At 39.4% G+C, this 72,089-nt stretch overlaps 1 non-coding gene across 1 annotated transcript; it reads right to left on the bottom strand.

The window, feature by feature from the left end:
- Positions 1-37,347: 37,347 nt before the first annotated feature.
- On the bottom strand, positions 37,348-37,455 carry LOC112724355 (small nucleolar RNA R71). Its single transcript, XR_003163521.1, has one exon. It is a non-coding gene; the product is annotated as a small nucleolar RNA R71 (small nucleolar RNA).
- Positions 37,456-72,089: the final 34,634 nt, after the last annotated feature.

Raw genomic sequence — 72,089 nt, 5'->3', positions numbered from 1 at the left:
GAACATAAGGCCTACTGGGCAACCAGATTCCTAAACTTTGATGCCAAATTAGCAGGAGAAAAACGATTGCTCCAGCTAAATGAGCTAGAGGAATTCAGATTCACAGCTTTCGAAAATGCCAAGCTTTATAAAGAAAAATAAAAAAAATGGCATGACAGAAAGCTGTCATCTAGAATCTTTGAACCAGGACAGAAGGTCCTGTTGTTTAACTCTAGACTCAGGCTATTCCCCGGGAAACTGAAATCCCGGTGGAGGGGACCATACGTGATTACAAGTGTGTCACCATATGGTTATGTGGAGCTTCGAGATATTGATTCTGATAAGAAGTTCATTGTCAATGGACAGAGAATCAAGCATTATCTTGAAGGCAACATCGAGCAAGAATGCTCAAGGCTGAAGCTAGATTAAAAGCTCAGCAAGGTCCAGCTAAAGACAATAAAGAAGCGCTTGCTGGGAGGCAACCCAGCCATGGGGCAACAATCCTCTAAGCATTTTGCCCTATTTCTATTTTTATTTTTATTTGTTTATATAAAGTTCATTGATAATAAGGTAAATAATCATTTACAGAAGACCTCGGCACACAAAACAGAGAAAAAGATCTCACTGGCAAGAAAACGCCAATAAAAGAGCATTTTGGGCGTTCAACGCCCAAAATGGGCATCCACTGGGCGTTGAACGCCAGTGATGGTAGCAGCTGGGCGTTCAACGCCAGAAAGGGGCACCCACTGGGCGTTGAACGCCAGTAATGGCAGCAGCTGGGCGTTGAACGCCCAGGAGAGCAGCAATTGGGCGCTGAACGCCCAAAACAGGCAGTGTTTGGGCGTTCAAACGCCAGGAAGACAGGGAGGAGCCAAATTCATTTTTCCCACACGTATTTCCATTTTAATTTCAATTTTTTTGCTTCAATGCATGATTTTTACATGAACATGTCAAGAACCCTGATTTCTAAAATCCTTAATTTCTAAAAATCCATCTTTCCAAATTCAATCCAACTCTTTTCAAATCTTTTCTGAAAACAAATCTATCTTTTTCACTCAAAAATCTTTTCAGCTAATCTATATCTTTTTCAAATCTCCATATTATCTTTTTCAAAATTCAGATTTATCTTTTTCAAAAATCTATCATATCTTTTTAAAATTAAACTATATCTTCTATCTTATCTTTTTTCAACTCAATCTTCTTATCTTATCTTTTCCAATTTTTCGAAAACCCCCCCATCCCTTTAAATTTGGGTTCGGCCTCCCTCCTCCTCCATCAACAATTGCACCTAGCTCTCCTTCTACCCCTCTTCTTTCTTTTCTTTTGCTTGAGGACAAGCAAACCTCTAAGTTTGGTGTGTTTACCCGAGATCATTAAGATCATGGCTCCTAAAGGAAAACAACCCACTCCAAGAGGCAAGAAAGAGAGCATTCCAAAACCACTTTGGAATCAAGGAAAGTTCTTATCTAAAGAACATTCAGACCATTATCTTAAAGTAATGGGTCTAAGATCAGTGATTCCGGAAGTTAGATTCGATCTAAAAGAAGATAAATATCCGGAGATCCAGGAGCAAATTCGAATCAGGAACTGGGAAGTCCTACCTAATCCTGAAACGAAAGTGGAAAGGAACATGGTCCAGGAATTCTATGCTAATATGTGGCAGACTGACAAGCAAAAACTATCTGGAACTGCCTTCTATGAATTTTGGACCATGGTCAAAGGGAAGATTGTTCATACCACCCCTGACAAGATCAGAGAGATCTTAAAGCTACCTCAACTAAAGGATGATCCAGACTCCTTCAACAGGAGGATGATGAGAGCAGACATTGACCTGGATAAAATTCTAGAGGACATATGTATCTCTGGAGCCAGGTGGACCACCAACACAAAGGGTGTCCCAAATCAACTCAAGAGAGAGGATCTCAAACCAGTCGCCAGAGGATGGCTGGACTTCATTGGGCGTTCTCTGTTGCCCACTAGCAACCGCTCTGAAGTCACAGTTAAAAGAGCAGTGATGATCCATTGCATCATGATGGGGAAGGAAGTGGAGGTTCATCAGCTGATTTCAACTGAACTCTACAAGATTGCTAACAAAAATTCAAAAGAGGCCAGATTGGCTTATCCAAGCGTGATTTCTCTACTCTGCAAGGACGCTGGAGTAAGGATGGGAATAACTGAATATATCCTAATTGAAAAGCCAATCACCAAAGCATCAATGGAAAAACAACAAGCACAGGAGGATCCCATCAAGAAAAGAGCACAGGAATTCCTCCCAGAGATCCCTCAAGCTGAATACTGGGAGTATCTTGAGACGTCCGTTACCAAGATACGGGAAGCTATGGAGCAAATAATAAAAGAACAGAAGGAACACAGTCAAATGCTGACCTATATGTTTAAAGAACAAGAGGAGCAGGGGCGTGACTTAAGGGAATTGAAGCGCCAAAAGTCTTCTCTTGTAGGACCAAGCACCCCAAGGATCAGAGGAACCCCCGTGCCCCCAGAATAAAGGTTGTTAATTTCCAATTTCTGCCTTAACTCTGTGACAGTGTCCTTATAAAAGTTTACCTTAGAAGTCATATAGTAGTAATTAGTATCTATTTTGATTTTATCTCCAATTAAGCTATAGTTTATTTTTCTCATCATCAGCAAACATGAATAAAGTAGTAGATCTTTTGAATAAGAGGCAATAAAATTTCGAGTTTTAATAAGAGAAATTCTAATTAGTTAAATGTGGTGGCAATGCTTTCTGTCTTCTGAATGAATGCTTGAACAGTGCATATGTCTTTTGAATTTGTTGTTTAAGACTGTTAAATATGTTGGCTCTTGAAAGAATGATGAACATGAGACATGTTATTGATAATCTGAAAAATCATAAAAATGATTCTTGAAGCAAGAAAAAGTAGCAAAGAACAAAGCTTGCAGAAAAAAAAAAGCAAGCAGAAAAAGCCAATGACCCTTAAAACCCAAAGGCAAGGGAAAATGAAAAGGATCCCAAGGCTTTGAGCATCAGTGGATAGGAGGGCCTAAAGGACTAAAATCCTGGTCCAAGCGGCTAAACCAAGCTGTCCCTAACCATGTGCTTGTGGCATGAAGGTGTCAAGTGAAAACTTGAGACTGAGCGGTTAAAGTCAAGGTCCAAAGCAAAAAGAAGAGTGTGCTTAAGAACTCTGGAGACCTCTAATTGGGGACTTTAGCAAAGCTGAGTCACAATCTGAAAAGGTTCACCCAGTTATGTGTCTGTGGCATTTATGTATCCGGTGGTAATATTGGAAAACAAAGTGCTTAGGGCCACAGCCAAGACTCATAAAGAAGCTGTGTTCAAGAATCATCACACTGAACTAAGAGAATCAATAACACTATCTGAATTCTAAGTTCCTATAGATGCCAATCACTCTGAGCTTCAATGGATAAAGTGAGATGCCAAAACTGTTCAGAAGCAAAAAGCTGCTAGTCCCGCTCATCTAATTAGAATCTGAGCTTCAATCAAAAACTCTGAGATATTATTGCTTCTCAACCTATTAGTCTTATATTTTATTTATCTAGTTGCTTGAGGACAAGCAACAGTTTAAGTTTGATGTTGTGATGAGCAGATATTTTATACGCTTTTTGGGGATAATTTCATATAGTTTTGAGTATGTTTTAGTTAGTTTTTAGTCTATTTTTATTAGTTTTTAGGAAAAATTCATATTTCTGGACTTTACTATGAGTTGTGTGTTTTTCTGTAATTTCAGGTATTTTTCTGGCTGAAATTGAGGGAGCTGAGCAAAAATCTGATTCAGGCTGAAAAAGGACTGCTGATGCTGTTGGATTCTGACCTCCCTACACTCAAAGTGGATTTTCTGGAGCTACAGAACTCAAAATGGCATGCTTCCAATTGCGTTGGAAAGTAGACATCCAGGGCTTTCCAGCAATATATAATAGTCCATACTTTGCACAAGGATAGACGACGTAAACTGGCGTTCAACGCCAATTCTCTGCCCAATTCTGGTGTCCAGCGCCAGAAAAGGATCAAAAGCTGGAGTTGAACGCCCAAACTAGCACAAAAACTGGCGTTCAACTCCACAAATGGCCTCTGCACGTGGATTGCTTAATTCTCAGCCCCAGTACACACCAAGTGGGCCCCAGAAGTGGGCCTCTGCATCATCCATCATAGTTTACTCATTTGCTGTAAACCTAGGCTACTAGTTTAGTATTTAAACAACTTTTAGAGACTTATTTTGGATCTCATGACATTTTAGATCAAACCCTTGTATTCTGTGACGGCATGAGTCTCTAAACCCCATTGTTGGGGGTGAGGAGCTCTACTGTGTCTCGATGAATTAATGCAAGTATTTCTGTTTTCCATTCAAACACGCTTGTTCCTATCTAAGATGTTCATTCGCGCTTAACTGTGATGGAGGTGATGACCTGTGACACTCATCACCTTCCTCAAATCATGAACGTGTGCCTGACAACCACCTCCGTTCTATATACGATTGAATGAGTATCTCTTAGATTCCTTAATCAGAATCTCCGTGGTATAAGCTAGAACTGATGGCGGCATTCAAGAGAATCCGGAAAGTCTAAACCTTGTCTGTGGTATTCCGAGTAGGATTCAAGGATTGAATGACTGTGATGAGCTTCAAACTCCTGAAGGCTGGGCATTAGTGACAGACGCAAAAGGATAGTAAATCCTATTCCAACCAGATTGAGAACCAACCGGTGATTAGCCGTGCTATGACAGAGCGCGTGAGCGTAGTTTTCACTGGAAGGATGGAAGGTAGCCATTGACAATGGTGATCCACCAACACACAGCTTGCCATAGGAGGACGTGCGTGCGTGAACAAGAAGACAGAGGAAAGCAGAGATTCAGAAGACAAAGCATCTCCAAAACTCCAACATACTCTCCATTACTGCATAACAAGTAACCTTTAATCCATGCTCTATTGTTTATTTGCAATTCAACTGATAAACATAATTGACTTCCTGACTAAGATTTACCAGATAACCATAGATTGCTTCAAACCAACAATCTCCGTGGGATTCAACCCTTACTCACGTGAGGTATTACTTGGACGACCCAGTGCACTTGCTGGTCAGTGGTACGAGTTGTGAAAAGTGTGATTCATAATTCGTGCACCAATGGCGCTTATAAGAATCGACGTGGTCGCGTCGGTCACGCAAACGCGTGACTCATTTTGTGCTACTGGCGCGAGGGCAGCCTCGCGCTCGCACAACTCTCTGTTCAAAACTCATTATTGCCAAATTCCAGGGTGACGCGGGCGCGTGGTTGACGCGATCGTGTGGGTGGCCAATATTGGAATGCGACGCGGACGCGTGGGGCACGCATTCGCGTGGTAGGGCTTGTGCGTCTAGCGCTAGTCCAGCCCCATTCCAGCACAACTTTCGGCCAGGCACCCTTTCTTACGTCGATTTCCAAATCACGTGTCCGCGTGGGTGACGCGGACGCGTGGGAGGCATTTTTCCCACATGATGCGGACGCGTCAGTGACGCAGTCACATGGATCAATTTGTGCCAAAGGCACGCCTCCAGCCACGCTCCCGCGTGACTTTCTGTTCGATTTATTTTTCTTTCTTACGCACCTGCGACACGGACGCGTCGGTGACGCTGTCGCGTCGCGAGCCTCCCTTTTTTTTTAAATATGCAAATGTGCAGATGAAGATGCAAACGAAATGCACGAATAATAAGAAGAGTTATTGAAAAAGAAAATTAAGAAGAAAGAAAGGAACGATCATACCATGGTGGGTTGTCTCCCACCTAGCACTTTGCTTTAACGTCCTTAAGTTGGACGCTCCACTAGCTCAGTCTTCTGCTGTGGGTGGATCCTCCAAGAGGAAGATCTCTAGCTCCTTGGGTTTCGTCGCCTTCTCACCATGATATAGCTTTAAGCGATGCCCATTAACTTTGATAAGTTCAGAGCTTGAAGGATGACTCAGATGGAAGACTCCGTATGGCTCAGCTTTCTCGACTCTATATGGACCTTCCCATCTTGATCTCAACTTGCCTGGCATGAGCCTCAGTCTAGAGTTGTAAAGGAGGACAAAGTCCCCAGGTTGGAACTCTCTCCTCTTGATGTGCTTATCGTGCATAGCCTTTATCTTTTCCTTGTACAGTCTTGAGTTCTCATAAGCTTCTAGGTGAAGGCTTTCTAATTCTTGCAGTTGCAACTTCCTCTCAGCTCCGGCTTTCTCAAATCCCATATTGCACTCCTTTACTGCCCAAAAGGCTTTGTGCTCTACCTCAACTGGGAGGTGACAGGCTTTTCCATAAACTAAGCGGAAGGGACTCATCCCAATGGGTGTCTTGTATGCTGTTCTGTATGCCCAGAGTGCATCTTGTAGCCTGGTGCTCCAGTCTCTTCTATGAGTTTTGACTATCTTCTGCAATATACTCTTTATCTCTCTGTTAGACACCTCAGCTTACCCATTAGTCTGGGGATGGTAGGCTGTTGCCACTTTATGAACTATCCCATGCTTCTTCAGTAATCCTGTTAGTTTCCTGTTACAGAAATGGGTGCCTTGATCGCTCACGATTGCTCGTGGTGATCCAAAGCGACAAATAATGTGGTTTCTAACAAAGGAAACAATAGTGTTAGCATCATCAGTGTGGGTAGGAATTGCTTCCACCCATTTAGAAACGTAATCTACAGCTAACAATATATAAAAATGACCATTAGAATTTGGAAAAGGACCCATGAAGTTAATGCCCCAAACATAAAAAATTTCACAAAAAAGCATAGTCTGTTGAGGCATCTCATCCCTCTTGGATATATTACCAAACCTTTGGCATGGGGAACAAGATTTACAAAATTCAGCAGCGTCTTTAAAAAGAGTAGGCCACCAGAATCCAAAGTTTAAAATTTTCCTAGCTGTTCTTTGAGGGCCAAAATGTCCTCCACTCTCAGATGAGTGGCAGGCCTCTAAAATGGACTGGAATTCTGATTGAGGTACACACCTTCTAATTACCTGGTCAGCGCCACATCTCCATAAATATGGGTCATCCCATATATAATATTTAGACTCGCTTTTCAGCTTGTCTCTTTGATGCTTAGTAAAGTTTGGAGGAAAAGTGCGGCTAACTAGATAATTAGCTACAGGCGCATATCAAGGAACTACTTCAGATACTGCTTGTAAGTTATCAAACGGGAAATTATCATTTATAGGAGTGGCGGTATCCTTAATGTGCTCAAGGAAACTCAAGTGGTCTGCCACTAGATTCTGGTTACCACTCCTATCCTTAATTTCTAAATCAAATTCTTGTAGTAGCAGTATCCAACGTATAAGCCTTGGTTTGGACTCCTTTTTAGCTAATAAATATTTTAGAGCTACGTGGTCTGAGTACACTACTACTTTAGTACCAAGTAAATAGGCTGGGAATTTATCCATAGTAAAAACAATAGCAAGAAGCTCTTTCTCAGTAGTAGTGTAATTAGACTGAGCTGTGTCTAAAGTCTTAGACGCATAAGCAATTACAAAAGGGTCCTTACCTTCAGACTGAGCCAGCGCTACTCCTACTGCATGGTTGGAAGCATCGCACATGATTTTAAATGGCTGGCTCCAGTCTGGTCCTCTCACAATTGGAGCTTGAGTCAGGGCGATTTTCAGCTTATCAAATGCCTGTTTTCAATCCTCACTGAACTCAAACTCAATATCCTTCTGTAGTAGTCTGGATAAGGGTAGTGCTACCTTACTAATGTCCTTGATGAATCTCTGGTAAAAACCTGCATGGCCAAGGAACGAACGGACTTCCCTCACAGAGGAAGGGTAAGGTAAACTAGAAATAACATTCACCTTTGCTGGATCTACAGAAATGCCAGTATTAGACACAACATGTCCTAGTACAATCTCTTGTTTAACCATAAGGTGACATTTTTCAAAATTCAATACAAGGTTTGTACTGACACTTCTATCTAATACTCTAGATAAGCTATCCAAGCAAAGGCTAAAGAAATCACCATAAACGCTAAAATCATCCATAAAAACCTCCATACAGTCCTTAATAAGGTCAGAGAAAAGACTCATCATGCACCTTTAGAAAGTGGCTGGTGCATTGCACAAGCTAAAGGGCATTCTCTTATAAGCATAAGTCCCAAAAGAACATGTAAAAGTAGTCTTTTCCTGATCTTCAGGAGCTATATGAATCTGGAAATAGCCTGTGTAACCATCTAAAAAGCAATAATGTGATTTACCTGACAGGCGATCCAGCATTTGATCAATGAATGGAAGGGGGTAGTGATCCTTACGAGTGGCCTGGTTGAGGCGCCTGTAATCAATGCAGACCCTCCAGGCGTTCTGTACTCTGGTTGCTATGAGCTCTCCATGCTCATTCTTCACGGTAGTGACTCCAGACTTCTTGGGTACCACTTGTACTGAGCTTACCTATTCACTGTCTGAGATGGGGTAGATGATATCCGCCTCAAGTAGTCTGGTCACTTCCTTTTTGACAACCTCTAAGATAGTGGGATTCAGTCTTCTCTGGGGTTGATGAACAGGCCTAGCTCCCTCTTCTAAAAATATTCTGTGCTCACAAACTTAAGGGTTGATGCGTTCTATGTCTGCCAAGCTCCATCCAATTGCTCTTTTGTGTTTTCTTAGCACACTGAGTAGCTGTTCTTCTTGTTGGGAAGTGAGTTCCCTTGCAATGATAACTGAAAACTTCTGCTTGTCCTAAAGGTAAGCATACTTGAGGTGTGGAGGGAGGGGCTTTAACTCTAATTTCTACTCATGGTCAGGCTCTGGATTATCTGGGGCTGGTGATAATGGCAAAGGACCCTCATTGTCCTCTGAAAGTGTCCCCACACTTGGACCTTGTCCTGTGTACTTCTCTTCTAACTCCTCCTGGTGAACTTCAGCCACGGTTTCATCTATGATGTCACACTGGGAGATAGAAAGGTCATCCAGAGGGTGTTCCATAGCTCCATTTAAACTGAATTTCACTATTCTGCCATCTATTTCAAAAGAATAAGTTCCGGAAAATGCGTCTAGCTTGAACTTTGAAGTCTTCAGGAATGGTCTTCCAAGCAGGATTGATGATGGCCTTCCTGAGTCATTAGGGGGCATTTCCAGGATATAGAAGTCAATAGGAAATGTGAGCCCCTTAATGCTCATTAATACATCTTCAGCAATTCCAACCACTGTAATTATGCTTTTATCTGCTAACACAAAACGAGCTGCCGACCTTTTTAAGGGAGGGATCCTCAAAGTATCATATATAGACAAAGGCATTATACTAACACATGCTCCTAAATCACACATGCAGTCAGAAAATATCACACCAACAATAGTACAATTAACCATACATGGACCTGGATCACTACACTTTTCAGGTATACCTCCCATTAAAGCAGATATAGAACTATCTAAAGGAATAGTTTCTAATTCATTAATTTTGTCTTTATGTATACATAAATCTTTTAGAAACTTTGCATACTTAGGTACTTGTTGAATAACATCAAAAAGGGGAACAGTTACCTCAACCTTTTTGAATATTTCTACCATTTTGGGATCGAGTTCCATCTGCTTCCTGGGCTTCCTTACAATTTGTGGAAATGGAATAGGGAGGGCGTTTCCTGCAAGGTCTGCCTCCTTCGGTGCTTCCTTCTGTGGTTGAGCTTCTTCTTCTTCAACCATGTCTTGTATGTCCTCTTCCTCTTCAGCATCCTCTACTTCCACTACCTCTTCAGCTGAGGCGTGTTCTAATGGGGTTGGCTCCTCCTGATTCCTCTCTTGCAGTCTGGTTCCGGACCTTAGGGTGATGGCATTGATGCCACCCTTTGGATTGGTCAATGGTTAAGAGGGGATTCCGCTGGAGCTCAAAGGCTGGTTATTAGAATTATTTAGTGATCCAATATGTGATACAAGAGCTTGCAAGGTAGAGTTCAGACCATTTAGAGTAGAAGTACGGTTGTTTTCCATGGCTTGCTCTCTCCGATCAATAGATTATAGTAACTCATCATTAGAAGATGAAGAGGGATAAGTGATCTGAGAGGTCTGCTGTTGGTTGTGCTGTGGTCCTTGGAATTGCCTCAGGTGAGGTACTCTGTAAGGCTGATTCTGGTTCTGCTGCCTGTTGTTGTTATTATTCCACCGCTAATTTCCCTGATTGTCTCTGCCTCCTCTATTATTGTTGTCCCTCCAGCCCTGGTTAGAATTATCTCTCCAACCTTGGTTTGAATTGTCCTGCCATCCATGGTTGTAGCTACCACCTTGATTGGAACGGTCATAGAAGTTATGAGTGGCTGCCACAGTATTGCCTTCCTGCTGGAGCTGCGGACATTCATCAGTATAATGGCTATAATCAGCACAGATCCCGCATACTCTTTGTGGAACCAACTGTTGGCTTTGCTGTGGTGGAGAGGGCTGAGCTTGTTGTTGACTCAACTGCATCTGCTACAGTAAGTTGGTCATTTCACAGATACTCTGATTTAGAGCAGCAGTCTCTCTGCTAGAGGATACTTCTGCAACAGCTTTTGATCGGCCTTGTTTCTGCCTGTGATTCCTAGTAGATTCAGCTAAGTCGCTGATCAATTGCCATGCCTCATCAGTGGTCTTGTACTTTTTCATAGACCCATTGCTAGCACTTTCCAATGTAGTCTTATCTTGGGGCCTCATGCCCTGTGTGACGTAGCCGAGCAACACTATCTTGTCAATCATATGGTGGGGGCATGCTTCTAGAAGATTGTTGAAGAGCTCCCAGTATTCGTAGAAAGTCTCGGACTCGTCCTGAACAATCATGGAAATGTCTTTCCTCAGTTTATCAGTGACTTCAGCTGGAAAGAATTTTTCCAAAAATTTTCTTCTAAGCGTATCCCAGTCAAAAATAGTTGCTGCGGGTTGAGTGTAGTACCACTCTCTCTCCTTTCCCTCAAGAGAGAATGGGAAAGCTTTTAACAAAATAGAAGTTTCATCTGCACCATCACGCCTGACAGTAGAACAGGCTGCTTGGAAATCTCTAAGGTGCTTGATAGGCTCTTGAGCAAGTAAGCCATGAAATTTAGGCATCAAGTTGAGTAGTGCAGTCTTTATTTCAAAATCTGTAGCCACCGCTGGGTGATGCGCTTGAAACGGTTGCAGTGTGAAATCAGGGGCTCCAGCCTCCTGGATAGTAACTCTCCTAGGTGCTGCCATGTCACCTGCACATAAATCAACCAAATCAGTAGAAAGGGAGCTTGTTTCTTCCTCAAGTGACATTTTAGATTCGCCCTCGGAGAGGACTAACCGACGCCGAGCTTGCCTTATGCGTGAAATAGTTATTTCAATCTCAGGATCAAATACTGGCAAGCTTGGATCAGGAAGTGAATGCGTCATTTAACGAAAGAAACATGCAGCTCATAGTAGCAAAATAAAATAAAATTCAACTAAATAAATTTCAATCAATAACTTAGCACTCTATTGCAACTCCCCGGCAACGGCGCCAAAAATTGACGTGGCGGAAATTGGCGAGTTAAGAAATTATTATAAGAGATGCGTTGCCAGTATAGTTCTCAACCAACCAAAATTCTGCTTATCAATTTAGAAGGGTTGTCACAAAATTAGAATTAAAATACTGGGAGTATGAATCCCAACTCGTCTCCCAATGAGTTGCAGAAAGATGTGCTATTTTATTAATCAGATGTTTTCCAAAAGGGTTTGAGTTTGATAGACAGAAAATTAAATCAGAGAATTTATATAAATTAAATAAAAAAAACCTTGATCGGGAGTAGATTAGTTGGAAGTCCTATCCTTGATGGAGTTCTCTCAAGATCAATTGATAATTGAAGGTTGTCTACTCAGTTATCCTTTACCGAATAAAGGAAAGTCAAGCAAGTTGGAAGTCAGTTTCTATTCACAAGTTCTAATCCTCTCCCTTGGGAAGGATTAGTGTCAGTGATTAGATGGCGACCCAACGCTAATACCAATTATAATTTTACTATTGAGCATCCAACTCAAGGTCCTCCTTTCAATCAACTCCCAATCAAGTTATGGAACTACTCGCTCATTATGATTGTGAAATTCATGAAATAAGAAGGGAAAATAGAGAAAGATATGATAAATAATGATCAAAAGGATCAATAAAAATAAAAATGGTTTTTGTATTAATAAATTCTAAAATTAATCCAATAGTAACTCTGAATAAAATAAGGATATGAAAGAGTAAGTGACAAGTAAGGAAACAAACTAGAATGATGAAGTCTTGCCGGAGGTAATAACTCTTCTCAATATCCCAATCTAAAAAGCAATAAAATCAAAATCCTAAGAACTATGAATGTGTAGAGAGAAAACCTAGAGGAGGAGTAAAATCTGATCTAAAACTCAAAATTATGTGGAATGAATGTTGTCCTTGGTCTCTGCATGTTCCCTGGCTTTAATCTGCTTTTCTGGGCTGAAAACTGGGTCAAAATAGGGCCCAAAATCGCCCCCAGCGAATTCTGCAGATTCTACAGATCGCGTCATCCACGCGTTCGCGTCATCCAACGTCTTGCCTTGCCACACGTGCACGTCGTCCACGCATTCGCGTCACTTGTGCAGTTTCCAATCCATGCATTCACGTCAGGCATGCGAGCGCATCACTGCGATTTCCTCCGTTCCGCGCGGTCACGTGAGCCATGCGTCCGCGTCACTTCTCGCTGGTCATCTCCTCCTTTTCTTGTGTTCCTTCCATTTTTGCAAGCCTCCTTCCCGATCTCCAAGTTATTCATGCCCTATAAAGACTGAAACACCTAACACACAGATCACGGCATCGAATGGAATAAAGGAGAATTAAAATACATAATTAAAAGTCTCTAGGAAGCAGTTTTCAACCATGGGGTAATTTTGGGAAGGAATTGTAAATACATGCTAATTTAATGAATAAGTGGGTAAAGATTTGATAAAATCACACAATTAAACACAATATAAATCATAAAATAATAGTTTATCAGCTCTCTTATTGAGTGCTGCGCTCACTCATTGAACACTCTCCCTTGGTGTGCGAGTTTCCTTGCCCAGTGCTCTCCTATTGAGCGCTATGCTCTGATTTTGAGCTCTACCCTTTGTGTCTTCATTGAGCGCTATGCTCACTTGTTTGAGAGTTGCACCTTGTGGACGGCACAAGCTTGCCTCCCAAGCTCAAAACCCACAAAAAAGGTATAAAAGTGAACGTGGTGCTCACTTCCAAAGTGTACGCTAGCTGTTTGTGTTCCTAAGCGTAGCGTTCTCTATTTGAACGTAACGCTTCCCTGATTGCTTCCCCCTTTTCTTCATTTCTTCACCTACAAGCAATCAAACAACCAATCAAACTCTCACCAAAATCACAAAGTCTTTGCATCATTCATGAAATCAATTAATTCTAACATAAACCTTATGATTTTGTGTAAAATAAATGATGTTTGATTGATTCAAAATGATCATGAAATTCCACTCCAATCACTTACTTATTGTGCAAGAAAGTGCATAAAACCTAATGAAACAAGTGAAAAATGCTTGTAAAACTAGCATAAGATAACTTGTCATCATCTACAAACCAAATATTGACAATTATGAGGGACCAACCTATTTAGTCTACTTCTATGCTTGAAGTAAGTATAATGTCTACCTCAACGCTTAAAGTACGTCAAATAGGCTTGATCAACATCAATCTATAAGTCCTAACCTAGCTACTAATTAACTTAGTAATAGGTTAGAGTCAATGGTTATCAAATTGACCACTAAGGGTTCTCAATCACCAAATCAATGAGACCCAATGACTCATGGTCACCCAATTTTCTTAGCCTAGGCTAAGAGTAAAGGAAATTACTCAAAAATTAGAGAAAACATTTCACCAAACACCTAGAATGCAATAAAAGTAAACATCACAAAATGCAAGAATTAACAAAACCCATAACTAACATAAGTAAGAGATCATCAATAGCAATGAAGATAAACAGAAAAGAAGACATGGAAACATAAAATTGCATTAGAAGAAATCAAGATCAAACAATGGTTCATCAACATAAAAGAGAGCAACATAAGAAATTAACAAGAGAAGTATATAAACTAAAATACTAGAACAAATAAAAGTAAAGGAAAACTAAAATGAAACAAGATTAAAATCTATATAAAAAAGGAAATGGAAATAAGAACCCTAAATCTAGAGAGAGAAGAGAGCCTCTCTCTAGAATTCTACCCTAAAATATGGTGAAAACTAAAGTATGACTACTTGGTTCATTCCCCCTTTAATCCTTGGGTTCAATAGCATCAGAAATCGCTGGCCATGAGTTGCTCAAGATGGCCTACGATGATCCTGCGATGCGCATGCATGGGGATGCATGCGCGTCACCTAACTGCAAGGCAACTATGGCAAATTTTATATCATTTTGAAGCTCTGGATGTTAGCTTTCCAACGCAACTAAAACCGCCTCATTTGGACCTCTGTAGCCCATGTTATGATCGATTTAGCACGAAGAGGTCAGGATTGACAACTTTGCAGTTCCTTCATTTCTTCATGAGTTCTCCCACTTTGCATGCTTTTCCTTCATTCTTTCAATCCAATCTTTGCCTTCTAAACTTGAAATTACTTAACAAACATATCATGGCATCAAATGGAATTAAAATGAATTAAATTTAGCTATTTTAAGGCCTAAAAAGCATGTTTTTACACTTAAGCACAAATTTAGGGAGAATTACAAAACCATGATATTTCATTGAATAAATGTGAGAAAAATTGATAAAATTCCCTAAATTAAGCACAAGATAAACCACAAAATTAGGGTTTATCAAACCTCTCCACACTTAAACCAAGCATGTCCTCATGCTATGAATAAAGGAGGACAAGAAAAGGGCTATGAACATTTATTCAATGCAAATAAACTATATGCTCCTATCTACATGCATGCAACTAAATGCAAAGTGATTTTACCTACTTGGTTAAAAATGAATCAATCTCCAAGAACATATATAAGCAAGTAGGGCAAAGATAGTATGATGATTCAGGAATCATACCAATTCAAATATCAAATAAATGAAGTTCAAATAGACTTGCAAGAAGAACGCTCATGAAAGCCGGGAACAAGAAATTGAGCATCGAACCCTCACCGAAAGTGTATCCGCTCTATTCGCTCAAGTGTATAGGGTTGATAACTCAATTCTCTTCTAATCATGCTTTCCATGATTTGTTTTTCATCTAACAATCAACAATTATTCAATGCATGCATACATTTATCATGAGGACTTATTCAGAGGTTGTAATGGGGCTAGGGTCAAGGTAGGGATGCATATGGTCAAGTGAGCTAGACATTTGAACCTTTGATTAACCTAAGCTCTCACCAAACACATATAACAACCTATACAATTCTAATACAATACCTAGCTACCCATGATTCCCACTTTTTCACATACTCATGCATTCTCTTTAATTCAGTTTCCATATGCATTGTTATTATTACTTTACTTTGGGGCATTTTTGTCCCCTTTATATTGCTTTTCTTTTTTTTTATTTTTTATTTTTATTTTTCTTTAGATATATATTTTTCTTTATTTTGTTTTTTTTTTCTTTTACAATAAAGTATATACAAGAGTATCAATGCATAAGGTTTAAACAGAATTAATACATGAGTATGTACCCAATTCCCAATATTTTCAATAAAAATACAAAGCACACTTTTACCTCAACCAATGTTCCCAAGTTCCCCATTCCCAAATGATACACACCCTCACTAGCCTAAGCTAATCAAAGATCCAAATTAAGGGACATTTATTATTTTTCACTTAGGGGTAGTGATGTGCTAAAATTAAGAACAAAAGGGATTAAATAGGCTCAAAATTGGCTAACAATGGTTGATGAAAGGTAGGCTATTTGGGTAAGTGAGCTAAATAAAATAATGGCCTCAATCATATAAATTTATGTATACATAAAATAATAGACATATATAATCAAACAAATCAAAGATTACAATCATAGAAAGAGAACAATGCACACAAGAATGGAAATAAGTGGTTATAAGATGTAACCACACAATTGGGCTCAAAACTCACATGCTTGTGTTCTTAGCTCAAAAACCATGTTCCAAAATAAATTCTTCCAAGCAAGTTCAGCAAATTTTTTTTTCGAATTGGTAGGGTGCCCTAAAAATAGTTTTCTTGGAAAATAAATCCTCACCCTAACCAAGTAGTCCTAACAAGAAAAAAGTGGTAAAATATATACAAATTCTAACTATTATGCACCCTATCATGCAATGCAACAACTAGCTAACATTGGTTTTGAAAAAGGAAATTGTTACCCATGGAGATCGGTCGGACGACCTCTCCATACTTGAAGATTGCACCGTCCTCGGTGCATGCAAAGAAGAACAAGGTGGACAGGTTGCTACAATTGATAAGCTGCTTCAAAAGGTTGTGCGGGTGAACTTATTTGTTGCCCCATTAGAAGCTTTTCCATTCCTTTCCTTCTTGGTGGCCAACCTAAAAGGAGAGAAAAAGAAAAAAAAATTAAGCCTACAACAAAGATATCAAAGCAAATAGAACATAGGCGGGGGCTAATGCCAAGTAAGAGTATGGTTTTCAACTACATGGTAGCTATAACATATAAGTGAGAAAACAATATAAGCTAAGGCATATCAACTAATACTTGATGAAAGAGTAAAGTTAAACTATAAGTGAATAACATGAAGAGCATATTGAGCATCAAGTTCAAACAAGAAAGAGTGGGTTATGAAAGACAATAGAAGTTCATATCAATGAACAAAGGATGCAAGAGTCACCAAAGATTAAGCATTGGCTGAGAAATTTCATCATCCAACAATATCAAACAAGTCAAGAAGTTCCAAGATTAACCAAAAAATTCTCAACAATTGAGTAGGAGAATTTAACACCATTATTAAAATGAGAAATTTAGAAAAGAAAATAAGAACAAGCTATAAGAACAAAATTAAAATGCAATCAATAAAAGTATGCAAATGCAATAAAAGAAAAGGAAAGACGAGAAAAGAAAATTTTTTTTAATTTTTAATTTTTTAATTTTTTAATTTTTTTTTTTTTGAAGAGCGAAAAAAAAAGTAAGAAAGGAAAAAGAGAGAAGAAGAAAAGTAGAAAGAAAGAAGAAGGAAAGAAGAAAGAAGAATAAAGGTGAAAGGAGAAAAACAAGGCGTAAAATGACGTATAAGCGTCGCCCATGCTTAAGTGTGGATTGCAGCATGGACAATCAACGCATAAGCATAACCCATGCTTATAGGTGGATTGCTGCAGGGACAAGCGATGCATAAGCGTCACCCATGCTTACGCGTGGACTGCAGCAGGGACAAGCAACGCATAAGCGTCGCCCATGCTTATGCGTGCATTGTGCTTTTGGCACAAAACCAACACAATTCCCGCACAACTCTCTGGTTTTGAACCAGGAGTCCCCATATGGCATATGACGCATAAACGTCACCCACGCCTAAGCGTGGGTTGACCACTTTTTTTTTAAAAGAAGCCTAAAACAGAATTTAACATTCTCCTAACCTATAAACATTCTAAATCACCCAAAATTCAAATTTAACAACAAATATTTTGCTTTTTGAAAAAATTTTCAAATATAAAACAAACAAAACTTACACTTCAAGCAAAATACAATTTAACAACTATTCTAATCAAAACATGAATTTAACAAACAACCTATCAATAAAAGCAAAATGTGTAAGAGTATAGAAAATAAGAAAAACTACCTATAATGGCAACTCAATTCATTCATTGATTATATATACAAGAGAATGGAAAGAGTTTACCATGGTGGGGAGTCTCCCACCTAGCACTTTTTGTTTAAGTCCTTAAGTTGCACATTTTGGGAAGCTCCTTGTCAAGGTGGCTTATGCTTGTATTCATCCTTCAACCTCCAAGAATGCTTGCTTCTGAATTGGTTGTCAGAATTTCCAACCATCTTCACCAAGCTTAGGGGAAGTTCTTCTCAAGATATGAGCTCCCAAAATTGATATTCATGTTGTGATCTGGGATCCCATATCTTATTTTCACACCTATCTTCTAATTGATCATCATGATTCTACTTGGGTGGTAGGCACATAGAATTCTCCTTAGAGCACCAAATTCTCCTCCTAGACCTATACAATTTTGCACTCCTCCAACTATGGGATCTATGCCTCGACGGTTTAACCCTTATGAGCCTAACATTATTTTTTCAACCACTACACAATTCTCTCCTACTCTTAACTCCACAAAGAGCTCTAAGTTGACCATCATTTTCAATCAAACCATATTCAAGTGAGAAAATAAAGCTTATGGATAAGAATTTTACCCACTTGAATGTTGTGTAGGATGGTGACTTAGGAAGGGATATCTCCAATGGTGTGGCAAGTGTCATTCCCTTATGCTCTTCCTTGATTATCTCCACCTCTTTGCAATCTTCTTCAATTTCAATTCTTTGCTCACCAACTTCTTCTATACACCCCTCATTGCTCAAACCATGTGTCAGAGGTTGTGCACAGTCCTCCTTGTCATCAATTTCACAACACAATGAGGGAGCTTCATCAATTCCAAAAGATACATTGGTTGGTATGGAATTATCTTCAATGACAGAGCTTGCTTCTTGCTCAACCTCTTCCTCTTGGTAGCTTCTTCCCAATTCAGTCTCTTCTTCATTGCTTACCAAGGGTATGGGAGGTAAGATACCTTCTTTTTTAATCTCTATTTCATGTCCAATGGGAGAGAATTCAATTGTAGATAAGAACTCATCAATGATTAAATCCATCTCTTGATCAACCTCTTCAAAATCTTCAACCATAATATGCTTTGGAGGTTGTACACCCTCCTCAACATCAATATCAAGCTTCTTGGAAGAGAGCTCTCTAATTCTACAATCCCATGGACTTCCAACATCTCCTAGGTCTTCATCCACTTCCTTTGGTTCAATTATCTCTATCTCCTCCTCTTTTCACACTTCTTGCTTCAACTCCTCCTCTTCCCCTTAAAGTTCCAAATTCTCCTTCTCATTGTGCTCCTCAACTAATCCTCCACATTTAGCAATAAGGGTGTCTTGGATAGTTGTGCACAAAGAGGTCATTTGGTTCATCACTTCGGTTAAGTTAGACAACACATCTCCTTGCTCTTGGCAACGAATTAGAAGTTCTTGTTGTTCTTGCCATATGGGTTGGAGAGATTGGTCCATTGAAGGTGGTGGTGGAAGAGAGGGTTCATTGTTTGAGGAAAAGGGTTCATAATTGGAATGTGGTTCATCTTGGTAAGGGTATGGAGATGGTGCATATTGAGGTGGTTCTTGGGAGTAGTTGTGTTGGAATGGTGGTGGTTCTATGTACGGTTCATATAGCTCATAAGGTGGTTGGTATGGTGGATAAAGATTAGGGTCATATGGAGGTGTTTGGTGGTAAGGGGCTTGTGAGTATGGTGGTTCAAAAATATATTGGGGAGGTGGTTCATAGGCATATGGTAGTGGTTGTTGACAACTACAATAAGGATCACCACATCCATTAGATGGATATGCATTAGGATTGGAATTATACCTATAGGAAACCGGAGGAGGTTGTTACCAAGAAGGTTGATCAATTCCTTGAGGCTCCTCCCATCTTTGATTCCCAAATCCTTGATGCATGTTGTCATTGTAGCTCCCATTTCCTACAACATAATTTGAGCCAAACTCATAGCAAAAGGGATGAGAATTCATAATAGCAAATAAAAACAAAAGCTAACAAAAATAAGCAACAAAGTCCTAAACCAAACAAAAACTAACAAACAAGCAAAAGGCAAACATATTCAGATATTCACAATAGCTAATAACATAGCACCATTGCAATTCCCCGGCAACGGTGCCATTTTGATGTTAAGGAATTATTGTGTCGGTATAGAATTTCTCAATGAATCCTCAATAAAAAAATTTGGTTGTCACAAGTACAAACCCCAATAAAATATAACCGATGTATTCAAACCTCGGGTCTTCTCACAAGGAATTGCAATGAAGTGATCAAGTATTGGCTACAAAGAACAAGGGGGTTTGATTGGTAAATTGACAAGAAAATATAAATGACATGAAATTAAATGACAAGAACTAATAAAGAAATAGAAAGAACTCTTGGCGAGACATAGGTAATTGAGATCACCATCCTTGTCTACAAACCAAATATTAACAATTATGAGGGACCAACCCATTTAGTCTACTTCTATGCTTGAAGTAAGTATAATGTCTACATCAACGCTTGAAGTACGTTAAATATGCTTGATCAACATCAATCCATAAGTCCTAACCTAGCTACTAATTAAATTAGTAATAGGCTAGAGTCAATGGTTATCAAATTGACCACTAAGGGTTCTCAAATCACCAAATCAATGAGACCCAATGACTCAAGCTCACCCATTTCCCTTAGCCTAGGCCAAGAGTAAAGGAAATTACTCAAAAACTAGAGAAAATATTTCATCAAACACCTAGAGTGTAATAAAAGTAAACATCACAAAATACAAGAATTAACAAAACCCATAACTAACATAAACAAGAAATCAACAATAGCAATGAAGATAAACATAAAAGAAGACATGGAAACATAAAATTGCATTAGAAAAAATCAAGATCCAACAATGGTTCATCAACATAAAAAAGAGCAACATAAGAAATTAACAAGAAAAGTAGATAAACTAAAATACTAGAACAAATAAAAGTAAAGGAAAACTAAAATGAAACAAGATTAAAATCTATATAAAAAAGAAAATAGAAATAAGAACCCTAAATCTAGAGAGACGAGAGAGCCTCTCTTTCTAGAATTCTACCTTAAAACATGGTGAAAACTAAACTATGACTACTTGGTTCATTCCCCCTTCATTCCTTGGGTTCAATAGCATCAGAAATGAGTTGAATTGGGCCCAAAATGCCTTAGAAATCGCTGGCCACGAGTTGCTCAAGCTGGCCCACGCTGATCCTGCAACGCGCACGCATGAGAGACGCGTGCGCCGTCACCTAACTGCAAGGCACCTATGGCAAATTTTATATCATTTTGAATCCACGGATGTTAGCTTTCCATTGTAATAGAAACCGTCTCATTTGGACCTCTATAACTCATGTTATGATCGATTTTGTACGAAGAGGTCAGGATTGACAGCTTTGCAGTTCCTTCGTTTCTTCATGAGTTCTGCCACTTTGCATGCTTTTCCTTCATTCCTTCAATCCAATCTTTGCCTTCTAAACCTGAAATCACATAACAAACATATCAAGACATCGAATGAAATTAAAGTGAATTAAATTTAGCTATTTTAAGGCCTAAAAAGCATGTTTTCACACTTAAGCACAAATTTTGGGAGAATTACAAAACCATGATATTTCATGGAATAAATGTGAGAAAAATTGATAAAATTCCCTAAATTAAGCACAAGATAAACCACAAAATTGGAGTTTATCACCCGACCTCGCCGAAGTATTCAGCACCATAAGAAAGTACGGGATGAGACTAAATCCCACAAAGTGCACTTTCACGGTAGAAGCTGGCAAATCTTAGGGTTTATGCTCACCCAGATAGGGATAGAGGCAAACCCAGACAAATGCCAAGCCATACTCAACATGAAAAGCCCGACCTGTGTCAAGGAGGTACAGCAGCTGAATGAAAGACTAGCAGTCCTGTCTAGATTCCTAGCCAGATCGGCCTTAAGATCTCTCCCTTTCTACGCAACCTTAAGGAAAGGAAAGAGGTTCAAATGGACCCCAGAGTGTGAACAAGTCTTCAAAGACTTCAAAACATTCTTGGAGAAACCACATATCCTGACCCGACCTCGACAAGGAGAAGAGCTGGTACTATATCTCGCCGTTGGAAGTCGGGCGATAGCATCAGCACTAGTCAGGGAAGACGACAACGGACAACAACCCATCTACTTTATCAGTAAGGCTTTACAAGGGGATGAACTAAACTACCAAAAGATAGAAAAGTTCATCTACCCCCTCATACTTACTTCCCGACGGCTTCGACCATACTTTCAAGCCTACACAATCAAAATACAGACCAACCAATCTGTGAAAGGCATCCTACAGAAAACCGACTTGGCTGGAAGAATCTTACAATGGGCACTGGAACTGTCTGAGTTCAATCTCAAGTACGAAGCTCGGACAGCCATCAAATCCCAATACCTGGCCAACTTCGTCGCAGAATACACCAATGCCCCAGAGACCCCCATCGATTGAACCTCTATGTCGACGGCTCATCAAACAAAGCCGGAAGTGGAGCCGGCATTATCCTGGAAAGTGACCAAGGGATATGGTGCACGAATTGTGAATCACACTTTTCACAATTCGTACCACTAACCAGCAAGTGCACTGGGTCGTCCAAGTAATACCTTACGTGAGTAAGGGTCGAATCCCACGGAGATTGTTGGTTTGAAGCAATCTCTGGTTATCTTGTGAATCTCAGTTAGGAGGTCAATTATAATTATCAGTTGACTTGCAAATGAATAAGGGAACATAAAATAAATACTTGGTATGCAGTAATGGAGAATATGTTGGAGTTTTGAAGATGCTTTGACTTCTGAATCTCTGCTTTCTCCCTGTCTTCTTCTTCACGCACGCAAGGTTCCTCCTATGGCAAGCTGTGTGTTAGTGGATCACCGTTGTCAATGGTTACCATCCGTCCTCTCAGTGAAAAAGGTCCAGGTGCGCTGTCACCGCACGGCTAATCATCTGTCGGTTCTCGATCATGTCAGAATAGGATCCATTGATCCTTTTGCGTCTGTCACTACGCCCAACACTCGCGAGTTTGAAGCTCGTCACAGTCATTCAATCCCTGAATCCTACTCGGAATACCACAGACAAGGTTTAGACTTTCCGAATTCTCAAGAATCCTGCCAATGGATTCTAGCTTATACCACGAAGATTCTGATTAAGGAATCTAAGAGATATTCATTCAATCGAAAGTAGAACGGAGGTGGTTGTCAGGCACGCGTTCATAGGTTGAGAATGGTGATGACTGTCACAAATCATCACATCCATCATATTGAAGTGCGAATGAACATCTTAGATAGAAACAAGCATGTTTGAATAGAAAACAGAAATAGTTGCATTAATTCATCGAAATACAGCAGAGCTCCTCACCCGAACAATGGAGTTTAGAGACTCATGCTGTCAGAGATTACAAAGTTCAGATCTAAAATGTCATGAGATCTAAAATAAATCTCTAAAAGTTGTTTAAATACTAAACTAGTAACCTAGGTTTACAGAAAATGAGTAAACTATGATAGATAGTGCAGAAATCCACTTCTGGGGCCCACTTGGTGTGTGCTGGGGCTGAGACTAAAGCTTCTCACGTGCCTGGGCTGTTTTGGGCGTTCAACACCAGGCTGTAACCTGTTTCTGGCATTGAACTCCAACTTGTAACGTGTTTCTGGCGCTGGACGCCAGACTGCAACATAGAACTAGCGTTGAACGCCAGTTTACGTCGTCTATCCTTGAGCAAAGTATGGACTATTATATATTGCTGGAAAGCTCTGGATGTCTACTTTCCAACGAAATGGAAGCGCGTCAGTTGGACTCCTGTAGCTCCAGAAATTCCATTCCGAGTGCAGAGAGGTCAGGATCCAACAGCATCAGCAGTCCTTTTTCAGCCTGAATCAGATTTTTGCTCAGCTCCCTCAATTTCGGCCGGAAAATATCTGAAATCACAGAAAAACACACAAACTCATAGTAAAGTCCAGAAATATGAATTTTTCCTAGAAACTAATGAAAATAAACTAAAAACCAACTAAATCATACTAAAAACTAAGTAAAAACAATGCCAAAAAGCGTATAAATTATCCGCTCATCACAACACCAAACTTAAATTGTTGCTTGTCCCCAAGCAACTAAAAACAAAGTAGGATAAAAAGAAGAGAATATACAATGAATTCCAAAAACATCTATGAAGATCAGTGTTAATTAGATGAGCTGGGCTATTAGCTTTTTTGCTTCTGAACAGTTTTGGCATCTCACTTTATCCTTTGAAGTTCAGAATGATTGGCATCTATAGGAACTCAGAATTTAGATAGTGTTATTGATTCTCTTAGTTCAGTATGTTGATTCTTGATAACTGGGTGAACCTTTTCAGATTGTGACTCAGCTTTGCTAAAGTCCCCAATTAGAGGTGTCCAGGGTTCTTAAGCACACTCTGTTTTTTGCTTTGGACCTCGACTTTAACCGCTCAGTCTCAAGTTTTCACTTGACACCTTCACGCCACAAGCACATGGTTAGGGACAGCTTGGTTTAGCCCTAAGGCTAGGATTTTATTCCTTTAGGCCCTCCTATCCACTGATGCTCAAAGCCTTGGATCCTTTTTATTACCCTTGCCTTTTGGTTTTAAGGGCTATTGGCTTTTTGCTCTTGCCTTTTGGTTTAAAGAGCTTTTGACTTTTTCTGCTTGCTTTTTCTTTTTCTTACTCTCTCTTTTTTTTTCGTATTTTTTTTTCTCTGCAAGCTTTGTTCTTCACTGCTTTTTCTTGCTTCAAGAATCATTTTTATGATTTTTCAGATTATCAAATAACATTTCTCCTTTTTCATCATTCTTTCAAGAGCCAACAATTTTAACATTCATAAACAACAAATTCAAAAGACATATGCACTGTTCAAGCATTCATTCAAAAAATAAAAAGTATTGCCACCACATCAAAATAATTAAACTATTTTAAAATTCGAAATTCATGTACTTCTTTTTCTTTTTCAGAAAACAATTTTCATTTAAGAAAGGTGATGGATTCATAGGACATTCATATCTTTAAGACATAGACACTTAGGTACTAGTGATCATATAGTAAAGATACAAACATAATTAAACATGAAGCATAGTAAACGAAAAACAGGAAAATAAGAACAAGGAGATTAAGGAATGGGTCCACCTTAATGAGGGTAGCGTCTTCCTCTTCTTGAAGAACCAATGGTGCTCTTGAGCTCCTCTATGTCTCTTCCTTGCCTTTGTTGCTCTTTCCTCATAGCTCTTTGATCTGCAGTCAATTGCTCTACCACTGAATTATGGAAAAACAAAAGCAATGCTTTTACCACACCAAACTTAGAAGGTTTGCTTGTCCTCGAGCAAAAGAAGAAAGAAGTGGAGAAGATGGAGGAGATGGAAGTGTGTGAATGGATGGGTTTGGGAGGGGAATGGTTTGAATTTGAATGGTGAGGTAGGTGGAGATCCTGTGGGGTCCACAGATCCAGTGGGGTCAAGGATTTAGCATCCCTGCTCCAATTAGGCGTACAAAATGCCCTTACTATGCAATCCTGGCGTTTAACGCCAGACTGCTGCCTGTTTCTGGCGTTAAACGCCCAAATGTAGCCTATTTCTGGCGTTTAACGCCAGACTGATGCTTGTTTCTGGCGTTAAACGCTAGCTTGATGCTTGTTTCTAGCGTTAAACGCCAGACAGATGCTTGTTTCTGGCGTTTAAACGCCAGAATGATCTTCCTCCAGGGTGTGCTATTTTTCATGCTGTTTTTCATTCTGTTTTTGAATTTCCATTTGTTTTTGTGACTTCACATGATCATCAACCTAAAGAAAACATAAAATAGCCATGGAAAATAAATAGATATAATTAAATAACATTGGGTTGCCTCCCAACAAGCGCTTCTTTAATGTCAATAGCTTGACAGTGAGCTCTCATGGAGCCTCACAGATAATCAGAGCAAGGTTGGGACCTCCCAACACCAAACTTAGAGTTTGAATGTGGGGGTTCAACACCAAACTTAGAGTTTGGATGTGGCCTCCCAACACCAAACTTAGAGTTTGACTGTGGGGGCTTTGGTTGACTCTGCAGTGAGAGAAGCTTTTCATGCTTCCTCTCCATGGTTACAAAAGGAGAACCTTGTGTCTTATAGTTTGCAATGTCTGCAAACCACAGAGCTTCCTGAATAGCAAACAATTGCTCATCCGGAAAGGTTTTAGAGATCTCAGTAGGAGGGAGGGATGCTCCTGCTACTGGTTCTATCCGGGACAGGTGATCAGCTACTTGATTCTCTGTCCCTTTTCTGTCTCTTATTTCTATATCAAACTCTTGTAGAAGAAACACCCATCTTATGAGGCTGGGCTTTGAATCCTGCTTTGTGAGTAGATATTTAAGAGCAGCATGGTCAGTGTACACAATCACTTTTGATCTTACTAAGTAGGATCTAAACTTTTCAATGGCATAAACCACTGCAAGTAATTCTTTTTCTGTGGTTGTGTAATTTTTCTGGGCATCATTTAAAACACTGCTAGTATAATAAATGACATGCAGAAGCTTGTTATACGTCTGTCCCAATACTGCACCAATGGTATGGTCACTGGCATCACACATTAGTTCGAATGGTAATGTCCAGTCTGGTGCAGAAATAACTGGTGCTGTGACCAGCTTAGCTTTCAGGGTCTCAAACGCCTGCAGACACTTTGTGTCAAACACAAATGGCGTGTCAGAAGCTAGCAGATTGCTCAGAGGTTTTGCAATTTTTGATAAATCCTTTATAAACCTCCTATAGAATCCTGCATGCCCCAGAAAGCTTCTGATTGCCTTAACATTGGCAGGTGGTGGTAATTTTTCAATTACTTCAACTTTAGCTTGATCCACCTCTATTCCCTTGTTTGAAATTTTATGCCCAAGGACAATCCCATCAGTCACCATAAAGTGACATTTTTCCCAGTTTAAAACTAGGTTAGTCTCTTGGCATCTTTTCAGAACAAGTGCTAAATGGTTAAGGCAGGAGCTGAATAAGTCTCCAAATACTGAAAAGTCATCCATGAAGACTTCCAGAAACTTTTCTACCATATCAGAGAAGATAGAGAGCATGCACCTCTGAAAGGTTGCAGGTGCATTACACAGACCAAAAGGCATCCTTCTGTAGGCAAACACTCCAGAAGGACATGTGAATGCTGTTTTCTCTTGGTCCTGAGGATCTACTGCAATTTGGTTGTAACCTGAATAGCCATCCAAAAAGCAGTAATATTCATGACCTGCTAGTCTCTCTAGCATCTGGTCTATGAATGGTAAAGAAAAATGATCCTTCCTGGTGGCTGTATTGAGCCTTCTGTAGTCAATACACATACGCCACCCTGTAACTGTTCTTGTAGGAACCAGTTCATTCTTTTCAATATGAACCACTGTCATTCCTCCCTTCTTAGGGACAATATGGACAGGGCTCACCCAGGGGCTATCAGAAATAGGATAGATAATCCCAGCCTCTAGTAACTTAGTGACCTCTTTCTACACCACCTCCTTCATGGCGGGATTTAGCTGCCTCTGTCGTTGAACCACTGGCTTAGCATCATCCTCCAATAGGATCTTGTGCATGCATCAGGCTGGGCTAATGCCCTTAAGATCACTTATGGACCACCCAAGAGCTGTCTTGTGTGTCCTTAGCACCTGAATTAGTGCTTTCTCTTCCTGTGGCCCTAAAGCAGAGCTTATGATTACAGGAAAAATGTCACCTTCTACCAGAAATGCATATTTCAGGGATGATGGTAGTGGTTTGAGCTCGGGTTTAGGAGGTTTCTCCTCTTCCTGAGGAGTTTTCAGAGGTTCTTTTATTTCCTCTGGTTCCTCCAGATTAGGCTGAACATCTTTAGAAATGTCCTCTAGCTCTGATTTGAGACTCTCAGTCATATGGACCTCTTCCACCAGGGAGTCAATAATATCAACGCCCAGACAGTCGTCTGATGTGTCTGGATGTTGCATAGCTTTGACAACATTCAACTTAAACTCATCCTCATTGACTCTCAGGGTTATCTCCCCTTTTTGGACATCAATGAGGGTTCGTCCAGTTGCTAGGAATGGTCTTCCTAGAATGAGAGTTACACTCTTGTGCTCCTCCATTTCCAGCACTACAAAGTCAGTAGGGAAGGCAAATGGCCCAACCTTGACAATCATGTCCTCAATTATGCCTGATGGGTATTTAATGGAGCCATCAGCAAGTTGAAGACAGATCCGGGTTGGTTTGACCTCTTCAGTCAAGCCAAGCTTTCTGATAGTGGATGCAGGGATTAGGTTGATGCTTGCCCCAAGATCACATAGAGCTGTCTTGGTGCAGTTACCCTCTAATATGCATGGTATCATAAAGCTCTCAGGATCTTTAAGCTTTTCTGGGAAGCTTTTCAGAATGACTGCACTGCATTCTTTAGTGAGGAGAACTCTTTCAGTTTCTCTCCAATCCTTCTTATGACTCAAGATATCTTTCATGAACTTGGCATAAGAGGGTATTTGCTCAAGTGCCTCTGCAAACAGAATCTTTACTTCAAGAGTCCTGAGATCGTCTGCAAAGCGGGCAAACTGCTTATCCTGCTCCTCTTTGCGGAGTTTTTGAGGATAAGGCATCTTGGCTTTGTATTCCTCAACCTTAGTTGCTGCAGGTTTATTTCCTACAGAGGTAGGTTGAGAAGCCTTCTTGAGGGATTTATTATCAGCACTTGTAGGTGTCTGATCCCTCACTGGCATTTGAAATCCAGGGTTGGAAGCTGGAGTGGTGTTAGACGCTAACTCCTCATCTGTTCCTGGCGTCTGAACGCCAGAACTGTGCTTCCTTTGGGCGTTCAACGCCAGTTCCTTGCTTGTTTCTGGCGTTGAACGCCAGTCTTGAGCATGGTTTGGGTGTTCAGCGCCAGCCTTCCACCCAATTTCCGGCGTTTTAGCGCCAGAATTATTTTTTCCCGGGCTTTTACTGTCTTCAGATGGAATTTGGGTAGTTTGCTCATTTCTTGGCTTCCTGCTGCCTTGAGGTGGGGTATTTAATGTTTTCCCACTTCTTAATTGAACTGCTTGGCATTCTTCTGTTATTTGTTTTGACAGCTGCTACTTTGTTTGCTTTAATTGTTCTTCCATATTTATATTAGCCATCCTTGTCTCTTGTAGCCTCTCCTTGAATTCGGCTAACTGTTTTGTTAGAAAATCTAATTGCTGATTGAATTCAGTAGCTTGTTCAGCAGGACTGAGTTCAGTAGTCACTGTTTTAGCCTCTTCTTTCATGGAAGGTTCGAGGCTTAAGTACAGATGCTGATTTCTGGCAACTGTATCAATGAGCTCTTGAGCTTCTTCAATTGTCTTCCTCATGTGGATAGATCCACCAGCTGAGTAGTCTAGAGACATCTGAGCTCTTTTTGTAAGCCCATAATAGAAGATGTCTAGCTGAACCCACTCTGAAAACATCTCAGAGGGGCATTTTCTTAGCATCTCTCTGTATCTCTCCCAGGCATCATAAAGAGGTTCATTATCTCCTTGTTTAAAGCCTTGGATGTCCAGCCTTAGCTGTGTCATCCGTTTTGGAGGAAAGTATTGATTCAGGAATTTCTCTGTCAGCTGTTTTCATGTCTTTATGCTAGCCTTAGGTTGGTTATTTAACCACCTCTTGGCTTGGTCTTTTACAGCAAATGGAAACAGTAATAATCTGTAGACATTCTGATCTACTTCCTTATCATGTACTGTGTTAGCAATTTGTAAAAAATGTGCCAGAAACTCTGTAGGTTCTTCCTGTGGAAGACCGGAATACTGGCAACTTTGCTGCACCATGATAATGAGCTGAGGATTCAACTCAAAGCTACTGACTCCAATGGAGGGTATACTGATACTACTCCCATATGAAGCAGTAGAGGGGTTAGCATATGACCCCAGAGTCCTTCTGGACTGTTCATTTCCACTTAGATCCATGATGGAGAAAGGGAGATGATGTGAAATAGAGAAGAAATATTTTTATTTATTTAATTATTTATTTATTTCGAAAATAAAATAAATTAAAATAAATAAATAAAAATGGGTGAAGATTTTCGAAAAAATGAGGAGAGAGAAAGTGGTTAGGAAGTTTTGAAAAAGATATGATTTTTTTTAAAAAAGTTTTAAATTTTGAAATAAATAAATAAAAATAAATAAAAAAATCTGAATTTTAAAATTGATTTTCGAAAAATTGCTTTAAAATAGAGGGAAAAGATATTTTTTGAATTTAATGAGGAAAGAGAAAAACAATAAAATAACACAAGATCTAAAATTTTTAGATTTAATACTCCTTGTTTTCGAAAATTTTGGAGGGAAAACACCAAGGAACACCAAACTTAAAAATTTTAAAATCAAGACACAAGGAAAACTCAAGAACGCCTTGAAGACTCACAAGAACAACAAGAACATGAAGAAGGAACACCAAACTTAAAATTTTTAGAAAACCAAACTAAAATTTTCGAAAAACAAAGAAAAATCAACAAGAAAATACCAAACTTAAAGTTTGGTACAAGATTTAATAGAAAAAAATTATTTTTGAAAAAGAAGATTTTGAAAAGAATATAAAAGATTCTGACCCAATTACCAAGAACACAGACTAACGCTCTAGCCAACTGAGTTATGAATGTAACACTTGTTTTGAAAAAGTATTTTTAAATAACTAAGAATGAGAAAATATTTTTTTTTTCGAAAACTAATGTTTTGAAAAGGCACAAGAAAAACAAGAAAAATCACAAAACAAGAAAAACTAAAGATCAAACAAGAAAAATAGACAAGAACAACTTGAAGATGGAGAAGAAACAAAGAACACAATTTTCGAAAATTTTTAAAAGACAAAGAAAGGCATGTAATTGACACCAAACTTAGAATACGACACTAAACTCACAGAAAAACTAAAAACTAATAAAGAAAAATAATATTTTTGAAAAATTTTTGCAAGGAATATAAAAGACTCTGACCCAAAAGACAAAATTTTCCTAATCTAAGCAACAAGATAAACTGTCAGTTGTCCAAACTCGAACAATCCCCGGCAACGGCGCCAAAAACTTGGTGCACGAATTGTGAATCACACTTTTCACAATTCGTACCACTAACCAGCAAGTGCACTGGGTCATCCAAGTAATACCTTACGTGAGTAAGGGTCGAATCCCACAGAGATTGTTGGTTTGAAGCAATCTCTGGTTATCTTGTAAATCTCAGTTAGGAGGTCAATTATAATTATCAGTTGACTTGCAAATGAACAAGGGAACATAAAATAAATACTTGGTATGCAGTAATGGAGAATATGTTGGAGTTTTGGAGATGCTTTGTCTTCTGAATCTCTGCTTTCTCCCTGTCTTCTTCTTCACGCACACAAGGTTCCTCCTATGGCAAGTTGTGTGTTAGTGGATCACCGTTGTCAATGGTTACCATCCGTCCTCTCAGTGAAAAAGGTCCAGGTGCGCTGTCACCGCACGGCTAATCATCTGTCGGTTCTCGATCATGTCAGAATAGGATCCATTGATCCTTTTGCGTTTGTCACTACGCCCAACACTCGCGAGTTTGAAGCTCGTCACAGTCATTCAATCCCTGATTCCTACTCGGAATACCACAGACAAGGTTTAGACTTTTCGGATTCTCAAGAATGCTGCCAATGGATTCTAGCTTATACCACGGAGATTCTGATTAAGGAATCCAAGAGATATTCATTCAATCGAAAGTAGAACGGAGGTGGTTGTCAGGCACGTGTTCATAGGTTGAGAATGGTGATGATTGTCACGGATTATCACATCCATCATATTGAAGTGCGAATGAACATCTTAGATAGAAACAAGCGTGTTTGAATAGAAAACAGAAATAGTTGCATTAATTCATCGAAATACAGTAGAGCTCCTCACCCCCAACAATGGAGTTTAGAGACTCATGCCGTCATAGATTACAAAGTTTAGATCTAAAATGTCATGAGATCTAAAATAAATCTCTAAAAGTTGTTTAAATACTAAACTAGTAACCTAGGTTTACAGAAAATGAGTAAACTATGATAAATAGTGCAGAAATCCACTTCTGGGGCCCACTTGGTGTGTGCTGGGGCTGAGACTAAAGCTTCTCATGTGCCTGGGCTGTTTTGGGCATTCAACGCCAGGCTGTAACCTGTTTCTGGCGTTGAACTCCAACTTGTAATGTGTTTCTGGTGCTAGACGCCAGACTGCAACATGGAACTGGCGTTGAACGTCAGTTTACGTCATCTATCCTTGAGCAAAAAATGGACTATTATATATTTCTGGAAAGCCCTGGATGTCTACTTTCCAACACAATTAGAAGCGCGTCAATTGGACTCCTGTAGCTCCAGAAATTCCATTTCGAGTGCAGAGAGGTCAGGATCCAACAACATCAGCAGTCCTTTTTCAGCCTGAATCAGATTTTTGCTCAGCTCCCTCAATTTCAGCCAAAAAATACCTGAAATCAAAGAAAAATACACAAACTCGTAGTAAAGTCCAGAAATATGAATTTTTCCTAGAAACTCATGAAAATAAACTAAAAACCAACTAAATCATACTAAAAACTAAGTAAAAACAATGCCAAAAAGCGTATAAATTATCCGCTCATCAGGATACAACTCGAACTCTCCTTAAGATTCGAGTTTCCCACCTCAAATAACCAAGCCAAGTATGAAGCCCTACTGGCTGGTTTGAAGCTGGCAAGAGAAGTCGGAGCCCAAAAGCTTACCATCATCAGCAATTCAAAAGTAGTCACCTCGTAAATAGAAGGAAGCTACTAGGCAAAGGATCCCACCATGAAAAAATACATAGATAAAACCAGAGAATAGCTCAGGAAATTTTTGGGATACGAGATCCGACATATACCTCGGGAGCAAAATGTCTGAGTCGACGCGCTTTCAAAACTAGTCAGCACCTAACCAGGGGGCAATAACAGAAGCCTCGTCCAAGAAACCCTACAAAACCCATCAAATTTGGAGGAAGAGAAGGTCCTAAACATATCTGACCAGGACCAAGGGTGGATGACCCACATAATCAAATACCTCAAATCTGAAATGCTTCCTGCAGATAAAAAGGAAGCAAAAAGACTCACAAGGAAAGCACAATATTACACCCTTATAGACGACATCCTATACAGAAGAGGAATTTCAACACCCCTCCTCAAATGCGCCCGACCTCTGCCACAAAGGAGGTCCTAGAGGAAGTTCACAGTGGCATGTGTGGCAACCACCTCAGGATGCGGGCTCTATCCAAAAAGGTCCTCCGAGCCGGCTTCTACTGGCCCACCTTACAGAAGGAAGCAACGGAGTTTGTCAAAACATGCCCCCGATGCCAAAAACACGTCAACTTTCATATCGCTCTGCCCGAAGAGCTCATCTGCGCCACTTCACCTTGGCCATTCACAAGTCATGTTCCTCATTGTAGGAATAGACTACTTCACAAAATGGATCGAGGCAGAGCCATTGGCCACCGCCACCGCCCAAAGAAGTCAGAAGTTCATATACAAAAACATTGTCATAAGGTTTAGGGTCCCCTACTCTATCACCACAGACAATGGTACTCAGTTCACCGACACAGGCTTCCGAAACCTGGTAGCTGATTTGAAAACCAAACACCAGTTCACCTCAGTGGAATACCCACAAGCCAACAGACAGGCGGAAGCCACCAAGAAAGTCATATTGGCCGGGTTGAAACGTCGACTGTAGGACGCAAAGAGAGCCTGGGCTGAAGAGCTCCCGCAAGTCCTATGGGCGTACTGGACAACGCTACACTCCACCACCTGGGAATCACCCTTCCGACTTTATTACGGAATGGAGGTGATGAGCGGATAATTTATACGCTTTTGACATTGTTTTTAGTATGTTTTTAGTGGGATCTAGTTACTTTTAGGGATGTTTTCATTAGTTTTTATGTTAAATTCACATTTCTGGACTTTACTATGAGTTTGTGTGTTTTTCTGTGATTTCAGGTATTTTCTGACTGAAATTGAGGGACTTGAGCAAAAATCAGATTCAGAGGTTGAAGAAGGACTGCTGATGCTGTTGGATTCTGACCTCCCTGCACTCAAAGTGGATTTTCTGGAGCTACAGAACTCGAAATGGCGCGCTTCCAATTGCGTTGGAAAGTAGACATCCAGGGCTTTCCAGAAATGGATAATAGTCCATACGTTGGCCAAGTTTAGATGACGCAAAATGGCGTTCAACGCCAGCTCTCTGCCTAAATCTGGCGTCCAGCGCCAGAAAAGGATCCAAAACCAGAGTTGAACGCCCAAACTGGCACAAAAATTGGCGTTCAACTCCAAGAAGGACCTCTACACGTGCAACACTCAAGCTCAGCCCAAGCACACACCAAGTGGGCCCCGGAAGTGGATTTATGCATCAATTACTTACTTCTGTAAACCCTAGTAGCTAGTTTATTATAAATAGGACATTTTACTATTGTATTAGACATCTTTGAATCTTTGGATTACCTTTTGATCCTTTGATCATCTTTGGACGCCTGGTTCTTAGATCAGAGGTGCTGGCCATTCGGCCATGCCTGGACCTTTCACTTATGTATTTTTAACGGTAGAGTTTCTACACTCCATAGATTAAGGTGTGGAGCTCTGCTGTTCCTCAAAGATTAATGCAAAGTACTACTGTTTTCTATTCAATTCATCTTATTTCGCTTCTAAGATATTCATTTGCACTTCAACCTGAAAGTGATGAACGTGACAATCATCATCATTCCCCATGAACGCGTGCCTGACAACCACTCCCGTTCTACATTAGATTGAATGAGTATCTCTTAGATCTCTTAATCGGAATCTTCGTGGTGTAAGCTAGAATGATGGCGGCATTCAAGAGAATCCGGAAAGTCTAAACCTTGTCTGTGGTATTCCGAGTAGGATTCAATGATTGAATGACTGTGACGAGCTTCAAACTCGCGATTGCTGGGCGTTAGTGACAGACGCAAAAGGAGGGTGAATCCTATTCCAGCATGATCGAGAACCGACAGATGAATAGCCGTGCCGTGACAGGGTGCGTTGATCATTTTCACTGAGAGGAGGGGATGTAGCCACTGACAACGGTGATGCCCTTGCATAAAGCCAGCCATGGAAAGGAGTAAGACTGATTGGATGAAGATAGCAGGAAAGCAGAGGTTCAGAGGAACGAAAGCATCTCTATTCGCTTATCTGAAATTCTCACCAATGATTTACATAAGTATTTCTATCCCTATTTTATTAATTATTTTCGAAAACCCCATTACTATTTTATATCCGCCTGACTGAGATTTACAAGGTGACCATAGCTTGCTTCATACCAACAATCTTCGTGGGATTCGACCCTTACTCACGTAAGGTATTACTTGGACGACCCAGTGCACTTGCTGGTTAGTTGTGCGAAGTTGTGAACCATGGTATTGGCATCATATTTTTGGCGCCATTACCAGGGAAAGAAAGAGCGATGAATTTTACATAATTAAAGTGTAATCACAATTTATGCGCACCAAGTTTTTGGCGCCGTTGCCGGGGATTGTTCGAGTATGGACAACTGACGGTTCATCCTATTGCTCAGATTAGGTAATTTTCTTTTTGTTTTCTTTTCAAAATTTTTTCAAAAATATTTCAAAAATTTCTCATCTGTTTTCGAAAAAAAAATGTTTTCAAAAATATATTTTTATTCAAAATTTTTAAGAATGAATTCTAGTGTTTCATGAAGCATGTGAAGCCTGGCTGGCTACAAAGCCATGTCTAAATTCTTTTGGACTGAGGCTTCCAAACCATCAGCATAGAGGCAAGTTACATATTTGATAAGTAATGAGCAGTATATTCTGATATCTTGCTGAAGCTTGGCTGGCCATTGGCCATGTCTAGTGTTTTGGACCGGAGCTTTCATTGAAAGCTTGGCTGGCTAGTGAGCCATGTCTAATTCCTGGACTGAAGCTTTAGACTAACATGGCAAGATTCCTAGAATTCATATTAAAAATTTTGGAATCCTTATTTTTTCTTTTACAAATAATTTTCGAAAAAAAAAATCCAAAAAAAATTTGAAAATCATAAAAATCAAAAATATTTTTTTATGTTTCTTGTTTGAGTCTTGAGTCATGTTATAAGTTTGGTGTCAATTACATGTGCATCTTGCATTTTTTTCGAAAATTTTCATGCATTCATAGTGTTCTTCATGATCTTCAAGTTTTTCTTGGTAAGTCTTCTTGTTTGATCTTTGCATTTGCATGTTTTGTGTCTTTTCTTGTTTTTCATATGCATTCTTGAATTCTTAGTGCCAAAACATTAAAGAATTCTAAGTTTGGTGTCTTGCATGTTTTCTTTGCATTAAAAATTTTTCAAAATTGTGTTCTTGATGTTCATCATGATCTTCATAGTGTTCTTGGTATTCATCTTGACATTCATAGCATTCTTGCATGCATCACATGTTTTGATCTAAAATTTTCATGCATTGCATCATTTTTCTTGTTTTTCTCTCTCATCATAAAAATTCAAAAATCAAAAAAATATCTTTTCCTCTCATCAAATTCAAAAATTTGAGTTGACTTTTTCAAAAAATTTTAAAATCAAGTTGTTTTTATGAGTCAAATCAAATTTTCAATTTAAAAATCTTATCTTTTTCAAAATCTTTTTCAAAAATCAAATCTTTTTCAATTTTCTTAGTTATTTTCGAAAATTCTAAAAACATTTTTCAAAAATATTTTTCTTATTTTTATATCAAATTTTCGAATCTTTTTCAAAATTAATTTCAATCATATCTTTTCAAAAATATCTTCTTATCTTTTTTAAAAAAAAATTGATTTCAAAATATCTTTTCTAACTTCCTAACTTCTTATCTTTTCAAAATTTGTTTCAACTAACTAACTAACTCTTTGTTTGTTTCCTATCTTTTTCAAAACTACCTAACTAACTTTCTCTCTCTAATTTTCGAAAATATCTTCCCCCTTTTTCAAAATTTCTTTTTAATTAACTAATTATTTTAAATTCTTATTTTAATTTTCGAAAATTACTAACATTTTTCAAAAACCATTTTCAAAAATTACTAACTCTTTTTCAAAAATAATTTTCAAAAATTCACCTTCTTCCTCATCTCCTTCTATTTATTTATCTACTAACATCTCTTCATCTCACATCTCTGCTATCCTTACCCTTGTGTTTGGATTCTTCATTCTTCTTCACCCCTATTCCTTTTCTTCTTCTTCTACTAACAATAAGGAACCTCTTTACTGTGACATAGAGGATTCCTCTTCTTTTCTTTTTCTCTTCTCTTTCTTATGAGCAGGGACAGAGAAAAAGGCATTCTTGTTGAAGCTGATCCAGAACCTGAAAGAACTCTAAAGAGAAAACTAAGAGAAGCTAAATTACAACAGTCCAGAGACAACTTGATTGAAAATTTCGAACAAGTAAAGGAGATGGCAGCCGAACCCAACAACAATGCAAGGAGAATGCTTGGTGACTTTACTACACCAAATTCCAATTTACATGGAAGAAGCATCTCCATTCCTACCATTGGAGCAAACAATTTTGAGCTGAAACCTCAATTAGTTTCTCTGATGCAGCAGAACTGCAAGTTTCATGGACTTCCATATGAAGATTCTTTTCAGTTCTTAACTGAATTCTTGCAGATCTGTGATACTGTTAAGACTAATGGAGTAGATCCTGAAGTCTACAGGCTCATGCTTTTCCCATTTGCTGTAAGAGACAGAGCTAGAATATGGTTGGACTCTCAACCTAAAGATAGCCTGAACTCTTGGGATAAGCTGGTCACGGCTTTCTTAGCCAAGTTCTTTCCTCCTCAAAAGCTGAGCAAGCTTAGAGTGGATGTTCAAACCTTCAAACAAAAAGATGGTGAATCCCTCTATGAAGCTTGGGAAAGATACAAACAGTTGACCAAAAAGTGTCCTTCTGACATGCTTTCAGAATGGACCATCCTGGATATATTCTATGATGGTTTATCTGAGCTATCAAAGATGTCACTGGACACTTCTGCAGGTGGATCCATTCACCTAAAGAAAATGCCTGCAGAAGCTCAAGAACTCATTGACATGGTTGCTAATAACCAGTTCATGTACACTTCTGAGAGGAATCTTGTGAGTAATGGGACGCCTATAAAGAAGGGAGTTCTTGAGATTGATACTCTGAATGCCATATTGGCTCATAACAAAATATTGACTGAGCAAGTCAATAGGATTTCTCAGAGTCTGAATGGAGTGCAAGCTGCATCCAATAGTACTCAAGAGGCTTCTCCTGAAGAAGAAGCTTATGATCCTGAAAACCCTGCAATAGCAGAGGTGAATTACTTAGGTGAACCTTATGGAAACACCTATAACTCATCATGGAGAAATCATTCAAATTTCTCATGGAAGGATCAAAAGCCTCAACAAGGCTTTAATAATGGTGGAAGAAACAGGTTTAACAATAGCAAGCCTTTTCCATCATCCACTCAGCAACAGATAGAGAACTCTGAACAAAATACTTCTAATTTAGCAAATTTAGTCTCTGATCTATCTAAGGCCACTGTGAGTTTCATGAATGAAGCAAGGTCTTCCATTAGAAATTTGGAAGCACAAGTAGGCCAGCTGAGTAAAAGGATCACTGAAATCCCTCCTAGTACTCTCCCAAGCAATACATAAGAGAATCCAAAAGGAGAGTGCAAGGCCATTGACATAAGCATCATGGCCGAACCTGTGAGGAGAGGAGAGGACGTGAATCCCAAGGAGGAAGACCTCCTGGGACGTCCAGTGATCGATAAGGAGCTTTCCTCTGAGGAACCAAAGGACTTTGAGGCTCATCTAGAGACCATAGAGATTCCATTAAACCTCCTTATGCCCTTCATGAGCTCTGATGAGTATTCCTCTTCTGAAGAGAATGAGGATGTTACTGAAGAGCAAACTGCCAAGTTTCTTGGTGCAATCATGAAGCTGAATGCCAAATTATTTGGTATTGAAACATGGGAAGATGAACCTCCCTTGTTCACTGATGATTGGATTTTTGACGGTTTAGAATTCCACTAATGAAATCTCGTTGTAAAGTATAGTTTCTAAACCAAGCAATAATCCTTTCATACAAAAAGTTGTTTGTCACTAGTACAAACCCCTAAAATTTATAAACCGAAGTATTGGACCTCGGGTCGTTCTCCCTAGGAATTACAATAAAGTGTCTTGTTATTGGTTGTGAGTTATTTTGGGGTTTTGGATAAGAAGCATGAAAAGTAAATGGCAATGAAAATAAACTAACAACTATAAAAGCTCTTGGCAAGATATGAGAACTAGAAGTCCTATCCTAGTTATCTTTCTCAATTGTGATGAGAATTGTTCATTGCTCCCACTTAGTTAACCTCTAACCATGGAGGAAAGTCAAGTGGATGAATCAATTTGATTCCTCAAGTCCTAATTAACTCCTAAAGGAGAGACTAGCTTTAGAGGCATTCAAATCAATTAGCAATCTCTAATTATCAATCAACAAGGGAATTAGATAACTCAAGAGTCACTAATCACTCTACCTAGGCCAAGAGGAACAAAATCTATACAAAAATCCAACCAAGCATTTAATCAAACACTTGGAAGGCACAAAAGAAAAGTATAGTCAATCACAACAAGAATGAATTCTAACTACAATTGAATGTAAAGAATTAACAACAACAATCAAGGAAATCACAATTATCATGAATTACCTCAAATTGCATTATTAAAAGGGAATAAAAGAAACAACAATCTATTCAAAACAAAGTGAAGAATTACAAGAACTAAAGTACATAACTAGGGAGAGGAAGAGGAGAAGATTAAGAATTGGCAAAGGAGAATTGAATTAAGGCATGAATTAAACCTAGATCTAAGAAGAGATATTAACCTAAACCTAATCCTAATCCTAGAGAGAAGTGAGAGCTTCTCTCTCTAAAACTACTTAAAACTAAAGCTATCACTTCCTTCTTTTCCAGTTGTTATCCTCCCCTTTAGGCCTTGATCCTTTTTTTTTCTTTCTATCAGCAATTGGCGCCAAAAATGGGTTCAGAAACCCCTCAAAATCGCCAGGCACGTGTTGCCTTAATGAAGTCATGTGCAGACATCGACGCGTATGCGCACGGTACGCGTGCGCGTCCCTGGCTGAATCCGCAATGTGCGCGCGAGCGCCTTGTGCGCGTGCGCGTGCTTGGCCGTAATCAATTCTTTGGCTTTTTGTGCTTCTCTCCACTTGCATGCTTCCTTCCTTGCTTCCTTTGATCCATGCCTGGCCTATTTCAATCCTGGAATTACTAGCAAACACATCAAGGCCTCTTATGGAATCAAGGAGAAATCAAAATTCATCAAAATAAGGCCTAAAAAGCATGTTTTTACACCTAAGCACAAATACGGGAGAGATAACAAAACCATGCTAATTCATAGGTTAAATGCGAGAAAAGGTCATCAAAATACTCTAAATTCAATACAAGATAAACCCTAAAAATGGGGTTTATCAACCTCCCCACACTTAAACCTTAGCATGTCCTCATGCTAAGATAAGAAGGAACTAAGGGGTATGACATTTATTAAATGCAACTAAACTATATGAGTCCTATCTAAATGCAACTACCTAGTGTGAGTGCAAATGCTTAGTTCAAACAAATCAATTCCCAAGAGACATGTATAGGCACAATAGCTAAGGCAATAGGAGTTAAGTCCAATCCATAATTGTATTGAATTATCAAAAAGAGTTCAAACTTGCAAGAATATAAATAATATGGGTGAGCACATGTACTTGAACTTTTTGAACCCTCACCGGATGTGTATCCGCTCTATTCACTCAAGTGTTTAAGGGTTAATTCACTCAATTCTCTTCTAATCATGCTTTCCAAAATTTGATTTTCTTCTAACAATCAACACCTATCCAATGCATGCATACATTCATCATGAGGTCTTTCATTTAGGTTGTAATGGGGTTAGGGTCAAGGTAGGATCATTTATGGTTAAGTGGACTAGAGTTTAGATCTTTGATTAGCATAGACTTTCCCACCTAACCTATGTAATGATCTATACACATTCAAACTATTCTAACTACCCATTCTTTAAATTTTTTTTTTACATGTTCATGCATCTTATTTCTTGATTCATAACACTTATGCATTGATTCCCTTTTGTTGAACTTTACCTTGGGGCATTTTGTCCCCTTTTATTATTTTTCTTCTCTTTTCATTTTCTATATTCCCCTTTTTTTCTTTCTTTTTTTTTTCTTTGTATAAGGACATCAATTGCATAAGGTCTTATACATTCAATCAATACATGAGTATGTTCCCAATTCCTGAATATGGAAGTGTACTACCCTTTTTTATCCCATCCAATATTCCCAAGCCTCACCAACTTTGAGTAATAGACACTCTCACTAGCCCAGGCTAATCAAAGATCCAAACAAGGACCTTACATTGGTTTTCCGCCTTGGGCTTGTAATGTGCTAAAAGGAGAGTAAGTTGGTTAAGCATAGGCTCAAAATTGGCTAACAATGGAGAGTAAAAGGTAGGCTATTTGGGTAAGTGGGCTAATGAAATAATGGCCTCAATCATACAAATGCATGAATACCAGAAATAATTGGACATATAGAATCAAGCAAATCAAGGATCACAATCATAGAAAGAGAACAATTGCACACAAGAATGGAAAATAAGTGGTTATAAAAATGTAACCACACCATAAGGCTCAAGTCTCACAAGCTTGTGTTCTTAGTTCAATACATGCTTCACAAAGTATGAATTCAAGCAAGTTTCACCAAAAAAATTTTTCAATCCTTGGTGTCCTATGTTTTATAATTAAAATTCTTGGAAAATCTCAATATTTGACTAAGCATTGTTGTGATTGAAAAATTCAAAAATTATTTTCCTTAGTTTAAGAAGGGTGACTAAGTTTTCACTTAAAACATTATTTCTAATCACAACCACAAACTAAAACGAAAGATATACAAAAGAAGATATGCAAAAATGTATAAAGAAAAATCCAACTAAAATATGGAATCTATCATCTAAAACATCTAAAGATATCCAAAAGCATCAAAATATCTAAAATAAAGAAAAATCCAACTAAAATATGGAATCTATCATCTAAAACATCTAAAGATATCCAAAAGCATCAAAATATATAAAATCCAAAATAAGCAGTAAAGGTATCCAAAATGGCAAGAGTATCCAAAATAAACTCTAGATGCATCAAATATATACAAGAGCTATGCAAAGTAAGGTAACTCAGAAGGTAGCCAAAATGTTCACCGGTCCTCTAGTGATGCTACCGGTGACCTCCCCACACTTAAGACCAAGCATCGTCCTCGATGCTAAACCGGAGGATCAGTGGAAGGTACAACGGTAGCTGCTGAATCTGTCTGAGGCTGTGGAACCGGCTCCTCATGGGTCCGTGGAAACTCTGTAGTGTCAGGCGCAGCTGAAGGTGCATCCTGCTGAAGCGGCTCATCCGCAGCCTCCTCCTGATGATCCTGCTCATCGGAGGTCGGAGAGTCTGGAAGCGGAGGTAACTCAGCGCCAAGGGAGATGAGTGCCTGATCCATCCGATCCAGTCGGCGTCTGACATGGAGCCTCTCGCGCTCCTAGAACCGAAACAGACGCTGGACCAGTAGGTAAGTGGGCTCGGGTGCTGAAGGAGGTGGGGCTGCTGTCGAAGAAGACGGTATAGCTGCCTCGACTGCCGCTCTAGCTCGAGAACGGCGGCTAGTCGGGGGCCTCTCGTGCACCCACACACCCCAGGAAATAGTAACTTCCTTGTCGTCGTCATCTGGAGGTGGTGGTGTCACGTCATTGTCCTCCCACGGGACATCAGCTAGCTCAGCTAAGCTAGTAACCAGTGTCGGAAACGGTAATAAGCCGCGAATATGAGCTCTCCACATGCTATGCCTAATCAGTCGGGGAAAATATACTTTCTTCCCCTCCATGACACACCCAATCAAGACTAGCATATCCATCGGAATCTCTGAAAAGTGAGTGGTAGGGAAGACATAGTGGGCAAATATTTGTTGCCAAGTCCTAGCCTCCCTAGTCAGATATGCAAATAGCATGCCTTTGGGCTTTGTGTTGCTCGAATCCATTACCCAAGAAGCATCTGGTGTAGCAATCACGCGCCTAAGCGCCTCATAGTTGAAAGTCATGGAGAGGAGAGCTACCTCTGCCTGCTGGTAGGCACAAGTCTCAGGAGTACCAACTCTGCAGAGCAGTGCATCCCTCAAGGCATCCTTAGTGATCATAATCTCTCTACCCCTCAAGTATACTGAATCCAAGCTTGGTCGAAAGAAATTGCAGTAAAATTCCTTGACCCATGAGATGTTAATCCGTCCCAAGTCCCTATCGACGAAATCCAAGCCCAGCTCAGAAATACGGGCGTTTATGGCACGCCTCACATCATTGGAAAGATTCAGCTTCTTCTCAATATTCAGATTTTTCTTTGCATAAAGGGAAAGGCGTAGCTCGCAGTAGAGATTTGGAAATTTGGTTGGATCAGTGGACAGGAGTAACTGATTTTCTTTCTCCTCCTCATTCAGCGGATTCCTCGCATAGTTAGGAGATGGTGGGGGTGTAGAGGTCTTGGAGCGCTTCCTTTTTTTGGAAGCAGTGGCTATAGCTTTTCCTTTATTCGACATCTTGAAAACATAGATAATATAACATAAGCCTATAGCCAAGTAGATACAAAGCGCTCAAAGCAAAGCATATTCATGAAGTGAATAAAGGAAGAAGGTTTCTTGGAATGCAAGCAACAGAATACAAAATTCAAATCGAACTTCAAACCAAGATTGCAAACCATGTCTTGCACACTATTCATTAATTGAGTTCAGAAAGCACCATATCCAAAAGAATGACATAAAGAGTTAGGTGGAAAACCAAAAGGAGTTAGTTGGTTGAACGAGTTAGACTTAGAAAGCAGTTTGAGAATTAGTGATATGGTAATTACTATCTCAATTTGAAATGAGTGAACAAAACAATGCTGTAAGCACGTTCACAATCATGAATTGCAACAAGTCATTGATGATGAAATATGATATTGCTAGAAAGAAACTAATATAAAACAAAACATCAATCAATGTGAAGGATCACTAGTAATGTATAACTTCCAGAGAACTACAAGCAATGGTCAATCGAAAAGCTTATTCAACCATGCAATGCATAGAGGCAAATCAACATGAATAACAAGCAGGAATATGGAAACATGACCAAAGAACTTGTTCCTGAGGAGTTTTCAAAAACCATGTAGGCAACAGAGCACTAATTGAACAGAATTCATCAACTAGGGCTGTTACATTCATCAAATAAGTTCAATATAAAAACTGTGGTTAATGAAAATCCGGCAGCATTTCAGCAGCAAATTGGCTAATCCCCAAAATTAAACAGTCGCAACAAATTCCATACGAATTCATTAAGGAATCAGAAACACAGAAATCAGGTTTTGAATTCATATGAATGGGCGAACAAGCCAGTAATGCAGCACAAACAGCAATGAAACAGAGCAACTCCACAGTGACAGGAAAGCAAACAATGCCTAAATCCACTACTCAGCCCAGATTCGCTAACCACCTAAATTAAACTAAACTAACTAACTAACCTAATTCTAACTACATTAACAAAAACAAGAAGAGGCAGGAAAGGGAAACAGAACAGGGGGTATGGAACCTGGGGTGCTGGAAACTGAGCGGAGCAAAGGGAAAGAAGGTGAAGCGGAGTGGTGAAAAGAAGAACTGGCCGGGGCAGCGCGGTTGAACTTGCGCTGGCGGCAGCGACGGTCGCGGCGAGTGGCGCTGGGCGGCACTGGGACGCTGAGAGGCAGATGGGTAAAGACAAAGAGGAAGGGTGAGTGGAAGAGAGGGGGCGATGAAGGGAGAAGGGTAAGGCAATGATGGCGGTGGCGTCGACGTAGCGCTCGCCGGAGGTTGCTGGGAGTTGAGTGGTGGGAGAAGAGAAATGGAACGTTAGAGGGGAAGAAGTGTGGTGCGCAAATGCGCTAGGGTTCGCGTCTCTGGGGTAAGTGAAAATTCGAATCCGCGCGCGCGCACTGTGCGCGTTCACGTGAGTGGAGGGAATGGAAGAACGGAGCGGAAGCGCCAGACGCGCAGGCGCGTATGTGAAGGAATCGGGATGGGCGCGGGCACGCAAGGTGCGCATCGGCGCGGATGTGCTGGGCTGGAGGCTTAAAAGAGGCCCAGAGTTGGCACAACTCTCGGGTCCTTTGGCCCTGGGTGATGCTAATACGCATCGACGCGCACGCGCACTGTGCGCGTTCGCGTGGACGGCTTGAGCTTATTGGATGGTTGCGGAGGCGTGATATACGCCAACGCGTGGACAGCGAAACAGAGAGGGGTGTGGACACGTACAGCGTGCGTTCGCGTGAGTTGAGTTGAGCTGGGGGCTTAAAGTTGGCCCAGATCCAGCGCAACTCTCTGGATGTTGGCCCAGAAGTCGTAGCAGCGGATCGACGCGTATGCGGCAGGTGCGCGCACGCGTGCGTTTCCTGATAGCTTTATAGGCGCGCACGCACGTGGTGCGCGTCAGCGTGGAATGAATTGGGCTCGAGGCACAAGACTGGCCTAAGAGAGGCCCAACTCTCTGGAAAATGGGTGATGAGGCGTCCGCTCAGGGGCGCGTGCGCGTATGGTGTGCGCACGCGTCCTTCCCACCCTTCTTCTCTCTCTCTTTTTTTTTTTATCAAGGAGAAAAATTATGCCCAGGAGCTCCCTAGACTGCTTACAACTCTTTATTCAATCAACCATCATACAATTCACAAAAATGCAATTTGATATTATTCATCTACTATGAAACACAACATACATGTGACTAAGCTAACAATTAAGTTGTACAAACAAATTATGTGAAACATCTACCTATAGTGGCAACTCACATCACTTATTAGGCAAATTTTAAAAAAAAAAAGAATGGAAAGAGTTTACCATGATGGGGTGTCTCCCACCTAGCACTTTTAGTTTAAGTCCTTAAGTTGGACATTTTGAGAAGCCTATTGTCATGGTGGCTTGTATTTGTACTCGTCCTTGAATCTCCAAGGATCTTTGCTTCTCAATTGGTTGACAGAATTTCCAACCATTTTCGTCAAGCTTGGGCACAGTTCTACCCAAGATATGAGTCCCCATAGTTGGTCTTCACATAGCGAACCGGGATCCCATATCTTATCTTCGCACCCGTCTTCAATTTGATCTTCATACTTTGAGACCCATGCAAAGTGGTATTCTTCCAATCATCGTTCCTATACCTTGAAGCTTTGACCTTAATGAGCCTAATTCCTAACTTGCAACCACTACACAACTCATTCTTGCTTTTAATTCCGCAAAGAGCTCTAAGTTGTCCATCCATTTCAATCAAACCATATTCAAGCGAGAAGGTAAATCTTATGGATAAGAATTTTACCCACTTGAATGTTGTGTTGGATGGTGACTCGGGGAGGGAGACCTCCCCACGCTTAGACAATGCAAGGTCTACTTCCTTGTACTCTTCTTTGTGTATTTCCACCTCTTTGCGAGCTTCCTTGATTTCAACCTTTACCCTCTTATCACATAGCTTGGTGTTGTCTTCAAGAACTTTGATTTCTTGCCTAATGGGAGGTGGTTCAATTTTGGATAGAAATTCATTGATGAATAAATCCATTTCTTGGTCAACATCTTCATATTCTTCAATTTCAATATACACCATGCCAACGTTTTCCTCTTGGTAGCTCTCTTTCTCATTGCTCACCAAGGGTATGGGAGGTTGTGCACACTCTTTTATACTTTCAACTCCATGTCCAATGGGAGAGGATTCCATTGTAGAGAGAAATTCATCCATGATTGAATCCATCTCTTGATAAACTTCTTCCAAGTCTCCAACGATGATATGCCTTGGGGGTTGCGCACCTTCTTCAACTTCAATATCAAGCTCCTTGGAAGAGTGCTCCATGAGACTACATTCCCTTGGACTTTCAACATCTCCTAAATCTTCAACCACTTCTTCCTTTTCTTCAATGATTATAGCTTCCTCTAGTTGCTCCAATACAAAATGGCATTTCTCATCCCCCACCGGAGTTTCCAATCTCTCCTTCATGCTTTGCTCTTCTTTTGCGGTTCTACATGTGGCTATGAAAGTACCTTGAGTATTCAAACATTGGTGGGCTAAAGTGTGCACCACCTTAGTCAAATTGGTCACAAACTCAAGTGTATCCTGCTTCATAGCTTCTTGTCCTTGAAGTAACAAAGTGAGAGGATCGTCTATTGGGGCTTGGGGTGGGTAGGAAGGTTCATCATTTTGGAGAGAGGGTTCATGGTAGGAAGGTGGTTCTTCTTGGTAAGGGTATGGAGATGGTGAGTATTGAGGTGGTTCATGGTAGTAATCTTGATAGGGTTGTGGTGGTTCTAAAGGTTCTTGATCATAATGATCACAAGGATGTGATATGGGTGATTGGTCATGTGGTGGATATGGATCATAGGAAGGTGCTTGGTATGGAGAGGCTTGTGAGTATGGTTGAGCATCATGTTGAGGATAAGGTTCATAGGCATATGGTGGTTGATTATCACAAAAGGGGTCACCATAGCCATTGAGTTGACATGCATTAGGATGGAAATTATACCTATAAGTATCCGGAGGTTGTTGCCAATAGGAGTGATCAATTCCTTGAGGCTCCTCCCATCATGGAGTGTTCCATCCTTGGTACATGTTGGCATTGAAGTTCACATTCCCTACAAAACAATTAGAGCCAAACTCATAGCCAAAGTGAGAATTCATTATGGAAAAACAAAATAAAACTAACAAAATCTAGTAAACAAGCAAAAGACAAACTATTTACCCTATTCACATATGTACAATAACCAATAACATAACACCATTGCAAATCCCCGGCAACAGCGCCATTTTGATGATTGGATTTTTGACGGTTTAGAATTCCACTAATGAAATCTCGTTGTAAAGTATAGTTTCTAAACCAAGCAATAATCCTTTCATACAAAAAGTTGTTTGTCACTAGTACAAACCCCTAAAATTTATAAACCGAAGTATTGGACCTCGGGTCGTTCTCCCTAGGAATTACAATAAAGTGTCTTGTTATTGGTTGTGAGTTATTTTGGGGTTTTGGATAAGAAGCATGAAAAGTAAATGGCAATGAAAATAAACTAACAACTATAAAAGCTCTTGGCAAGATATGAGAACTAGAAGTCCTATCCTAGTTATCTTTCTCAATTGTGATGAGAATTGTTCATTGCTCCCACTTAGTTAACCTCTAACCGTGGAGGAAAGTCAAGTGGATGAATCAATTTGATTCCTCAAGTCCTAATTAACTCCTAAAGGAGAGACTAGCTTTAAAGGCATTCAAATCAATTAGCAATCTCTAATTATCAATCAACAAGGGAATTAGATAACTCAAGAGTCACTAATCACTCTACCTAGGCCAAGAGGAACAAAATCTATACAAAAATCCAACCAAGCATTTAATCAAACACTTGGAAGGCACAAAAGAAAAGTATAGTCAATCACAACAAGAATGAATTCTAACTACAATTGAATGTAAAGAATTAACAACAACAATCAAGGAAATCACAATTATCATGAATTACCTCAAATTGCATTATTAAAAGGGAATAAAAGAAACAACAATCTATCCAAAACAAAGTGAAGAATTACAAGAACTAAAGTACATAACTAGGGAGAGGAAGAGGAGAAGATTAAGAATTGGCAAAGGAGAATTGAATTAAGGCATGAATTAAACCTAGATCTAAGAAGAGATATTAATCTAAACCTAATCCTAATCCTAGAGAGAAGTGAGAGCTTCTCTCTCTAAAACTACTTAAAACTAAAGCTATCACTTCCTTCCTTGCTTCCTTTGATCCATGCCTGGCCTATTTCAATCCTGGAATTACTAGCAAACACATCAAGGCCTCTTATGGAATCAAGGAGAAATCAAAATTCATCAAAATAAGGCCTAAAAAGCATGTTTTTACACCTAAGCACAAATACGGGAGAGATAACAAAACCATGCTAATTCATAGGTTAAATGCGAGAAAAGGTCATCAAAATACTCTAAATTCAATACAAGATAAACCCTAAAAATGGGGTTTATCATTCACCAATGAACTAAGTGATCTGGATCAACTGACATTGCCTCAGAAGAGACAGGATCCTGGAAAGTTCATAATACCTTGTACCATAGGCACCATGATCTTTAAGGCTCTGTGTGACCTTGGTTCAGGGATAAACCTCATGCCCCTCTCTGTAATAGAGAAACTGGGAATCTATGGGGTGCAAGCTGCTAAAATCTCATTAGAGATGGCAGACAATTCAAGAAAATAGGCATATGGACAAGTAGAGGACGTGTTAGTAAAGGTTGAAGGCCTTTACATCCCTGCTGATTTCATAGTCCTGGATACTGGAAAGGAAGAGGATGAATCCATCATCCTAGGAAGACCTTTCCTGGCCACAGCAAGAGCTGTGATTGATGTGGACAGAGGAGAATTAATCCTTCAATTGAATGAGGACAACCTTGTGTTTACAACTCAAGGATCTCTCTCTGCATCCATGGAGAGGAAGCAGAAAAAGCTTCTCCCAAAGCAGAGTCAAACAAAGCCCCCACAGTCAAACTCTAAGTTTGGTGTTGGGAGGCCACAACCAAACTCTAAGTTTGGTGTTGAACTCCCATATCCAAACTCTAAGTTTGGTGTTGGGGAGTTTCAACAATACTCTGAACATCTGTGAGGCTCCATGAGAGCCCACTGTCAAGCTATTGACATTAAAGAAGCGCTTGTTGGGAGGCAACCCAATTTTTATTTATCTAACAATATTTTTCTTAGTTATATGTCTTTATAGGTTCATGATCATGTGGAGTCACAAAATAAACAAAAAAATTAAAAACGGAATCAAAAACAGCAGAAGAAAAATCACACCCTGGAGGAGCATCTGTCTGGCGTTCAACGCCAGAACAGAGCATGGTTCTGGCGCTGAACGCCCAAAATGGGCAGTGTTTGGGCGCTGAACTCCCAGAACAAGCATGGTTCTGGCGTTCAACGCCAGAAATGGCAACAAATGGGCGTTGACCAACCTGGCGCTGAACGCCCAGAGTTGTGTGCAAGAGCATGTTACATGCCTAATTTGGTGCAAGGTTGTAATTCCTTGAACACCTCAGGATCTGTGGACCCCACAGGATCCTCTCAGGATCTGTGGACCCCACAGGATCATCTTAGGATCTGTGGACCCCACAGGATCCCCACCTACCTCCACTCACTTCTTCTCACCCCTCTTTCACACAATCCCATAAACACTCTTCCCCAAAACCCTTCACCAATCACCTCAATCTCTCTTCCCCATCACCTCTTCACCACTCACATCCATCCACTCTTCCCTATAAACCTACCTCATAAACTCCACTTACACTCAAAATTCAAAACCAATTTCCCACCCAAACCCACCCATATGGCCGAACCTTAACCCCCTCCCTTCCCTATATAAAGCCTTCCGTTCTTCATCAAATTCACACAACACACCCCTCTACACCCTTCTTGGCGGAAACACTTCCCACTCTCCCTCTCCTACATTTCTTCTTCTTCTTCATCTACTCCTTCTTTTATTGCTCGAGGGCGAGCAAAATTCTAAGTTTGGTGTGGTAAAAGCATAAGCTTTTTATTTTTCCATTACCATTGATGGCACCTAAGACCGGAGAATCCTCTAGAAAGGGGAAAGGGAAGACAAAAGCTTCCACATCCGAGTCATGGGAGATGGAAAGGTTCATCTCCAAAGCCCATCAAGACCACTTCTATGATGTTGTGGCCAAGAAGAAGGTGATCCCCGAGGTCCCTTTCAAACTCAAAAGAAATGAGTATCCGGAGATCCGACATGAAATTCAAAGAAGAGGTTGGGAAATTCAAAGAAGAGGTTGGGAAGTTCTAACAAATCCCATCCAACAAGTCGGCATCCTAATGGTTCAAGAGTTCTATGCCAATGCATGGATCACCAAGAACCATAATCAAAGTAAGAACCCGGATCCAAAGAACTACGTTACAATGGTTCGGGGGAAATACTTAGATTTCAGTCCGGAGAATGTGAGGTTGGCGTTTAACTTGCCCATGATGCAAGGAGATGAACGCCCCTACACTAGAAGGGTCAACTTTAATCAAAGGTTGGACCAAGTCCTTATGGACATATGTGTGGAAGGAGCTCAATGGAAGATTGACTCTAAAGGCAAGCCGGTTCAACTAAGAAGATTGGACCTCAAGCCTGTAGCTAGAGGATGGTTGGAGTTCATTCAATGCTCAATCATTCCCACTAGCAACCGGTCTGAAGTTACTATAGACCAGGCCATCATGATCCATAGCATCATGATTGGAGAAGAGGTGGAAGTTCATGAGATTATACCTCAAGAACTCTACAAGGTGGCTGACAAGTCCTCCACTATGGCAAGGTTAGCCTTTCCTCACCTCGTTTGCCACCTATGCAATTCGGCTGGGATTGACATAGAGGGAGATCTCCTCATTAAAGAGGACAAGCCCATCACTGAGAAAAAGATGGAGCAAGCAAGAGAGCCCATTCATGGAGCTCAAGAGGCGTATGAAGCTCATCACCATGAGATCCCGGAGATGCCTCAAATGCACTTTCCTCCACAGAACTATTGGGAGAAAATCAACACCTCCCTAGGAGAATTGAGTTCCAATATGGGACAACTAAGGGTTGAACATCAAGAGCACTCCATCATCCTTCATGAAATAAGAGAAGATCAAAAAGCAATGAGGGAGGAGCAACAAAGACAAGGAAGAGACATAGAAAAGCTCAAGGACATCATTGGTTCCTCAAGAAGGAAACGCCACCATCACTAAGGTGGACTCATTCCTTGTTCTTATTTCTTCTGCTTTTCGTTTTCTATGTTATGTGCTTATCTATGTTTGTGTCTTCATTACATGATCATTAGTAGTTAGTAACTTTGTCTTAAAGTTATGAATGTCCTATGAATCCATCACCTCTCTTAAATGAAAAATGTTTTAATTCAAAAGAACAAGAAGTACATGAGTTTCGAATTTATCCTTGAACTTAGTTTAATTATATTGATGTGGTGACAATGCTTCTTGTTTTCTGAATGAATGCTTGAACAGTGCATATATCTTTTGAAGTTTTTGTTTAAGAATGTTAAATATGTTGGCTCTTGAAAGAATGATGACTAGGAGACATGTTATTTGATAATCTGAAAAATTATAAAAATGATTCTTGAAGCAAGAAAAAGCAGCAAAGAACAAAGCTTGCAGAAAAAAAAATAGCGAAAAAAAATAGAAAGAAAAAGAAAAAGCAAGCAGAAAAAGCCAAAGCTCTTAAAACTAAGAGGCGAGAGCAAAAAGCCAATAACCCTTAAAACCAAAAGGCAAGGGAAAATAAAAAGGATCCCAAGGCTTTGAGCATCAGTGGATAGGAGGGCCTAAAGGAATAAAATCCTGGTCTAAGCGGCTAAACCAAGCTGTCCCTAACCATGTGCTTGTGGCGTGTAGGTGTCAAGTGAAAACTTGAGACTGAGCGGTTAAAGTCAAGGTCCAAAGCAAAAAAAAGAGTGTGCTTAAGAACCCTGGACACCTTTAATTGGGGACTTTAGCAAAGCTGAGTCACAATCTGAAAAAGGTTCACCCAATTATGTGTCTGTGGCATTTATGTATCCGGTGGTAATACTGGAAAACAAAGTGCTTAGGGCCACGGCCAAGACTCATAAAATAGCTGTGTTCAAGAATCATCATACTGAACTAGGAGAATCAATAACACTATCTGAACTCTGAGTTCCTATAGATGCCAATCATTCTGAACCTCAATGGATAAAGTGAGATGCCAAAACTATTCAAGAGGCAAAAAGCTATAAGTCCCGCTCATTTGATTGAAGCTATGTTTCATTGATAGTTTGAAATTTATAGTATATTCTCTTCTTTTTATCCTATTTGATTTTCAGTTGCTTGGGGACAAGCAACAATTTAAGTTTGGTGTTGTGATGAGCGGATAATTTATACGCTTTTTGACATTGTTTTTAGTATGTTTTTAGTAGGATCTAGTTACTTTTAGGCATGTTTTCATTAGTTTTTATGTTAAATTCACATTTCTGGACTTTACTATGAGTTTGTGTGTTTTTCTATGATTTCAGGTATTTTCTGACTGAAATTGAGGGACTTGAGCAAAAATCAGATTCAGAGGTTGAAGAAGGACTGCTGATGCTGTTGGATTCTGACCTCCCTGCACTCAAAGTAGATTTTCTGGAGCTACAGAACTCGAAATGGCGCGCTTCTAATTGCGTTGGAAAGTAGACATCCAGGGCTTTCCAGCAATGTATAATAGTCTATACTTTGGCCAAGTTTAGACGATACAAACTGGCGTTCAACGCCAGCTCTCTGCCCAAATCTAGCGTCCAGCGCCAGAAAAGGATCCAAAACCAGAGTTGAACGCCCAAACTGGCACAAAAACTGGCGTTCAACTCCAAGAAGGACCTCTACACGTGCAACACTCAAGCTCAGCCCAAGCACACACCAATAGGGCCCCAGAAGTGGATTTATGCATCAATTACTTACTTCTGTAAACCCTAGTAGCTAGTTTATTATAAATAGGACATTTTACTATTGTATTAGACATCTTTGAATCTTTGGATTACCTTTTGATCCTTTGATCATCTTTGGACGCCTGGTTCTTAGATCAGAGGTGCTGGCCATTCGGCCATGCCTGGACCTTTCACTTATGTATTTTTAACGATAGAGTTTCTACACTCTATAGATTAAGGTGTGGAGCTCTGCTGTTCCTCAAAGATTAATGCAACGTACTACTGTTTTCTATTCAATTCATCTTATTTCGCTTCTAAGATATTCATTCGCACTTCAACCTGAATGTGATGAACGTGACAATCATCATCATTCCCCATGAACGCGTGCCTGACAACCACTCCCGTTCTACATTAGATTGAATGAGTATCTCTTAGATCTCTTAATCGGAATCTTTGTGGTGTAAGCTAGAATGATGGCGGCATTCAAGAGAATCCGGAAAGTCTAAACCTTGTCTGTGGTATTCTGAGTAGGATTCAATGATTGAATGACTGTGACAAGCTTCAAACTCACGTTTGCTGGGTGATGGGATATTTCTGTGGAGAAACAAATTTCTCCAAAACACCCAAATATAACCGGCAAGTGCACCGGGTCGCATCAAGTAATAATAACTCACGGGAGTGAGGTCGATCCCACAGGGATTGAAGGATTGAGCAATTTTAGTTTAGTGGTTGATTTAGTCAAGCGAATCAAGATTTGGTTGAGAGATTTGTGATTTGCAGAATTTAAATTGCATAGAAAGTAAAGGAAATGGGTGAATTGCATGAAATTAAAGAGAACTGGAATTTAAAGTGCTGAATCTTAAAGAGCAAGAAATTAAATGGCAGAAACTTAGAACGCAAGAAATGTAAATTGCAGAATCTTAAAGTGCAAGAAATGTAAATGGCTTGAATTGTAAAGGGAATTGGGAGTTGGATTTGCAGAAATTAAACAAGGAAAAGTAAATTGCAACAAACAGAGAAGTAAAGGATGTCTTGAATCGAACCGGATCTTAAAACAGAAATGTAAATGAGCATGAAAACAGTAAACAGGGAATGGGAAATGGGAAATCCGGATCTCAGGACCCAAGAGACTAGAAAACCAAGTATAGATCTCAATGCCTTCCTAGATCCAACAAGAACAATTGCAAAGGAAATGAAGATTGCAAAGAAAGTAGATGAAAAGCAATTAACCGAAACTGAAATTCAATTAAGCAGAAAATTAAACAAGATCCCAAGGTGAGATTGAAACAGAAGTTCTTCAATTCTCCACCCAAGATCCAAGACAATTGTAATTGAAATTGAAAGCAAGAAAACTAAGAGGAAGGGAATTCAATTCTCCTTCCCCAAGACTTAGAAATTTAAAATTCACTCAACACCAAAACTCTCCGAAAACGCTCTCCGAAAACTCCAAGAAAAAGCTCTCCGAAAAACTTAAATCCTATGCTATTTATACACTTTCTTCAAATGGTCTTCAAGCCTTCAATTGGGCCTTTGCTCTTGATGGAATTGGGTTGAGAGAGGCCTTGGTTGATTGCTCTTGGAGTTTGGAGAAGAACCGAATTGAACCGGGTTGGAATCATGAAAGCTTGAGTAAAAGTTGGAGTAAAAGTTTGAGGCTAACTTTTACTCCAACTTTTCACATCAGCCACCCTTCTTTACTGATACCAACGTTGGGGCAAAAGTTAGGGGTCTAACTTTTGCTCCAACGTTGGCCTCCCCTTGCACACTCATGGCGCCAACGTTAGCCAAAAAGTTAGAGGCTAACGTTGGCGCAAACTTTTGCTCTCCAGGGTGTGTTTTTCATGCGCCAACGTTAGCCAAAAAGTTAGGGGCTAACGTTGGCGCAAACTTTTGCTCTCCAGGGTGTTGATTTGTGATGCCAAAAGTTAGCCGAAAAGTTTGAGGCTAACTTTTGCTCCAGCTTTTTGCCCAAAAGTTAGCCAAAAAGTTTGAGGCTAACTTTTGCTCCAACTTTTTGCCCAAAAGTTAGCCAAAAAGTTTGAGGCTAACTTTTGCTCCAACTTTTTGCTTCCTGGTTCATTTTCAATTAATCCAAAAGTTTGAACTAAAGTTTGAGGCAAACTTTTGCTCAAACTTTTTGTCCTCTCTTCCTCCTAACCATTCCTTCTTGCTTCAACCTTTCTCCAAGCTTTCTTCACCTATCATTAATCAACCAAACACATCAAAGCTATGCTCAAAATCATGAGATATTCATTCTTTCATAATATGTGACAATTATAGCATAAAACCTCATGAAATTGCATGAATTCATACATGGTTGATTAAATCAAAGGAAACATGAAAATCTACCCAATTGGCTTGCTTATGGCTCAAGAAAGTGCATAATTCAATTGAAAACAAAAGAAAAAGGCTAGTGAAACTAGGCTAAGATGACTTGTCATCACAACACCAAACTTAAAGCTTGCTTGTCCCCAAGCAAGAAATGAATTATGCTCCAGGGTTCTTTCAATTAAGACGGATTGAAGAATAGCTTGTAAAGTCCTGTGAGTGAAGTGATCAAGTAACAGCGGGGTGAACTCTAAATCATATGCTCATGCAAGGGCTTCAGTGCTCACTAGTCCTCACATTTTGGGAGTCTTAGGTCTTAGGATTTTCATCCAAATGGTATCATGGAGATCTCTTTATATGTAGTCACCTTGAAGCAGCTTATAGTTTCTTTGCTTTGGCCTTGACTCTAAGTGTCATGTCTCAAAGCGGCTCTTTAGATAAGCTTTCAATCAATACTCCTAAACCAGTTGGTTTTAAGGTATTAGGAGTTAAAGCACCCTAAGGATTTACTTGCTCAAGCCTCTTTCTTTGACACAACTCAACCACAAGCATTTACTAGGCTAACAACTCTTTGAGTTTTGTTTCTTCTTTCTTTTTCTGCCTAGTAATTGATGCTCAGAGCCTTGGGCCATGTTCTTTTTGCTTTTGTATTTTCTTTATTTTCTTTTGTTTTGTTTGCTGCTTCTTGGATCAATAGATTTTTGAGAATCTTCACAATACTTCTTTGAACTTCATGTCCTGCCTATGAGCTCCCATGCAAGTTTTCACAAGCATGCAACCTCAATACATAATCATACAACTAGAACCACCACTTCTCCTAATCTTTTGCTTGCCTCAAAATTGTTTAATTCCTCAATCCTTCTTTTCAAAGAACTTTCATGTGATGCATTTTTTTAATATTGAGTGCAAACAAGTTTTGAAGAGAAAAATGTTGTGAATGATCAAGCATCTTGCTTATTGAATTATAGAGAACTATACTATGCAGACAGGCAGGGGTATTATATCACTTTCAATCATAGCAGTGTTTGATGTAAGATAATCACTTAACAATACAACCTTTTGGAGTTCGCTTGTTTTCCTCTTCCTCATCATCATTGCCGATCTTTACATTCCTCTCTCTTCCTTTTGATAGATGATGCTTAATCCTTCCAAAAGCTTGTATGACACTCTGCAATGATATTGAAAGTTGCTTGTTCCCCAAGCACTTAGAAACAATGATTAGCATGCATGATTTATTTGTGGGCCTTTGAACTTACTTTGGTGTGGGAACACCAAACTTAGTACCTTGCCAATGGTTCTCATGCATCAGGTTAACCATGTGTGAAACTCTTTTTTTTTTTCAAAAGTAATAAACTGAAAACTTAGGAAACAGCAGAACAGTTAACTAGTTTATCTAAATGCTTGAAGCTAGCATTATGCAGAAAGTGAGAATGTGTTTTATAATGGGATTTTGGTGGAACACCAAACTTAGAATCCTTCATTCTCCCTTAGATTGTTTTGGTGTGCAACACCAAACTTAGCTTCTTGCAATATAGATAAAACTAATTAACCTTTTTATTGAAATAGATATGAAAAGAAAGTTACCTCCGGTTGGGTTGCCTCCCAACAAGCGCTCTTTTATTGTCACTAGCTTGACATCTTGCTCTTTGATTATGGAGGCTGGAAATCATAATGCCTCAGTTTTTCTCCTCTTGCTGTAGGATTCCTTTCCTCCATGACCTGCACAATCACAAACAATTCAAGTGATGATTGAATATTTTCAAGCTCAGAATGTGATTCAGAAGGTTAGCTGGCACAAAGTATCAAACAGTTGATGGACCTGGGAGATTAGTGGCAGAAAGTGCTTCTCTTGTGTAAGCAAGAGCATTGCATAGAGCCAGAAATTTTCAGGAAAACTTCACTTTGTTGCTAAAGTGAAGTTTCAGTTATTTCAGGCAAAAATTCAAACAGTTAGTGGGTTAATTGAAAATTAAAGAACAGAAAAGAAAAAGTGCTTGATCTAGATCTCCACTTCACTTAATCATTGTCAATCTAATCAATCCCCGACAACGGCGCCAAAAACTTGATGGGATATTTCTGTGGAGAAACAAATTTCTCCAAAACACCCAAATATAACCGGCAAGTGCACCGGGTCGCATCAAGTAATAATAACTCACGGGAGTGAGGTCGATCCCACAGGGATTGAAGGATTGAGCAATTTTAGTTTAGTGGTTGATTTAGTCAAGCGAATCAAGATTTGGTTGAGAGATTTGTGATTTGCAGAATTTAAATTGCATAGAAAGTAAAGGAAATGGGTGAATTGCATGAAATTAAAGAGAATTGGAATTTAAAGTGCTGAATCTTAAAGAGCAAGAAATTAAATGGCAGAAACTTAGAACGCAAGAAATGTAAATTGCAGAATCTTAAAGTGCAAGAAATGTAAATGGCTTGAATTGTAAAGGGAATTGGGAGTTGGATTTACAGAAATTAAACAAGGAAAAGTAAATTGCAACAAACAGAGAAGTAAAGGATGTCTTGAATCGAACCGGATCTTAAAACAGAAATGTAAATGAGCATGAAAACAGTAAACAGGTAATGGGAAATGGGAAATCCGGATCTCAGGACCCAAGAGACTAGAAAACCAAGTATAGATCTCAATGCCTTCCTAGATCCAACAAGAACAATTGCAAAGGAAATGTAGATTGCAAAGAAAGTAGATGAAAAGCAATTAACCGAAACTGAAATTCAATTAAGCAGAAAATTAAACAAGATCCCAAGGTGAGATTGAAACAGAAGTTCTTCAATTCTCCACCCAAGATCCAAGACAATTGTAATTGAAATTGAAAGCAAGAAAACTAAGAGGAAGGGAATTCAATTCTCCTTCCCCAAGACTTAGAAATTTAAAATTCACTCAACACCAAAACTCTCCGAAAACTCTCTCTGAAAACTCCAAGAAAAAGCTCTCCGAAAAACTTAAATCCTATGCTATTTATACACTTTCTTCAAATGGTCTTCAAGCCTTCAATTGGGCCTTTGCTCTTGATGGAATTGGGTTGAGAGAGGCCTTGGTTGATTGCTCTTGGAGTTTGGAGAAGAACCGAATTGAACCGGGTTGGAATCATGAAAGCTTGAGTAAAAGTTGGAGTAAAAGTTTGAGGCTAACTTTTACTCCAACTTTTCACATCAGCCACCCTTCTTTGCTGATACCAACGTTGGGGCAAAAGTTAGGGGTCTAACTTTTGCTCCAACGTTGGCCTCCCCTTGCACACTCATGGTGCCAACGTTAGCCAAAAAGATAGAGGCTAACGTTGGCGCAAACTTTTGCTCTCCAGGGTGTGTTTTTCATGCGCCAACGTTAGCCAAAAAGTTAGAGGCTAACGTTGGCGCAAACTTTTGCTCTCCAGGGTGTTGATTTGTGATGCCAAAAGTTAGCCAAAAAGTTTGAGGCTAACTTTTGCTCCAGCTTTTTGCCCAAAAGTTAGCCAAAAAGTTTGAGGCTAACTTTTGCTCCAACTTTTTGCCCAAAAGTTAGCCAAAAAGTTTGAGGCTAACTTTTGCTCCAACTTTTTGCTTCCTGGTTCATTTTCAATTAATCCAAATGTTTGAGCTAAAGTTTGAGGCAAACTTTTGCTCAAACTTTTTGTCCTCTCTTCCTCCTAACCATTCCTTCTTGCTTCAACCTTTCTCCAAGCTTTCTTCACCTATCATTAATCAACCAAACACATCAAAGCTATGCTCAAAATCATGAGATATTCATTCTTTCATAATATGTGACAATTATTGCATAAAACCTCATGAAATTGCATGAATTCATACATGGTTGATTAAATCAAAGGAAACATGAAAATCTACCCAATTGGCTTGCTTATGGCTCAAGAAAGTGCATAATTCAATTGAAAACAAAAGAAAAAGGCTAGTGAAACTAGGCTAAGATGACTTGTCATCACTGGGCGTTAGTGACAGACACAAAAGGAGGGTGAATCCTATTCCAGCATGATTGAGAACCGACAGATGAATAGCCGTGCCGTGACAGGGTGCGTTGATCATTTTCACTGAGAGGAGGGGATGTAGCCACTGACAACGGTGATGCCCTTGCATAAAGCCAGCCATGGAAAGGAGTAAGACTGATTGGATGAAGATAGCAGGAAAGCAGAGGTTCAGAGGAACGAAAGCATCTCTATTCGCTTATCTGAAATTCTCACCAATGATTTACATAAGTATTTCTATCCCTATTTTATTAATTATTTTCAAAAACCCCATTACTATTTTATATCCGCCTGACTGAGATTTACAAGGTGACCATAGCTTGCTTCATACCAACAATCTCCGTGGGATTCGACCCTTACTCACGTAAGGTATTACTTGGATGACCCAGTGCACTTGCTGGTTAGTTGTGCGAAGTTGTGAACCATGGTATTGGCATCATATTTTTGGCACCATTACCAGGGAAAGAAAGAGCGATAAATTTTACATAATTAAAGTGTAATCACAATTTATGCGCACCAGGAGGCAATGACCCCGTAGAAGTAGAAGAAAGATCCCCTAGGGTGATCTTCTATAACGAGGGTGCCAACCCCCAAGCACAAAAGGAGGAGATCGACCTGCTTCCAGAGGTACGAGAAAGAGCTTGAATTAGGGAGGAAGCCCTAAAGCGTCGAATGGCCTCAAGATATAACCGAAAGGTAGTCCAACGAAGCTTTGCTACCAACGACCTCATCCTCATCCGAAATGATATTAGAGCAGGTCGGTCAAGAGAAAGAAAGCTAGCAGCCAACTGGAAAGAACCATATCGAGTCACAGAAGTACTAGAAAAAGGTTACTATAGGGTGGCCGACCTCCAAGGGCGGGAGCTCCGAAGGTCATGGCATGCCTGTAACCTAAGAAGGTACTACAGATAGAAAAAGGTCTCAGGCCAAGGCCCGCTCTTTTTCCCCTAAAGGGTTTTTTAATGAGGCACCAAGACCTAAAAATTGCCCGACTAGCAGGGTAAGCCCTCGTATGTACATACCCATATATGTACATACCCATATATATATATATATATATATATATATATGTTTTGCATCTTAGTTGTTGATTGTGATTAGAAAAGTGTTTTGGATTGTTAAAAATCTAGTTAACCTTTTTATGTAAGAATTGTGTTTTGACTGAAAAAGGGATAAGCTAGGAAAATTTTTAAAATTTTCTAAATCACAATATTGCATTAGAATAAGCTTAGTCAATATGATGAAAATTTTCAAGAAATTCATTTTTAGGGTACCACCCAATTGGTTGAAAATTTTTTTTTTAGAACTTGCTTGAACTATATACTTGTGGATCATGTTTTGAGCTAAGAACACAAGCATGTGAGATTTGAGCCTAATTGTGTGGTTACATCCTATGAGCACTTATTTTTATTCTTGTGTGCATCATTCTCTTCCTATGATTGTAATTTTTTATTTGTTTGATTCTTTATGTCCATTATTTTGTGTATACATGCAATTATATGATTGAGGCCATTGTTCAAATAGCTCACTTACCCAAATAGCCTACCTTTTATCTTCCATTGTTAACCAATTTTGAGCCTATGCTTAACCCATTTGTTCATAATTGTAGCACATTACAAGCTTAAGTGAAAAACAATAAATGTCCCTTGTTTGGATCTTTGATTAGCTTAGGCTAGTGAGAGTGTTTATTACTTGATTTTGGGAAGGTTGGATACATTGGTTAGAGATAAAAGTATATTTATATTTTTATTGAAAATTTTTAGGAATTGGATGCATACTCATGTATTAATCATATGTAAACCATATGCATTGGTGTTCTTGTATATATTTTAGTAAAAAAAAGCGGGGGGGGGGGGAGGGAACTAAAGGGTCCCAAAGTTTAAGGTTTCATAAAGTCAATGCATATGTAGGGTAATCAAAAGAAAATGCAAGAGTGTGTGAAAAGTGAAGAATGGATAGCTAGGTTTGTTTAGAATTGTTTAGGTTGTCATAGGTTAGGTGGGACGTTTAAGTCAATCAAAGATTCAAATTTCAAACTCACTTGACCATATGCATCCTACCTTGACCCTAACCCCATTACAACCTATGGGAAGTCCTCTTGATATTTGTACGCATGCATAAATTAATTGTTGATTGTTAGATGAAAAACAAATCTTGGAAAGCATGATTAGGGGAGAATTGAGTGAATCAATCCCATACACTTGAGTGCATAGAGCGGATACACATCCGGTGAAGGTTCGATCGCTCAATTACATGTTTCCACCCATGATCATCTTTTCTTGCAAGTTTGTGAACTCTTTCAATGATTCAATCCAATTGTGATTTGCTTGATTGCTAATACCTTGGCCCTTGTGCTTGTATGTGTATTCTTGGAGATTGATTTATTTTGACTAAGCCATTGCATCATGTAAATAGATTGCATATAGATAGATTGCGTTTAGTAGTTGCATTGAATAAATGTTAATACCCTTTGCTTCTTCTTGATCTTAGCATGAGGACATGCTTAGTTTAAGTGTGGGGAGATTTGATAAACCCCGATTTCGTGATTTATCTTGTGCTTATTTTGGGGGATTTTACCAACTTTTTCCACATTTATTCAATGAAATAGAATGGTTTTGTGATTCTCTCTTGAATTTTGCTTGAGTGTAAAAACATGCTTTTTAAGCCCCAAACTAATAATTTTGATTCATTTTTATTCCATTCGATGCCTTGATGTGTGTGTTAAGTGATTTCAGGTTATAAGGCAAGTATTGGATGGAAGGAATGAGTAGAAAAGCATGCTAAGGGGAGAATGCATGCAGAAACAAAGATTGGGAGTGCATTAAAGGACGCGCACGCGCACAAGGCGCGCACGCGCAAAAGTGATCTCGCCCATGGACGCGCACGCGTACATGCTGCGTCCGCGTGGATGAATGTGCACGTGCACATGGCGCGCACGCGCCAATACTCTTACCTGGCCACTTGAAGGCAAAACGCTGGGGGCGATTTCTGAGCTGCCCAGGCCCAATTCCAACTTGTTTCTGAGTGTATTTCATGCAGAATTGAAGTCCAAGCAAAGGGGGAGTAATTAGTTTAGCCAACATGAGCCTTTAGTTAGTTTTCTAGAGAGAGAAGCTCCCTCTTCTCTCTATAATTAGGTTAGATCATCTTAATTTCATGTTTAATTACTTGATCTCATCTTGTTTCCTTTATAATCTCTCATTTCTAAATCTTGATTCTCTTAATTGTGATGTTAATTTCTCATTTTGCTCTCTTTTGTGATGATGAACTCATGTTGGATTTGATTTACTTTTAATGCAATTTAATGTTGATGTTCCTTTTTATTGATGAATTGAATTGTGATCTTACTTTTCTTGCACTTAGTAGTTGTTAGATTTTATTATTCTTAAAATTTATGATGTTTACCTTTATTGCACTCTATGTGTTTGATGAAATGATCTCTTTAATTTTTGAGTAGTTTTGTCAACTCTTGGCCTAAGCCAAGGGAATTGGGTAATCTTGAGTCATTGGGTATGATGGATTTGGTGATTTGAGAACCCATGGTGATCAATTTGACACCCATTGACGCTAACCCACTACTAAGTTAATTAGTAGGTAGGTTAGGACTTAAGGGTGGATGTGATCAAATCTATTTGACGTACTTCAAGCTTAGGAGTAAATGTTACGTACTTAAAGCTTTTGGGAAGTAGACTTAATAGATTGGCCTCTCATGATTATCAATATTCGGTTTGTTGACAAAGATGGTGATCTCAATTACCCAAATCTTAGCCAAGAGTTCTTTATTTTGCTCTCTTTATTCGCTTGCTAATTCTATTTTTCTTGCCCTCTCATGAACCAAAATCCCCCTTTTACCCCTTCATAGCCAATAACTAAGCATTACAATGTTTTCCTAGGGAGACGACCCGGAGTCCAAATACTTTAAATTTTTATTGGGGTTTGTACATGTGACAAAACCAATTTTTTGATGTGAGAATTGTTTGTTGGTTTGGAGCTATGCTTACAACGAAGTCTTTATTTCTATAAGAGAAATTCTAAACCATCAAGCGAAACTCGAATGTCAGCCACCATCTCTGAAAAAGAAGAAAGGGACCACAGAAATAGTTATACAATGGGTGGATATAAAAAAAATGTGAACAAACAAACAAAAAGACTGCCTTATAAGAAGTCGGGCGCTACCTAGTTTGGAACGAAGGAGAGCAGGATCTCCTAAAAACTTCTTCATGTCCAAATGAGGAGGCTCTCCCCAGTGCTCCTCCAAGACACCTACAAAGGTCCTCTCTACCTCATCTAGACTCTCCCACGAATACTTAAGGACTATAGTATCTTTCTGCCACATAGAGGAAAGGTCGGCTTATCATTCTCGTACAGGAAGAAGGGACGAACACCCTCAACAGTCTGGACTTTGAAATAAAAGTTTTAAAATCTCAGAAAGAGTCATCAAACATAGAAAAGACTTTCTTTCCCTGAGTCACCCGGAAAGAGATCCAAGAAGCCTTCTTCTTGGCCGCCCCCGATTTGGTCATCACAAACAAATAAAGGAAAAGGGAAAGGGTAGGTCGGACACCCGGCTTTTGACATTACAACTGAAAAATCTTCATAAAAGCTAAAGAGTTTGGGTGAAGCTGAGAAGGGGCCACGTTACAGTTCCATAGAATGTCGGTCTCAAATGCGGTAAAAGAAAAGGTAATACCTAATTGGGTAAAGAAATAGTCATAGGCATAAAAGAAGGGACGCTCTGCCCGACTTAAAGGAGGGAAACTAACCCCCTCCTCGGGGTCGAGTGACACCAGCTCGTAGTTCTTTTCATCCTCCCTACTCCTACAAATCCTATGAAACCTTCTAAGCTTCTCACAATACTTCGGGTCAGCTACAGTAACACACATTAACACTATGGAATCTAACCAGTCAGCCATACCAGGAAGGACCTTTGTAGACATCTCAATAATATTCTTACGTGAAGACATAAGAAACTACACCTACGGCACGAAAATGAGAAGAAAGGTCACTACCAAGTAACTCGGACAGAATTAGAAAACAAGAAGCAACTAGCAAACAACAGAATGCAACAGCAAAAAGGGCGCCCCAAGGATCAAAGATCAACACGAAAACCTAGAGGCACCCTTTGGAGGCAATGCAGATATAGGAAGTCGAAAACCCTAGCCCTACCAACAAACAAGAAAGGCGTGAAATCGCCAAGTTCCAACCTTTTTTCAAACCAAAAAGCAAAGCAAGATCGAAACTTTGAAAGGAAAGCAGAAGCATGCAAGAGAAAAATCCAACACCAAAAACACAGAAATTGAGACCAAGAAAGCGAACGAGAAAACAGAATACCAACCTGCGAAGAAGAAAGGAGCGACAGCGACAAATGCATAGCGAAGAAGCACCAACGATACACGAGCACCTCAGAAGCTCCAGAAGAAAGCTTGGGGCAAAATCGAGGTTGAAGCAAAATCCAAGGAACCAGATGAAAAGGATTTTTCGCAAGGAAGCGAAAAGCAAAAAAAAAGCAAGAAGAAACAGAGGAAACTGAAGAGAATACAAAACCCTTCTTTGATTTCAAACAAAATTCAAAGAGGGAAAAGAAATGGCGAAAAGGAATAAAAGCCCAATCAATAGGCTTTAAAAGCGTTCGCATACTCCCAAGAAAATAACGCCCTCAAAAGACGACACAAAAATTAAAGAGCAAAGGCAAAAAAACGTTTTGCGTTTCAAGAATAGCATTAAAGAAGGACTCACACGAGGAGAAGCGGTCTGACCAGACAAATGCTTGAACACGACTTCCCCAACAAAAAGGCCGAAGGTTGGAAGCATGACCTCGGGGAAAGATCGAAGCTTAAGCAAGGGCACTGTTCATACCCTGGACCGAGCTATAAGGTTCGGGTTGGACAAAAGATAAATTGGCCGACCTCCCTCGAGGTTGGCCAGTTGATCGACCTCTCCAAAAGGTTGGCTTATTTCCCGGTCTCTTCACAAAGGGCTCAGAAGATCGCCACAGAGGCATGCAAAGGCCCAAAACAAAAGGGCCACCGACTGCTAAAAGACGGTTGACCCAAGAAGATGATCTCACTCACAAAAGATAAAATAAGATAACAAACTTATCTCAAAGGAAGATCGTAAAACACCAATATAAATACGCTGGAGAAATAAGATACTCGAATTCTACAAAAGAAATCCTGCCTAAAGCCCGTACTAACTTAAGCATCGGAGTCTCTTGCAGGTACCACCCCCCTCCGGTGAACGAGGATCAGCAGCGCCTCCTACCCCAACAAGTTGGATACGACCGTCTAGGTTAGATCAGAAGATCTCGTCCGAGATCGACCTCCCCATTTCAGGTAACCCTCAGAACACTAACCATGGACTGAAACACCTATCGCAGAGCAAGTGAGTTTAAGCTACAACCCCCTTGCTACTACCTGCTTAACTCAGAGCCAGTGGAATAACCACCACTGTGGCTACTACCCAGGCAGGTGTTTAAAAGCTCAACCTGGAGCAAGCGAAATAATCCACTACTGCTGCTACTACCCAGGTGTCACAATCACTGACCTGGTACAAGCGGGACGAACCACCATCCTTGCTACTGTCAAGGTAACTCAAACATACATTCAAACAGTTTAAATCAAGCATCATTTTTATTAAATCTCAAATATTAACCTAAAGCAAGCAGAACGAACCACCATCCTTGCTACTACCTAAGCATCACAAACATACATTCATTTTAAATTTTATAATTAAATTCATTTCTCATAACTCTTCTTCCCTGTCTCATACCCGGAGCAAGTGGACCTCGCCACTGCCTATTACCTAGGGCCACAATCACTTTTACACACTCCTTGTTCATAATTCACACCATTCAAACTTCTTTCAGCTCCAAGTTACTACTACACTCTACCTTTTACTTACCACTTAACATACAACTGAGGTTTAGGGGTTAAGAGAATGAAAATAGAGGTTTTGAGGTTCAAAATTAGGCTTAAAACACAAAATATTTATTTGCTGAAAAACAGAGCTATGCGTACGCATGTCATGTGTATGCGTATATAAAGGTCTCTTTTGGCCCAATATGCGTATGCATGTCAAGGTATGCGTACGCATACCAACCAAACAGAAATAACCCTTTGCGTACAAAGGGGTTCGCGTACGTATACAGTGCAGATTAGCCAAAAATGGTTAAGTCTGCAGAATTTCAGTTTTGAGCTCCAAACTTCCGACGCGCATAACTTTTTTGGTTCAAAACATTTTCCATCCGTTCTTCGAACAGCGTAAACTTCACGAACCCAATTTTTACATGAAGCAAGTTTGAATCAATTTAAGGGTCGGAAGCTAAGTTATGACTCGCCGAAGTTCAGCCAAAAAAAAATTTACACAAAAATCCTCAACCTCCATTTTCATTAAAAATCAACTCAAATCTCAATATTTTACATATAGAATCAGCACCACAACATACCATAACACATTTACACAATACCACACTTTTCTATTACCTACCTCACCTCACTTTCACAATGATTCCATGCATAAACTTCACAATCATACCAACAACCATCAACATGTCATCATATACACATATTCCTATTACCAACTATCAAACCATCATACTTATATCAAATTACACACATTACACATACAAGCTTCTATATCGACCTCCACAAATCACTAACCACATACATCATAATCATTCTCAACCAACACAACATCACAATTTATTTCCTATCTTAGGGTCGCTACCCTAAGTTTTCACAATACATTATATTTTAGATACAAGAAACCGAAACCATACCTTGGCCGATTCCTCGTAAAGCCACAAAGTACTTTAAGGTCCCCCTCACCAAAATTTTCCAAGATCCCAAGACCTTACCAACGAAATCCGGCCTCCGAAACTCGACCTCAAGCTTTCAATTCCTTAAATTGTCTCCAATCCACAATCAATTTCAATCTAACATCATAATGTTCACTATAATCAACATAGAGTTCACTAATTCAATATTTCACAAAGGAATTGAGGGTGCTTACCTGACCCACAGCTCCAATGAGCTAAATTCGACAATAATCGTGAGTTATTTCGAACCTAAACACCGAATTGAAGCAAAATCCAACTTGATTACACATTGAATTTGAAATTTGGGGAGGAGAGAAATGGAACACAGAAGTAGTTTCTTACCTAATCAATGATTGGGCTTTGTAGAGCTCGTCACTGCAGTCACGTGGCCGCAAACGGTGCGGCAATTAGACATCCAGATCAAAAGTTATAAGGATTTGAAGATTGGATTCGAAATGAAGTTAGGGTTCTTACTTCCCCCACTTCACTGCAGCGTGAAATATATTGTTGGAAGGGGAAGGAGGCTGAAATAATCCTTATATATGATGGGCCTTGGGCCCGGTTTGGCCCGTTGACCCTTTTTGGGCTAAAAACTTTAAAATTAGTGTCTAAATTCATATTTTAATTAATTCTTCCACATTAAACTATAAAATTCTATTTTCTAATTTTCCTGATTAATAACCAATTTATTCGCTAATTATTTACTAATCTCTCGGCTTTTACACTAGTCAAGTTACATTCTCCTTACATTCTTATTATTGTCAAAACTCATATTTGCTTTAATAATATGAAATGCTTCTGAGATGGTTTGGGTTATTGGCCTGTTAGTATTGCTGAGGCAGCTAGTCATAAAGGCGGGATTTGGGTGCTTTGTTCTGAAGAAAACATGCAGTGCAATGTCATAAAATCAATGGAACAATGTATAACTTTAGATTTTAGATGGAATTCCTTCAATTGAGTTTATAGTGCTGTTTATGCAACTCTTCAATATATCAAAAGAGTGAATCTTTAGGATCACTTTATTCATGTATCATCTGTAGTTACTGCACCCTGGATGGTGATCGGTAATTTTAATGAAGTTTTAGCTATTAATGAAGTTAACGGGGGGAGATTTCTCTTCTAATAGAGCATAATCTTTTTCTATGTGTATTGAAAAATATGGTTTAATTAATATGGGGGCTGTCAGGAGAAAGTTTACTTGGCACAGAAGAGTTTAGAGCAAGGGAGATATCGCCAAAACACTTGATAGATGCCTCATCAATGGTGATTGGCGGCTGAAGTTTCCGGAAGCATACACTGAAATTTTGCCCAGACTCCATTCGAACTGTTGTCCCCTTCTAGTTAGATTATTTGGGCGGCAAAAGACTAAGGGTGATGAACGGATTTTCGTGGGTTAGAATTTACAATAAATTCTCGTTGTAAGTATATTTTCTAAACCAACAAAGAATTCTTTCATACAAAAATTTGTTTATCACTAAAGCAAACCCAATTAAAATAAACCGAAATATTTAAACCTCGGGTCATCTCTCAAGGAATTGCAGGGAGGGGTAGTTAATATTGGATATGAAAAAGTATCTTTTTAGGTTCTTGAAAGGTTGGACAAGGAATGTAAATGATAAGAAATTAAATCAATAACTAAGAAAACTCTTGGCAAGGTATGAAAATTAGAAGTCCTATCCTAGTTATCTTTATCAATTGTGATGAGAATTATTCTTTGCTCCCACATAGTTAACCTCTAACTATGGAGGAAAGTCAAGTGGACGAATCTATTTGATTCCTCAAGTCCTAGTCAACTCCTAAGGAAAGACTAGCTTTAGAGGGATCCAAATCAACTAGCAAATTTTTAATTATCAATCAACAAAGGAGTTTGATAACTCAAGATTCTCCAATTACTCAGCCAAAGCCAAGAATATAAAATCTAACTTAAAACCCTCCCAAACATTTCATCAAACACTTGGAAGGCATAACATAAAAACATAAAAAAGCAATAAGAGATAATAAAATCCAAACAATCGATTGCAAATACCAATGACTAACAGATAATAGAAGAAGCAATAAATATGAAATACCTCAAATTGCATTAATTAGGAAATCAAATCTAACATAGAGTCCATAAACTAAATTGGCGACATAAAGTAATCAACAAAGGAAATAAATAAAGTAGAATGCTAAAGCAAATAGAAATAGAAGAGAAACTAGTCTGAAATTGAAAAGAACTAAAAGAAATCCTAAAATCTAGAGAGACTCTCTCTAGAAAACTACATCTAAAAACTCCAATTGTGCGAATGAATGAATGGATTCCCCCACTATGTAGCTTCTAATCTGTGTTTTTTGGGTCAAAAACTAGGCCAAAGATAGCCCACAAATCACCCCCCAGCGATTTCTGATACGTCTAGCACGTGGCTTTGTCACGCATACGTGTCGTCCACGCGTATGCGTCGATTGAACTTTCGCAAGGTCACGCGTACGCGTGCTTCACGCGTGCGCATTGCCTAACAGCATGGAAACTATGGCAAATTACATATCATTTCGAAGCCCCGGATGTTAGCTTTCTAATGCAACTGGAACCGCTTCATTTGGATCTTTGTAGCTCAAGTTATGGTTTATTTAGTACGAAGAGGTCAGGCTTGACAGCTTTAGCAATTCCTTAAATTTCTTGTATTCCTTCCACTTTTGCATGCTTCCTTTCCATCCTTTAAGCCATTCCTGCCATATAAACCCTGAAATTACTTAACACACATATCAAGGCATCGAATGGTAATAAGAGAGGATTAAACATAGCAAATTTAAGGCCAAAGAAGCATGTTTTCAATCATAGCACAAAATTAGGAAGGAAAATGTAAAATATGCAAATTCTATGAATAAGTGTGAGAATAGTGGATAAAATCCACTCTATTAAGCACAAGATGTACCACGAAATAGTGGTGCATCAAAGGGCAATCGCCCCTTTAGAGTTTTTAGCGGCTTGGGCATCCCACCCTAGTTATCCTGATGTTGTTCAGCAAGCTTCGGCTAAAGGAGCTCTAAATTTCCTTAATAGCATTTGGAAGGTTCACAGAGGGTTGATCGAGATTAACTCCAAAGTTTTTAGAAATATTTTCGTAAATAAGAGGAATCTTGAATGAAAAATTGATTAAATTCAGAGAGAGATTGAGGTTTCTAGTTACCAATTTCTGAGGAAAAAAGAACAAGCTTTATTTGACGATTATAATAGGTCCTTCTCCAAGAAGAGTTGTTGTGGTATGAGAAGTCGACGGAGAACTGGGTTAAATTTGGAGACAGAAACATCATTTATTTTCATTTATAGACCATCATCAAGAGGAAAAGTAACAAAATTCATGGACTATTTCTTAATGATGGCTCTGGGAGACTGAGCCAGAGTTACTCCAAAAAGAAGCTAGGTCCTTTTACCAAGTATTATTTTGTTCAACGGAAGACATCAATTTTAAGTGTATGAAGGACACCCCTGTTCCGAAGCTAAGTTCCAATGCAGTAGGCTAACTGAGCATGTCACTTTGGCAGAAGTGGAAGCTGTTGTCAAAGGAATGAATCCTCTCAAAGCTTCTGGTCCAGATGGTTTCCAAGAATTTTTCTTCAAGGAATACTAATAAATTGTAGGGCATGATATTTGGCAAGTGGTTAAAAAGGCTTTTGAAGGAGAGCCTAAAAATCACATTATGCTGGAAACACTAGTGGTCCTCATACCCAGGGTAGAGTCCCCTACCCATATGAATGAGTTTCGTCCAATAAGCCTATGCAATATCCTATATAAAATTATCACCAAAGTCTTTGTGAACCAGCTTAGACTTTTTTTGGATCCAAGTGGTTTTTGGTCCTCTCCAAGGGGGTTTCATTCCAGGTAGAGGTGCTTAAGACAATATCATCGTTGCTCAGGAACTCCTTCACTTTATGAAGACAACCAAGTCAGGAAATGGGGTTTTGGGGTTTAAAATTAATCTGGAAAAGGCTTATGATAGGGTGGATTGGAGATTCCTAGAGAACACTGTTGAAGTTTTTGGCTTTTCTCAGCACACTAAGAATCTGATAATGAGTTGTGTTCAATCTTCCTCCCTTTCTATCCTCTGGAATGGGAATAGATTAAAAAGTTTTTGTTTTGAGAAGAGGGATTAGGCAGGGTGACCTTATGTCGCCATATTTGTTTGTGCTGTGTATGGAACATCTAAGTTGTCTGATATCTTCTCAATTGGAGAAGGGGTTATGGGAGTCGGTTACTATTTCTAGAAGGGGACTAAAGTCTCACACCATATGTTCGTTAATGATCTCCTACTTTTTGTAAAGCAAAAAAAATCCCAAGTTATGATGGTGATGGGCGTGCTGAATTTATTTTGTCAAGCATCAGGATTGACGGTTAATTTGACTAAATCAAAGGCCCTCTATTCCATGAATGTGTCCAACATCAGGAAAGACATGTTTACAGGAATCTCTAGTATTCGCTTCCCTCAGAATCTTGGAAAATATCTTGGAGCTAATTTAAGCCATGCTAGAGTTAGTAGAAGAACCTTTCAAGGAGAGTTGGATAGAATTAGAAAACAAGCTGGCTGGGTGGAAAAGTAGAGTGCTAAATAGAGCAGGTATATTGTGGCTTATAAAATCGATTACTTCATCAATATCTATATAAGATATGTAGGTTTCTATGTTTCTTAAATCGATTTGTAATAAGTTTGATGAAATGCAGAGGCAATTTCTTTGGAATGGCAAAGCTGAAGGGCATGGGCTTAATCTTATGAGATGGGATAAGGTTATTACTCCCAAAAAATTTAGAGGTCTTGGAGTGAGAGATACGCATAGTGTTAACATCTCTCTGTTGTGGAAACTCGTTTGGCAACTGCTCAACAGATTGGCCAAGCTTTGGGTGGATTTATTAATTGCAAAATACAAGCCCAATATGCAGTCAATGGTTCATGTTAATTATAAGCGGCCATCTCATACATAGAGAAGCATCCAACAAG

The sequence above is a fragment of the Arachis hypogaea genome, chromosome 11 (genome assembly GCF_003086295.3).
Source record: "Arachis hypogaea cultivar Tifrunner chromosome 11, arahy.Tifrunner.gnm2.J5K5, whole genome shotgun sequence".
In the NCBI taxonomy this organism is placed as follows: Eukaryota; Viridiplantae; Streptophyta; class Magnoliopsida; order Fabales; family Fabaceae; genus Arachis; species Arachis hypogaea.
The sequence above is the reverse complement of the archived record's forward strand: the minus strand, read 5'-3'. Positions and strand labels throughout refer to the sequence as shown.